At 43.0% G+C, this 69,236-nt stretch overlaps 1 protein-coding gene across 1 annotated transcript; it reads left to right on the top strand.

Annotated features, from left to right (window-relative positions):
* Positions 1-15,037: 15,037 nt before the first annotated feature.
* Positions 15,038-39,699, top strand: LOC147434287 (uncharacterized). The gene is made up of 4 exons (XM_086489607.1): positions 15,038-15,073; positions 16,271-16,566; positions 17,121-17,177; positions 39,381-39,699. Exons 1-4 carry the CDS (start codon positions 15,038-15,040, stop codon positions 39,697-39,699), a joined length of 708 nt encoding a protein of 235 aa, XP_086345733.1.
* Positions 39,700-69,236: the final 29,537 nt, after the last annotated feature.

Below are 69,236 nucleotides of genomic sequence, written 5' to 3'. Positions count from 1 at the left end.
AAGTAGAGAACAAAATTACATTGAACCGATTTACATCCTGATTCCCAACCAATTGCTTATTGGATGGTGGAGGCCCTCTCCTTCCTCTAATTTTTTGAGGTCCATTATAAAGAGTATAGATAATGAACTGTTGAGTAATAGTAGAAAACTATTATGTACCCAAGTGCTCGAGAGAAACCTAGGTTTAATGCAATCCCACCTACAAATTTCTCAACTATATCTTATGCACCTTGGAGGCCCTTGTCATGTGACATACGAAAAGGGCTTTGGGCGGGGGGGGGGGGGGGGGTGTGGAGGCCAAGGCAAAGAAAGAGAGAGAATGGATTGGGTGCCAAGAAAAGGGGCATCTCTCTCTCTCTCTCTCTCTCTCTCTCTCTCTCTCTCTCTCTCTCTCTCTCTCACGGGCCACACACTTGTAAAATGTAATTTGAAGATTAGGACACCCACAACATTGCAAAAAAACATAGGTTTAGTGTAATTCCACCTACACATTTCAAGATTTACCTCTAATGTTTTAAAAATTTTGTTTTCAGCAGCACTCACTCAACGATATTGAATTAGAAACATAAAAAATACAGCATCTCGATGCTCCAAGTGAGCCATGGATGCAAAAAGAATGACACTTAACATCACAACCTTAACTTTTAAATTGAAAGACCACCTCCAAAGTTCAAAGAAACTACAAAGTTCAGAAAACCTAAATCAAAGTTTAGAGAATCTACAAAGTGCAAAGAAGTAAGTTTAGTGCAAAAACCTTCAAATTTTATAGTAAATTTGACTCTAATTTTTTTTTGGGAAAAATCATAATATAGACAAATGCTCGAAAAAACCTAGATCTAGTGTAATCTCACCTACAGATTTAGAAAATTATCTCTATACGTACAAAGTATTAAAAAATTGAGTGTAAAAGCCTTCAAATATAATAAAGTTACCCTAAAATTTCTCATACCTAAGTTTTTCATGTTTTTGGGAAAAAACATTGCGCCTCAACTCGATTTAGTGTAACCCCTTTTACATTTATGATTTGCCTCAAAAATTCTAATTTGCCTTTAAGCGGTTGAAAAAATCTAGGCTATGTGTAATCCCACTACAAATTTTGAGATTTACTTTTAAATTCTAAGTCAACCCGAAGGAAACTACAAAGCTCACAAAAATGTAGCGTAAAAACCTTCAAAAATATCAAAGAGTTGTTGGAGCTGCCTCCCATTGTCCACCTTTGCTATCTGTTGAGGTCCGCTCTTGCCTTGGGTATACACGCTTTCTGCCTTGGATTCATTGGATTAAACTTTTTTTATTACGTCGGTTCTCGATTCTGTAGATGTCAATTGTCAATTCTCGATTCTCGATTGCAAATTTCATCGATTGTTGATGTAAGACCAATGTTTATTATCCCTTCCCTTTGACTCTAGTTCCGGTGTGAGAGCCCTCTCTCTCTCTCTCTCTCTCTCTCTCTCTCTCTCTCTCATACACACACACACACACACGCGCGCACGTGCACGCACGAACGCGTGCACACGCAACTGTACACACACAATGTGTCTAAGATATCCACAACAAATTATTAGACTCCCATGGATGAATTATCGAGCTCATTGCACTTCATTAATGCAATGCAAATGTGGAAGACCTCCGCAACGCTCCAATACCACAACAAATGGCACGCCAACTCTATCTCTCATACACACACCTGCAATGGGTCTCTCTCTCTCTCTCTCTCTCTCTCTCTCTCTCTCTCCCTCTCTCTCTCTCTCTCACACACACACACACACACACACTAACACGGATGTGCCGAGATCGAGATCATTTACCGCCTGGAAAATTCATTGTGAAAGCGTGTTGAGAGAGGTTCATTGTGCAAGCGTGTTGAGAGAGGTTAATTGGGCGACACATAAGAGGGGAGTTCTTCATGGCCTTCAAAATGCAAAGTAGAGCTACTCTTCAAATGGCTTTCAAAAAAGAAGTACTAAGTGGTCACCCTTGAAATTTGAGGACACAAGTGAAACTCCAATGGTTCTTGAGTCCTTTAAAACGGACCATGCCAAGCTCCTCTCTTTCAAGTTTCAACATTTGCATTAGACCTAGCACCCATCTTGCAACCATGGCTCTTTGCAATCGGTGAGTAACTCTTGCTGCTTTACACTTCCATTCTAAGTGTATCATCAGTGGAAGCTAACTAGTTTTGTGGGTTCTTTATTTTATTCTAGAGTTATTGTAGGGGGTAATCACAACAATGGTGGTAGCTATGATGATAATGACATCAAGTGGGGTTGATTGCCATTGATAGCCGACTTTTGGAAATCAAAGGGAAAAAAAAAGAAAAAAAACTCATTTCACCCCCCCCCCCCCCCCCCCCACCCTACGGGCATTGGATAAAACTCTCTCTCCTTCATTTTTCCCTACATACCCCTTCCCTAATATCTCTCTCTCCCAATTTACCCTCTCCGGCCAGGCAGAAGCTCCGAAAAAACTCCCGACCCCTCTCTCATGCTCCCTTTGTGTGAGCCGCATGGAAACCCTCCCCCCCCGCCTTCCGCTCTCCGTATTCTTACACTCACTCTTACACTCACCTTTATATTCCCCCTCACATTACCCCCCCTACCACTCTTCCCCACCCCCCCCTTTGGCCCACTAATATTCCCTCCCCGACCCCTCCTCTCTCTTCCCCACCCGCTCGCCTCACCCTCCATCGGTCTCATCCCCCCCCCCCTCTTGGCCCGCGGATATATTCCCTCACTCCACCATTGACTTATCCCCCCCCCCCCCCTCTCCCTCTCCCTCACTCTCTCTCTCTCTCTCTCTCTCTCTCTCTCTCTCATCCCAAATCCTCACCTCTCCCTCTCCCTCACACACTCTCTCTCTTAGCGCGGATTCTCTCTCTCTCTCTCACCCGGGCAGTCAGGCCACGCAAGCAAGGAATCCACTCTCTCTCTCTTCTCACTCACGGGCAGCGTCGCATAGGCTCGCCTCACCCACCATACACACACACACTATCACCCCCTCTCTCCCATCGCGTTGTGAGCGCAGTCCGCAAAGGACGCGCACACACCCACCCTTTATCCCATCGCGCTGTGCGCAGCAGTCCACATACACACCCACACACGCCCTCACGGGCAGCGCAGTCCGCAATACACACACACACACTCTACCTACATGCACACACACACACACACACACACACACACACACACCACACACACACACTCTCTGCCCCTATTCTACCCCCCCCCCCCCTCCGCCTTGCGCAGAAAACAGGCCACCAGCCATCCGCCAGAAGAAGAAAAAAAAAACAAAAAAACTATATATGTATTATATATATATAGCCCCCCCTTCTCACGCATGTTTTCGCACACACATGCCTATACAAAACACACACACCCGTCCTCATGCGCAAATACATACACACACGCATATACGCACCGCACCACAGATACAACGAAGAAAATGACTACGACATCAACAAACAAAAGAAGAAGGATCCAAAGCACGCGCCGCCAACAACAAAAAGAGAAAATGCACCGAACGCATGTCCCGGCCGACTCCGAAAAGAAGTACGCTCGACAGCGACGCACCAGCAGCACGCCATTCGTCGGCAACACGCAACCACGACGCCATCCCAATAATTTATAGGTTATTTTCATTATTATCTTCAGTTTTCACCCGAGCCATTGTAAATTTCCATTCTTTGTAAATATCCTCTCTCTAGGTGATGGCCACAAAGGCCCACCTAGAGATTCCCATCTTTTAATAACCTCCCAAAACAAAGCAAGGGTCAACCACACGAGGCCCACCACTTGCTTTGTCTCCCCGATTAAGCTTACCCTAACCACACTGGGATTACCATAATCCAAGCAGCCAGCACCTATAAATTGGCACTGAGAGGTCACTATCGGGGGGGGGGGCAATTCATGAGGAACCAAGCATTTGGTAGAGTGTAGAGGGAAGGATTGACACTATCACCATCACGGGGAGGGGACTTGTGTGTTGGGTTTTCCTTGGGAATTGCACCATGCGAAGGGAACCACATCCATCTCTCGACTCCAATGGTCGATGCACACACGTATGCACGCTCTTGGTGGTGAGTATTCACAATCATTGAGCCGCCTTAGAGAACGCACCAAGTAGGTTGCACCAACTCTTCCCCCTACCTCTCCACCACCACGACATGCCACCTTGTAAATATTTCAGAAATAATTCACCCTCACACCCCCGAGGGTTTTCATCACTTGCAAGTACTCTCTCTCTCTCTCTCTCTCTCTCTCTCTCTCTCTCTCTCTCTCTCTCTCTCTCTCTCTCTCTCTCTCTCTCTCTCTCTCTCTCTCTCTCTCTCTCGCTCGGTGTGTAGGCTTGCGGTGTTCATATCATCGTGGGTTTTGCATCCTAGCCGCTCAAAGCTAGGTGGTGCCCCCTGTTCACTTTACCGTGGCAGTCTCGAGGCGCGCCATTCGGCCCCCGGCGTTTTAGAAGCCGTCGGGGTTCGAGGTCCGCTTTGCGTCCATCATTTGGTGCCCCCACTGAGGATGGATTTTCTAAGACCCTTCAGTTTACAATGCTAAAAGTGACGCCCACTATCAATCATGGACGAGTGGCTGAAGGAATTTTCTAACTGGAGGACGAAAGAAGAGGAGACGAAGGAGGCACTAGCCGCCTTCATTGAGGTGCTACTGCCAGGCTGCAGTGTCATCAGCGTTCAAGAGGTAAATTCTCCATCCCGTGTCGCTCGTTCTAACTATAAATCGAAAGCATCAGGTGGGAGATTGGTGAAGTGCCATCACTGTTGTCAACCAAGGCACACGGTCGATGAGTGCCAGCAACAAAGGCAGCGAAAGGGCTGAAGTCATCTACATCGACATTCATCGCAAAGAAATCATTCACATCAAGGAAGGGAAGCAAACGGTGAGGCCTCTTTTCCCTAAAGAAACTGCAGTCAAAGATATACCTCCAAAGTGGCCTAAAGGGGCTGCTCAAGCCGAAGGCAAGGAGAAGATAGGCTAGCCTGGAAACACATGACCCCGAAGGGAGAGGCATCTGGCCAAGGAAGTGCTTCAAGCTCAGAGAGCCGGGTTGTACCCACTTTGTCAAAGAAGAAGTCATCCGAAGCTAAGTGGCGGAAGGTCACCTACCGACTTTCACGACGCATGCGAGTGCTACCAATCCACTTCGACAATCCAGAAGAAGAAGTGGTAAGAAGATTCCCATGTCCTAGAGAAGAGTGGTTCGTCTACTGCTCTCACTGTTTTGGAAAGCGAGTGGAGGACCTTCCTCCTCTCCCTGTACATCTTATTCTAAAGAAGCTTTCTACCACGGAAGAGACCCAGTGGGCTGGAGACGAGCTACAGTTGAATGGAGTAGAATTCATGCAACACGCCGATTACGGAAATTACCTACAATTGCTGTTAGCCAAAAGGCTAGGAGTGTTCAGACACGTCGCCATCACCCCGTACGTGTTGAGCAACGAAGGAAAGGTAGAGCCCATGAAAGGAGACAACCTCTTATGGATGTGCCGACTCATCAACATTGGCACGGTAAGAGTATAAGTAAGTATTCCACCCTCTGTGCATGATGGAAAACGGGCCGACGGTATTCCCGTTCAGATTCTTGCAGCATATGCATGTGAATATCTATGTAGATAGGAAAGTCTTCTACCAACAGAAGATAGTTTATCTATCGGTGCGGCGGTACTAGGAGAAATCCTCAATTTCCCGAACCCTATCATTCTCCCCATATTAGATTACCATCATTCCTTTAATGTCTCTATTTTTATCATGTTTTAGCCTATCCATCCACCCCTGTAAAAAGCCGCTATGAGCCGCTGCTGTTGATGTAGAAAAAAAAAGAAAAAAAAAGGTTTGTAATTTCCCGAGTCACCACCATGGCAAGTGTTTCTTTCCCCACGTTCAGTGGAAAGAAGGGTGAGGATCTCACCACCGACTTTTTGGATGATTTCGACATTGCTTGTGTCGTCTCCAACAAAGATGACGACGCTTCACGACTTAGAATTTTTCCTCTACTAATGAAAGTAGAGGCCAAGTCCTGGTATAATTCATTGCCCCAGGCTACCAAGAATGCATGGGATGTGTTAAGGGTTGCTTTTGTAAAGAGGTTTGGTGGAGGCACAACCTCGGAGAAGCTATGGCAGCCACTGACAGAATTAAAGCAGGGAGGCCTGCTGGAGTATGCCACCTACGAGACAAAGTTTGTGGACTTATGGGAGAGATGGGTTGCCACACTGGAGGAAGGCGAAGGAGCGCTTAATTTCTTAAAGAAGGACCGTTTGCTGTGGTCTATGGTCACCCCTTAGAGAGAAGGTGAAGGGAAGGTTTCCTGCAACATATGAGTTGGCAGTCGAAGTAGCCTGCCTTAAAGACAAGAAGCTGCACATGCAAGCAAGAGTAAATGAGTCAGAGGAAACAAGCTTGGCCCGACCAACCCCAGTGGCTGCAACAGCCAATCATAGAGTCCAACCACAGGAGGCATCAGAAGAACAGCAAGACCTGGTGAGCCGCATGACCACCCAACTAGAGAGTTTATTTGTGCATCTGGTGCAGTAAGGGCATGCATCTGGTAGAAACCCAGAACAAGGAAGGGGACAACGAAGGCAGAACCCAGAGTACCACTATTACAACTGTTGGGAATACAGCCATGGAATGTACGACTTCCCACACCCGAGGAGGCAAAATTTCAATAGAGGGGGGAGACAGAATCAGATCTCTCCGCCAAGAGCAAGACCACCACCACCTAGGCAGCCAGGACCAATTCCACCGGTCGAAATCTTGCGACCACGTGTACAACAGCAACCACCACCCCAACCTCTCATTCCGCCACTACCCCCACCACCTGCTGTGAACCAAGCGGTGAGTGTTATTAGATTAGAGGCTAAAGGGAAGGCGAAGGTAGAAGAGTCAGCTCGAGAGAAGCACAAAGGAAAATCGAAGGTAGAAGAAGTGGATGCTATGGGAGTGAAGCGTGTGAGGCACGAGGAGGCATCTCAAAAAGAAGAGAAGATGAAAGGGAAGGCCGAGTCTAGCAAGCAAGCAGCTAAACCGCGGCGAAAGATAGACATCGTGGACTTCTCACTAGGTGAGTATGCACAACCCTATGACTTAGTTCAGGATGTGTTAATGCAGGGCCCGAAGATAACTTGGCCCCAATTACTCCACCTTGCACTCAGAATGAGGAGGCAATGGACGAAAATGGTAAGTACCAGGAAATCAAGGCCACGGATAGCTGGGGCTATCTCTGGGAGGGATCTCGACGACATCCTGCCAACCATGGATGCTCACATAAAAGGGCAGCAGATTTCAAACATCTACATAGATGGTGGCGCGCAAATATGCGTCATGAGTGAAAAGATGATGCACCATCTAGGTCTAGAGGTAAGTAGGCCGGCACCCTTCCGAGCCAAGATGGCAAACAATGTAAGAGTAAAATGCGTAGGCATTGTAAATGCGGTCAAAGTAAAAGTATTCAATACAGAAGTGGAGGTAGACATCTTCGTCATGCCACACAAAGGGGAGGGCTACCCCATCATTCTTGGAAGGCCTTGGCTTATGGCTATGGAAGCTAAACAAGACTGGAGCACCGGGATGATCCAGATGAAGGATGCTAAAGGGAAGTCCATATTCTACGACATGAGGACTAGAAAACAGTGCAACATGATCTTGGAGGCTTCAGAAGACGAGTCCACCAGCGACTACTCGTCTACCTCAAGAGAAGACACAACCACCACCGACGGGAGTGACAGTAGCATTGAAGTAATGGGAGTCATTCTTAAAAGCCCAGACAGATTAGCACAATCTGAAGCAACCTTGGCAAACCAAGAGGGATCATCAGGTATGCAGTCATTAGAGGATGCAAGTAAGCTACAAAAAATGCTCTCAAATGAGTTAACCAATGAAGAAAGGAAGGAGTACATCTCCATGTTAGGTAACTTCACTACTCTATTCATTGATGGCTATGATAAGATCATAGGAATTACAGTAGTGCAACACCACATAAAGCTTAAGGAAGGCAGTAAACCCATAGTACAAAAGCTCAGAAGACTTGGAGTAATCCAACAAGAGGAATTGCTTAAAGAAGTGAGAAGTTTGCTACAAGCAGGTTTCATCTACCTTGTCGAAGACTCAGAATGGGTCTCCCCAGTAGTAGTCACACCAAAAAAAAATGGTAAGTAGAGAGTCTGTGTGGATTATAAACCTCTCAATGCAGCCACGAAGAGAGACCACTTTCCCCTCCCATTCCTGGATGAAATACTCAATGAAGTTGCAGGTCACGAACGCTACACAGTATGCAATGGCTACTTAGGATACTTCCAGATTACTATTGCGGAGGAGGATCAGAAGAAGACAACCTTCATCACACCTTGGGGATGTTTTGCCTACAGAGTGATTCCGTTTGGCCTCACTAACGCTCCAGCCACATTTCAACGCTATGTGACTTTTGTTTTCCAACCCTACTTTGGAACATCAATACGGGTTTTCATAGATGATTTCTGCATCTATAGCTACGAGCCCTTCATTTAAGCAAAGTCCATGATGGCTTAACCAGGTTGCAAAACCTGGTGGCAAACTCAACGTGGACAAGTGTCACATTGGTGAGAGCAAAGTCACTCTCCTTGGTCATGTAATTTCAGCAAAAGGAATCGAAGCTGACCCTAGCAAGATTCAGGCTTTGGTATCTTTATCATCACCCACCACCGCCAAGCAGCTGGTTTCTTTCCTTCAGAAGGTAAGATACTTAAGCAGGTTCATTCACCTGCTATCTCAAGTGTTCCTTCCCCTACAACAACTCACCCAGAGGGATGTTTTCTCATGGAGTGAAGAGAATGAGGAGCAGTTTACTGAGGTGAAGCAAATCCTAGCTAATCTTTCCACTATTTCACCTCCTAAGTGGGACGAGCCATTTTATGTGAACCCTAGTGTGGGAAATGATACACTAGGAGCAGTGCTAATGCAAAATGATCCCAAAACTTCTTTCATGCGTCCTATTTACTTCTCTAGTCGAGTCATGACCCCATCACAAAAAGGATTCACCAAAGTAGAACACATGGTTCTGGCACTAATGTTTGCTACCACAAAGTTCCGTTCCTATCTCCTGCCTAGACCATTTGTAATCCTGACAATGGAAGAGGTTTTCCCATATGTAATGCGACACATGGATGTCTCATCTAGGATCTCAAAGTGGTTAATTAGACTACAAGAGTTTGACTACACCATGCAAGTAGAAAACTCCACCAGGGCTAGTTTAGTGGGAATTCTCACTCATCACCATTATGAGAAGAAGCTGAAGGTCAACACGAAAGCAAAGGAAGGAACACCAGCAAAAGAAATTCCTAAGCTAGAGAGAGCTCACGCTCTTTTCTTTGACGGAGCATACAAGAGAACAATGGATCAGTCTGCAGTAGGAAGAAAGAGTATTCTCCATGGGGCAGTTATTACACTCCCACTCCAACAATGAAGCAGAATATGTAGCCCTAATCCTTGGGTTGGAACAATGTATTTCACAAAGAATTCAGCGCCTAAATGTGTTCGGCGACGCTTTGCTTTTGATAAGGCAAATAAATGGCACTTGGGAGTGCAAAAATCAGGTTTTACTTGATCAACTTCGCCAAGTTAAGGACCTTCTAAAGAAGTTTGAGGCAATGAAGCTCTTCCATGTCCCCAGAGCAAAAAATCAAGAGGCAGATGCACTAGCTAAAGAAAGAATACAAGATGTTCCCGTAGGAGCAATCAAATTAAAACTACCCCTCTTCCAAGGTAGTGATGCTATGCCTGATATCATCAGCTTTCTAGATACAGGAGAATGTCCAGCAGGACATACCAAAGGCCAAAAACAATGGTTGGTAAGGAAGGCTACTAGGTACCGCCTTATAGACGACCACTTGTATTGTAAGGGCAAAGATCAAATTCTCAGGCAGGTGCCAACCTCCAGTGAAATCACAGAGGTAATTTCAAGTTGCCATGATGGCGTCTGCGGCGGTCATTTTGCTCTAGATATCATCAGTAGGAAGATTCTACAGGCATAATTTTGACCTAGTTTGAACAGAGATGTACACCATTGGTGTAAAACATGTAAGGCTTGTCAAGTGGCCAGTGATCGCACGTTAACCTACGAGCCACAAACCCCTATCATTTCATATGGTCCTTTTGAGAAATGGGGAATAGATGCAATCGGTCCCTTACCAAGGGCCCAATCAGGTAAATTGTACATCATAGTGGGTATAGAATACATGACACGATGGGCAGAAGCAATGGCCACCACCCGCATTACAGCCCAAGAGGTGGAAAAGTTCATTTTTGAGCATATCATTTGCTGTTTTGGCACTTCTCTTGAGATAATATCAGATAGAGGACCAGGATTCAAAGGTGATTTGGTGGGAGAAGTGATGAAGAAGTTAGGCATCACACGTCGGCATTCCACACCATACTACCCACAATGCAATGGTCTGGTAGAGAAGGTAAATGGAATGATTTGCAAAATCATCACAAAACAGGTGAACAACCACATAGGAGACTGGGATAAACATCTCATGGCAGCTCTTTGGGCCTACAGAACAACGTTCCGAACATCACTAGGTTTCACTTCTTTCCATCTAGTTTATGGGAAGGAGGCAATTCTACCCATTGAGGTACAAATAGCCAGCTTACGAGTCTTGGCTAGCCAGACACACCGTCCAATTGTAAACCTCCGAAACCACATCTTGGATCTAGAGAGACTCCAACTAGATAGGGAAGAAGCAATCAATCACTATGCAGCACAGGTAGAACGACGCCGACTCACTTTCAATCAAGGGCTTAAAGAGAAAGGACTGGAAAAAGGCATGTTAGTACTGTGATACGACAACAGATTTGACACTAGGAAGGATAAGAAATTTCAACCCAGATGGGAAGGGCCATTCATCATCAAGAAGCGCTACGACAACGGGAGCTATAAGCTGATGGAAGCAGATAGGAGAATTCACAAGACTAGAGTCAATGGATGGAGACTGAAAAGGTATTTTCTTAGGTTTGACCCAGAATTCGTGCTAGACATTCCAGAAGAGGGAGAACCCTCTAACTCTATAGCTGAAGAAGCAAAAGAAGGGCTAGAAGCATGAATGCCTCTAGCCAAAAGGGAGAGGGCTAATGATAGCCGACTTTCGAAAATCAAAGAAAAAAAACTCATTTCACCCGCCTCACTCTCAATAACCCCCCCATCATAGCTAATTTCCCCCCCCCCCCCCGCCCTATGGGCATTGGATAAAACTCTCTCTCTCTCTCTCTCTCCCTCATTTTTTCCCTACATACCCCTTCCCTAATATCTCTCTCTCCCAATTTACCCTCCCCGGCCAGGCAGAAGCTTTGAAAAAACTCCCGACCCCTCTCTCATGCTCCCTTTGTGTGAGCCGCATGGAAACCCCCCTCCCCCCCCCTTCCACTCTCCGTATTCTTACACTCACTCTTACACTCACCTTTACATTCCCCCTCACATTACCCCCCCTACCACTCTTCCCCACCCCCCCCCCTTTGGCCCGCTAATATTCCCTCCCCGACCCCTCCTCCCTCTTCCCCACCCGCTCGCCTCACCCTCCATCGGCCTCATCCCCCCTCCTGCTCGGCTCATTCTCCCCCCCTCTTGGCCCGCGGATATATTCCCTCACTCCACCATTGACTTATCCCTCCCCCCCCCCCCCCCCCCCCCCCGTCCTCAAGCTTCCATGCAAGACAATGAACCCCCCCCCTCTCCCTCTCACCCACACATCTCCCATACCCCACAACAACCCCCCCCTCTCCATCTCCCTCACTCTCTCTCTCTCTCTCTCTCTCTCTCTCTCTCTCTCTCTCTCTCTCTCTCTCTCTCTCTCTCTCTCTCTCTCTCTCGGGCGCTCAGGCCACGCAAGCAAGGAATCCACTCTCTCTCTCCCGCTCACGGGCAGCGTCGCATAGGCTCGCCTCACACACCATACACACACACACACACACACACACACTATCACCCCCCCTCTCCCCTCTCTCCCATCGCGCTGTGAGCGCAGTTCGCAAAGCACGCGCACACACCCACCCTTTCTCCCATCAGGTTGTGCGTAGCAGTCCACACACACACCCACACACGCCCTCACGGGCAGCGCATTCCGCAATACACACACACACACACAATACACACACGCACTCTACCTACACACACACACACACACACACACACACACTGTCCCTATTCTACCCTCCCCCCCCCATCCACCTTGCGCAGAGAACAGGCCGCCGGCCATATGCCAGAAGAAGAAAAAAAAAACAAAAAAACTATATATGTATTATATATATATATATATATATATATATATATAGCCCCCCCTTCCCATGCACGTTTTCGCACACACATGCCTATACAAAACACACACACCCGCCCTCATGCGCGAATACATACACACACACGCATATACGCACCGCACCACAGATACAACGAAGAAAATGACTACGACATCAACAAACAAAAGAAGAAGGATCCAAAGCACGCGCCGCCAACAACAAAAAGAGAAAATGCACCGAACGCATGTCCCGGCCGACTCCGAAAAGAAGTACGCTCGACAGCGACGCACCAGCAGCACGCCATTCATCGGCAACACACAACCACGACGCCATCCCAATAATTTATAGGTTATTTTCATCATTATCTTCAGTTTTCACCCGAGCCATTGAAAATTTCCATTTTTTGTAAATATCCTCTCTCTAGGTGATGGCCACAAAGGCCCACCTAGAGATTCCCATCTTTTAATAACCTCCCAAAACAAAGCAAGGGTCAACCACACGAGGCCCACCACTTGCTTTGTCTCCCCGATTAAGCTTATCCTAACCACACTGGGATTACCATAATCCAAGCAGCCAACACCTATAAATTGGCACTGAGAGGTCACTATCGGGGGGGGGCAATTCATGAGGAACCAAGCATTTGGTAGAGTGTAGAGGAAAGGATTGACACTATCACCATCACGGGGAGGGGACTTGTGTGTTGGGTTTGCCTTGGGAATTGCACCATGCGAAGGGAACCACATCCATCTCTCGACTCCAATGGTCGATGCACACACGTATGCACGCTCTTGGTGGTGAGTATTCACAATCATTGAGCCGCCTTAGAGAATGTAAAGTGTGAGCTTTGTCCTAAGGTGTGAGTCAAGGAGAGGAGAGTGGATTTATCCCACATACTATGGAGCAAGGTTGTAGAGCTACTTAAAGCTCATTTCTTAAATCAATAAACAACAACTCATTTTGCATCACATGCTTGTCTATGGTGAGCTTGTGCTAAGCTAAGTCAATACTCAAAATTGTGTTTATGAGTCCAAGTTAATCCAATCTTGGAACCTAATTCACTTGAGTGATAAGCTTGCTTACACACACTCACACACTTGCACCATGTTTCTCTTCATCCACCATAGCTAGCACGATCCAAATCCTAACCTTTGGTATCAGAGCCATGGTGTGCTAGCTAGGATTTTCATTATGCATTAGTGTGTGTTAATCATTAGCATCTCCATTAGATAGATTAGCATTTCATTATCACGGCCCATTAACATTCTTCATGACTAGTTGCATCTCACTAATTAGGCCTTAATCTAGTTGTGTGTGGGCATGTCCTTGGCACACCCAAGAGGCCACTACCCTCCATGGCTAGATAGGTTTGATTAGGGAGAAGATTAGCATCCAATTTTTGCATTTCTAAGTCACTTTTGTGTCAATTTTCTAGTGATTTGCACCTCCAATTAATCTCTCCATTTTCGCAATTGCCTGACAACATTAACCTCATCTCGAAGTACTCGACGCAAGCTCTCCGTAGAGCCTTCAAGCTCTGCAAACTGAGCCCGAGAATTCCATTAAAGCTATCCCCAATCTTGCCTAAAAATAGGTGTGTGTGTGTGAGAGTTTGTGTGGGAAACTGCCTACCGACTTCTTAACAATTTCTTTTTCGGAGCTCTTCCACAACCAAGTGTGTGAGGCTTGTTGGTTAGCCCAAAATAGCTATACTATTCTTGGGTAGAGGTTCTGGGGTCAAATCCCTTGGCTAAGTTGGGCAACATGGGCAGACGCCAGTCGGATCTCAAATCGTCTTTTTGGGAGGAATCGGGTCCGTTGGGGCAGATTCCATCAAGCGGCGGCGCCTTGATCAAAAACTTTCCCTTCGGCGCTGTCAACTGCCACGCGTTCCTACGCACTTGCCTGCGATATCCGGAGCGTACCCGACCCCTTGTGGGGCCCCGCTTCCCGCGCTGCCTCAAGTTCCGAGGGTTTTAAGCCCCTGCTCCCACCCTGTGCACCGAGATAAGCCCCTGTTGGGTCCCCCTTCCCACGGCACTGCCTCAAGGGCTTTAAGCTTGCCTTGAGCACCGGTTCCCACGCTGACACCCGGCCTCAAGTAAATCTCCTAGGGTTTTTTAATCCCCCTTTCCCACAGCCTGCTGCTCCAAGGCAAACCTCCAAGAAGCCCAAAGCTTCCAAGCTCAAGGCCCTGCTCCCACCAAACTGCAGCAAGGCAACCGAAAACTTTCAAAGCCTCAAAGGCATCAAAGAACTCTGAGTGGAAGAGATAAAGCAACCAAAGGCAAATTTCAAAAGGCTTCATCTCAAAGAAAATCTTCAAAGCATCACCAAGCATCCAAAGGAGCATCACTTCATTGTGAAGAGGGGCTTCACCGACAGTGAAAAGGAGCTTCACATTGAAGCAAAAATCCAAAGTACAAATTGCAATCTTGCAGCCAAGCACAACACTTTCTTGCAATGTATGTAATTATATTTGTCTACATGGATGACATTATGTGCTTTTGTGATGGGAGTCTCCAAATCGCTAAAATCTCTCCATGTGTGAAGAATTTGTGACAAATTGTATGAGAAATTCCTCATGCTTGGGCTCTCGGAGTATAACCAAGATGGAAGAGAGCATTATTTTTGCATAAAACTTTTCATAGGACATTTTAACATATTGTTGCATGTCATTATGACGCATGGAATAAAGCCTGATTGTACCACAAAAAGGGGGACAGAAGTACTCGTTCGAGGGGAGGATACGAAGTCAAACTATGAAGCAGTTGAAAGCAACAGCAGAATCAACGAAGGCAAGAGACCTGACAAAGGATCAGCTCACATAGTAGTAGACAAAAAGGACGAAGACGAAGGCAGCATTTGGGAAGACCCGTTTTGAAGATGCAGACTCTCTACTTGTAGGGGAGGACTTTTTTTCCTGTGTGGATACCAGTTTATCATCCTGTGTGGACATCACCATCCTTTGTGGATCTTTCTTATGTGGATTTTACCATCCTGTGTGGATATCACCATCCTTTGTGGACTTTATTTTTCTGTGTGGATATCACCATCCTATGTGGATTTTGTTAGCCTGTGTGGATCATGCATCTTCAGTATCTTGTCTTAGTCCAAACCTCAAGGGGAAGACCCATTTTGAAGATGCAGACTCTCTACTTGTAGGGGAGGACTTTTTTTCCTGTGTGGATACCAGTTTATCATCCTGTGTGGACATCACCATCCTTTGTGAATCTTTCTTATGTGGATTTTACCATCCTGTGTGGATATCACCATCCTTTGTGGACTTTATTTTCCTATGTGGATATCACCATCCTATGTGGATTTTGTTAGCCTGTGTGGATCATGCATCTTCAGTATCTTGTCTTAATCCAAACCTCAAGGGGAGGATTGTAAAGTGTGAGCTTTGTCCTAAGGTGTGAGTCAAGGAGAGGAGAGTGGATTTATCCCACATACTGTGGAGCAAGGCTGTAGAGCTACTTAAAGCTCATTTCTTGAATCAATAAACAACAGCTCATTTTTCATCACATGCTTGTCTATGGTGAGCTTGTGCTAAGCTAAGTCAATACTCAAGATTGTGTTTATGAGTCCAAGCTAATCCTATCTTGGAACCTAATTCACTTGAGTAATAAGCTTGCTTACACACACTCACACACTTGCACCATGTTTCTCTTTCATCCACCATAGCTAGCATGATCCAAATCCTAACAGAGAACGCACCAAGTAGGTTGCACCACCTCCTCCCCCTACCTCTCCACCACCACGGCATGCCACCTTGTAAATATTGCAGAAATAATTCACCCTCACACCCCCGAGGGTTTTCATCACTTGCAAGTACTCTCTCTCTCTCTCTCTCTCTCTCTCTCTCTCTCTCTCTCTCTCTCTCTCTCTCTTTGTGTGTGTGTGTGTAGGCTTGCGGTGTTCATATCATCGTGGGTTTTGCGTCCTAGCCGCTCAAAGCTAAGTGGTGCCCCCTATTCACTTTATCGTGGCAGCCTCGAGGCGCGTCATTCGGCCCCTGGCGTTTTAGAGGCCGTCAGGGTTCTGGTCCGCTTTGCGTCCGTCACCATGAATGCCCTACTAATTTGGTGTATCCTTACTGGTCAACATGCTTTTCGTTGGCAAAGTATTGTGGTGAAGAGGTGTATGAACTTGGTGGTATTATGGTCAACAACATGATAACAACTGGAAACCTAGCATCCGAGTGGGATGCAAGCAATTCAACCTATTACGTGTGCTTGGCAGAAGCGGGAGCTAAATATCTATTCACACACATTAGTCAAGAGTACACGTAATTGAAATTGCCATGTTTTCATTTTGGGGTGTTTTTGACACAACATACGTATAAGATCTTGGAAGTTTATGCCAAAGAGGGAAAAAGGCCCATTAATGTTAAATTGCCATGTTTTCATTTTGGGGTGTTTTTGACACAACATACATATAAGATCTTGGAAGTTTATGCCAAAGAGGGAAAAAGGCCCATTAATGTTATGTTGTACTAAAGTTTCCTTGTCGTTACCTTCACAAGAAGTTTTGGACCAATTCTCACAATAATTCCCACATTGTGACTTACCTCAACATCATGAGCTTCTATGAGGGAGGCACTGCATATCTAGCTAGGTACGATTGGGGGCAGGGGACCATCGGCTCGGTGGGGGGGCTGGTGGTCCCCTACCCCCAATCGCACCTAGCTAGGTATGCGGTGCCTCTCGAGCAGAAGCTCATGATGTTATGCATCCTATGAAAAACACTGAAAAAGACTCCGTTTTCCTACATGAGAAAAATTCTAAATCTTCTTGTGCGTTGGATGGAGAAAACCATCATTGATCATGAGCACTGATGCAGGTTTGCGGTATCACAATTCGACAATGTGCTCATCCAAAATGTAGACACTCAAAGGGTGTTGGGTTGGAGACAAGAAGGAGAGGATGAATATTTCTTGGTGGAACGCTATTGGCTGATAAGCGAACTCACTTTCTTTAGATTTTCCAAAGCTAAAGGTGTTGTTTTGACTTGTCCTCGGCTTTTAAATGCAAGGTGTTAAGCATACTACAATGTAGATTTCAAGGACCCTTCTGGGGGCTTCATCGCATACATTGAGGATGACATCACATACTTCAAACGATCTAACATCTCCAATGCAACTCCTTTTGTGCTCTTGCGTAGCAGCATAGCTACCACCTTCTTTTCCCAACAAGCTATTGAAATGCTCCCCATCTAGTCATCCATCACTCCTATAAGGCTCCTAATAATCCATCCCATGCTTTGGTTCCTTGTAATCCCCATGTGGCTTTGCAATTGAGCTTTGTGATTGGAATCCAGAGTACTTTCTTTGATCCAAGAATGCCTCTTCATCAGCACTAGCTTGTTTTCTACTTGATTGATGTGCAATTGTGTGTGTGCGCGCGCATGCGCGAGCGCACGCGCTCACGAGCGCGTGTGTTTTAGGCCTCATGAATGGTAGCTTCCACCAATGGACATGTGACTGGGCCTAGGACTACTTCTTGAAGAACACCCAAGCGTAGTCTCAACACTCAATACAAAGAAAAGAAAATCTCATGGCTAATGCAAAAACTTTGATTTACTATTTCCTAGCAAGCTAGATAATTTATAATCAACACATATTGATGTTCTCTATGATATTTCTTTTGAAAATCATAGGTTTTCAGGCCTAGGACTATCTCTCTCTCTCTCTCTCTCTCTCTCTCTCTCTCTCTCTCTCTCTCTCCCCCATACACACACACACACTTATTTACAATAGTTAGATTGCTCTATGTGCAACTTCCAAGTGTCAAAACCCAAAGTTGAAACCATAAAAAGAGAACTCTACATAGACTCTACACGGGCCTACATCACTCACTACCTAGAGCATCTATACTATTATAGAAGGGGGACGGAGAGAGGGATCCCCTCCCCCTACCCGAGAAATTGAGTTTGGCTAGTGTGACGTGGCAACCGAGTGACACAAACAAACAATGTGCACAACACAAAGAGCAACAGAGATTGTTGGCACATGAGAGAGAGAGAGAGAGAGAGAGAGAGAGTCGAAGGCAATTGTCCATACTAGGGCATATAAAGTCTACAAGTAGGGAGTAATTTTCATGCCCAAAGAGGCCTTCTATGGGTCAACCAAACACATGCCACATGACTACAAATGGAGGCTTACTTATAGTGCCGGTAGTATTAGGATTTAAAGGCTATCTAGGCCCAGAAAGAGCATTGGAAGCAAATCAAAGAGGAGGTTGCTCCTCTAACTTCCAAAAAAACTATTGGGCTGGCCTCTGAAGAAGAACACAGAAGGTGGCTGGAAGCTAAAACCAGTGTGGCCGAGCAGCAGCTTGAGGAGGTCACGAGGGCAAGATTGATATTCAGGAAGACCTTCCTTCAGCCAGAGGCCGCTAATCAAGCACACTTCTTTAGGGCCGTGAAAATCAAGAAAAGTCGGTTCTCCGTCCACTTGCTCACAAATGAGAATGGGAATGCTACGCAAGACCAAGATAAAATGGCTATGATGATGCTTGATCATCTAAGCCAAATCATTGGCCAACCAGAGACATGCTCTCAAGAAGTGGATGAAGCCAGAGCAACCTTTCTCGAGAGTGTCAATAGGAAAATTCCCCAACCTGAAGCCAATCGTCTTGAGATGGCCTTTTCTGAAGATGAGTGCTCGCTTGCGTTGCAAGCTCTTGGCCAAGAGAAGTCCGCTAGTTGGGATGGTTTGACCACTGAATTCCTCAGCGAGTTCTGGGATGATCTCAAGGTCCCAGTCGCATTGATGGCTAACCAAGCTTTTGTCAAGGGGTCGTTGGATCCTATTGTGAAAAGAGGACTTATCAAGCTTGTCCCAAAACACGTTTTCTACTCGCATCTTAAGCACTAGCGTCCCATAACTATGATGTCTGTGGCATAAAAATCATTGCCAAGGCAGTCGCTCTTAGAATTTCCCCCCTCTTGGATAGAGTCATCTCCCCTCATTAGTACATGTTTATTAAAGGAAGGTCAATGTATGACAATATATTGGCAACAATGGTTAACATTGAGTACGCAACCTTCACAAAGCAAGAGTGCACGTGCATCTTGCTTCAACTTTTCCTGAGCAATATGTACGATAGGATTATGTGATCTTTCATTGAAGATGTCATGAAATCACAGGTATTTGCACCACACCTTTGTTGACTTATACACACTTTGGGTGCATACGATCAATCCGAGCTCTTGTTCAATGATAAAATTGCGGGGTTCTTTGAAGCCAGAAGATCTATCAAGCAAGGATTCCCCTAGACCCTCTTCTCTTGCCCATTGGGTCACATCCTCCAATAAAGATTCTCAAAGATGCTACTGTGCAGGGTAAAATTCAAGGTTTAACTTTGCCCAACAATGACCAACACCTGGCCAAGATATTCACAGATTGTTAGCAGCGGCTAACACGGGCTACACCAATTATACACCAAGCTATAGATGTGCTATAGTGCAGAATATTTCATTTTCATTGTATAGGGCTTGGGCTCATGCAGGAGTTCCAAAGTTGTATGAGTCTAAGCTAGAGAGCGCAGCTTTATCCCATAGTTGAAGGGTTTGAGGCCCAAAGCTATAAAAGATCCCTATGCTTAATGAGACGCAAGAGAGATTTTGGCACAACCAAGAGGATGCGCCACAAAACACACACAAGCAACCTCACACCAAGACTCACATAAAATGGGCCAGAGAGAGCTAGAGCAAAGGGAAGAGAGAGAGGAATGGATCTTGCGTAATACCTTATTTGTGACTTACAAATGGAGATGGTTCGTTATGTTGCTATCGTAGAGCTTGTACAAAACTCACTCAATGCTTAGTGAATGCTAAACATTGCCAACACACACACATTGTCTTAGGGTGTGGGAGACCTCTCACCACAATACCCTCTTACAATGGACACAAAATTGGCAATGAAAACACACTAAAACACTTTCTAAAACAAGATAAACAATAAAACTCAAAGTACACAAGTCACCTTGAATTCACTAAACCATATCGCACAAGTGGAAGGACGAAGATTTGAACGTCGAATCACGCCTTTGATGCACCAAACCTCAATTTATTGATGATGGAGGAACATATACAATAGTGGCTTTGAGATTTTGAACTCATGCTCTCTCACTTGCAATGTGTAGCTTGAAAGCTTCTCTCACACCAAGAGTGAAGCTCACAAAGCGGTTGCCACACCTAAGTCTCTCCTCACGCATAGAGTGTTGGGGTGCTATGTGAGATATTGGAGGTTGTTTTACAAGAAGGAGAGGGGCCTATTTATAGGTTGGAGACTCCTCATTAAGATTATTGGAAATCCTAATTTACAAGCTAACAAATTAGGATTATGATTTTTTTGAATATCAAAATATTACGGGCCTTCTTTGTCTGCTTGAGTAATGGATGTGGGCCAAAAAAGAGCATTATTGATGGTAAATAAGGTGAAAGTAGAGTTTTAAGAAATGAGAGAGAGAGAGAGAGAGAGAGAGAGAGAGAGAGAGTTACTATCCACATATCTTGAGGTGAGGTGTCTATTATGGTTAGGTCAATGGCTATTTTGTGTTAGTATGTTAGTGGTTAGTGTTAGTAATCACTAGAAAATTAATGATGTATTTACAATGGGTAGAATGAGGTGGATGGTTGAAGTAAGATGGTTGAATGAAGTGAGGAAATCCTTGTGATGGTGAAGCTTGAAGGACTTACTTGTGTAGGTTCCTAAAATGACTATTGATCCTCTTCTTCGTCTTCGCTTCTTTACGCCAATGCCGCCAAGGTTGATTATCGCAATGAAAATGGTAATTGGTTTATGAGATCTCTTGATTTGCAGAGGTTAATCATGGTTTACATGCTGAATTTTATGTCTATAGAGAAGGGGTAAGATGGAATTGTACTTTGGAAGTAATAGAGAGAGGCATAGAGATGGTGTATGTACATGGAGAGCTCATATGAGAGCTATGGGAGTAAGAGGGGAGGTTAATGGTGAAGAAGGTGAGAGAAACCGTTGAAGGTGCAGGTTTGAGTGAGGGATTGAGAGGAATGAGTGTGTGTGTGTGTGTGTGTGTGTGTGTGTGTGTGTGTGTGTGTGTGTGTGTGTGTGTGTGTGTGTGGAAGTGTGGAAAGAGGTGAGAGAAGTGGTTGCTCCAAAAATCACCAAAATTTTTGAGGTGATTATGCAGCTCTTTTTTCACATTTTCTCTTTTGACCACCGCTCCAAATTTGGAGTGGAGATGGGTGCCAAAAATCTCACCAAAAAGCCTGTTTTTTATGCTTGCAAAAGTCTTTTAGTGGCCCCTTCCTTTGTTGAATTTGTACAATGCATCCAAGAGTGAGCCCCTCCTTTGTCATATCATAATACAAAGCATCCAAGTTGCCCTTTACACATGCATGGAGGAGGATTATTGGTGAATAAAGCAATATGTACATGGTGGGACTAGTGTATGGACTATTCATGGATTTTAGCTCAATGAGCACATGGTGTTAGAATAATGAGTAAAAATAATAATAAAAATATGGAGAAATTATGGATATAGAAAGATATTTGAATCATATGATATGGTCCCTCTTTGTATTATTTTGGGTGAAAGAGGAAAAGGTATGCAAGTAAATGAAAATAATATAATAAACATGACTAAGGGAGTAGAAATCATTTTTTGTTTTCACGAGGATGAGGGTGAAAATGTGGGGGTGATTTGTATAAAAGAAAAATATGAGGTTAGAGTATGTACACATTGGCAAAAAATATACTTATGGTGTAAGAGAATGAAAGAAGGCATACACAGGTTTAATAAAACACACACCTAAGTATAAATATTTAAATAAAATACCAAAATAATTATAAAAATCCCTATATTTATGCCATATATACAATGCAATATTTACACACAAATAGGCCATAATATTTTTTATTTTTTTGGCTCAACTAGCCTAGTGACTAGCTAGCTGAGGGTTTTTAAGAAAATATGGGGAACGTCCCCTAACTCACACACGCCTATGTACAGTGAAATGGTAGGGATAGCCACAGTGTTTGGGTGATTTTGGTAGGGTGAGGTAGCTTACTATGGCAATTATGGAAAGCCGAAAAATGGCTATCAACATCCAAGGCTCGTGCTTCCATGCCCTAGCCGGGTTTTTGATCCACGATTTGACAATTTTGTGGGTTGCAATTAGGTCGTGCTACAACACATCCCTACATTTGGCATTGTTGTCGGGGATCAATAACCTAAGCTAGTGGGTTTAGGATGTGTAGAATAGAGTAATTTCACTACTAAGTTTGTTGGTTTTTGAGTGTGTGTAACTCATTTTTTGGTTTAATTTGATTATGTTGTGCAAGAAATTGATGTTATGTTGAGTTATGAATACCCCAAACCCCCAATTCCACCTCCAATTTCACTAATTTCATGCTAACCCTTGCTAATTTGCTTCTTTCCATGCTAATTTTACTAATTTCATGCTAATTTCTACTAATTGTGACTAACCATGCTAACCTAACCACTAACATTTGAACTATAAAGTATGTGAAATCCCCTTGCAAGAGGCGGAATCATCACTCTAATCAAGTTAATTGTACCAATTTATGCCTAATTTGATGATTTGAGTGTGTGATTTTTTGACCTACAAATGGTCAATTTTGGAGCCGATTTGATGGTGCACACACTTGTGTGTGCAATGATGCGACTTCGCGTGGAGCAAAGGAATAGCTTGTAGTGTAATTACGATGTAAGTGCACTCACTTGTTATGTCAATTTTTGATTGATCAATGTGATTCAATTTCCTAATTATTTGCTAAAATTAGGTGTGTAACGCGACCTAAACTTTGCACCTAATTTGGTACACTTGGAATGAAATTGATAGTCAAATTGTGACTAATGAACTTTGTGTGTATCTAAATAATGCTTAATTCTCGTCAAGAATTCTTGTGTGTGCATAAAAATCATTGTGTGGGTGCACACACCAAAGAGAGAAAAAACTGTCAAAAAATTCAAGTGTGTGTGCACCTAATTTTTATAATGTGCATGCATAAAAAGTGGTGGAATTGATGATACATGAGTATGCAATCATGTAAATGATGTGTATGTTAGGCTAATTCAATCATTGGATAAGCCAAGTTGCCAAAAAAATTGGGCAAAAATTGAGTGTGTGTGTGTGCCCATCCATGACCACTTGATTTTCAATGTTTGATGGTCAATTGGGACACCTAAATGGTTTTCGATTGTGAAATGTTCATGAAAAGTATGTGAAATCATTAGGTATAAGCCTAAATTCATTTCCAATTGCGAAAAATTCAATCATTTGTGCTTAATTTTTGAGTGTGTGCATTGCTTGATTGGGTAAAAATAGTGATAAATTTTAGAAATTAAGCATGCATGCATTCATTTATGCTTGATTAAGTTTGCAATTTTTGCATTTCAATGTGGAATTGATGTAATTTTTGCATAAAAAATTTTGGCCTAAATTTGGGTGTGTGTGCCAATCAATGGCATGTGCAATCCGGTGCTTGAATGAATAATTGGTATTTTTACCAATTATGATGATCAATTTGGCCAAATAATTAACGTATGGGCCGGTCCAGTCAATGGCATTCAATATTTGGATGAAGAATTGGTAGCAACCAATCATGATGATTATTAGACCTAAAAATTGGTGTGTGCATCATAAATCGATTTTGATTTGTATTAAATGACTCAATTCGCATATAATTGGGAATGATTGAGGTGAACTACCATTACCATTTAGGCTAAATTGATCGGATATGGTGTACCTTTGATAGGCCATAATCACATAAGAATGACAAATCCAAATGGGGTTTGAGTGATTTGAAAGTGGATATGAGCAATTCAAAATTGCAAAAGATTGAAAAGTGGATACAAATTGGTACTTGAGGGACAATATTACACTACATTGTGTGAGCAATTCTTGATGTGTAATCACTTTTGACTTTTTGGAGCTTGCCTTATGAGATAATCGGGAATGTGTGTCCTAAATAATATGCTATTGCATGGCACATTGGATTGAAATAGGGTAATGAAATTCTTCATTGGAAAATCTGTTAATGAATTTGCATCATCAATTGAGTAATTGATCATTAATTTTGGATGTGTTGAGATCAATTTAAGGAAAGATAACACATTGAGAGAATGACATGGAATGGATGATTTTACACTCAAATTATTGTTTGAATGATTGGCGTAGCTTCACCAGTTAAAATTTGGGTAAGCAATCATGATTGGATCGCATGAAACACCATTTTTTAGTAAACACACGTATGCTACTTGATGTAAAATTTGTTGGCTTTACAAGTCAAGCTTTGCATATTGATGAATTTCAAGGTTGTGAGAACAACCTCTTATCGAGACAAAAATAGCACTAAAAAGTGATACCTACCTCTTTGGCTGCATACAGATCGCCCACACACACACCCGACTTTGGCTTGGTCAAAACACACACACACACACACACACACACACACACACACAGTTGTGCCATTCTCTGCCTGAGTCTCTCTCTTGCGCCGACCCCACACCTGTCCCACACACACCCAAAGCGGGTACTGCACCCTTTGCTTTTCCTAAATCATGCCGAGTGGCGCTTAAAAACAAAACAAAACTACAGTTGCAACTTTCCCACTTGCTGCACATAAAAATACAAGACCCGCACTACCCACCAAGCTTGGCTTGAGGACCTCACGCACACACACACTTGGATGAGCCTCAAAAGGCGGTGAAATGGCCCGCCATGCTCGGCTTCTCTCGCTGCTCATGTTTAGTGGCTCGCAATACGACACACAACACGCTGGCCCTGGTGACTCGTCACCTGCTCTACAACTTGCAATGATGCAGAAAAATGCTCTTGACTTGTGGCTCATGTAGCCCTGCGACCCTCCTGCCCATTGGCATGCACAACCAACCACACACACACACACACACACACACACTTAATTCGCTCTCTGGAGTCTGCACGTCATGCCCACCTCATGCTCACACTTACATACAGCTGGGTTGTTGCCCTGTTGGGCTCCTCTCTCTCTCTCTCTCTCTCTCTCTCTCTTTTTGTGGCGGCCCCGCACACACACCCCCGATCCCCTTGATTCCGCTACAGTCTACAGTCCGCCCGCCATAAACTCTCTCACACACACAACAACTCTCGCCCGTGACTCTCGCCCGTGATCTCCTACCTAACCTGGGCTCTCTACAACACACACAATGACGACACTGCAATTTGCGTCTTCAACAACTGCCAAATCCCGATTGTGTACCCTCATATCTTCGTTCACTTTCGCCTGTACAGACTGCCTTCGATTCCATGGCAAGGAAAAATAAATAAATAATGAAAATGAGTCGGTAAAGTGGGGGCTTGTTACCACCTTCGGCACTCACCCACCACACACATAACTCAATCCTTTCCATTCCATGTCTTCGTGTGCTACTCACTCACACAAAGAGAACCAAATCCAAAAAAATAAAATAATAATTCTCATCCACCTTTGACTTTCAATGAAGGAAAGAAAAAATTTGGCTTAACACTAAGCCGGCACTACAAGAGGTTGTGTGCTCTTGTGACGCTGTTAGCGACGGAAATACATTGGGTTTTTATAACCTCCGGCGTCGCTAAAACCATCGCTAAGAGCGTCGCTACGAGAGCGTCGCTATATAGCGACGCCTATAGCGACGTTTACACAGATGACTATAGCGACGCTTATAGCGACGCTACAGAGCCATAAATAGCGACGCTTATAGCGACGCCCGAGAGATTTTTTTTTGGTGGCAGGGCATTGAATGCCCTGCCACCCATCAACCATATTGTACTTGATTCACTTTTTTTAAAAAGTGCAAAGATAGATAATAGACCCAAAATAATCACCCACAAGACGCATTGTTTGCAAAATTGACAATTGTACACATCAGAGGCAAAATGAATTGATTGGCAAATGTAATAATGACAATTGTACAACATCATAGGCATAAAGAATTGATTGGCAAAAGGAACTGCGGTGACAAATGTAATAATATACATGGTTCAAAAAGACGTATAAAATCCGTCGCTTGATACATCAGCTATGAGAAACCCTAAACTAATGCTATCTAGCTACGGCTAAACTGACGTCGTCTAATCAGACGTCTCATCGCGTCCAAGCGGCGTATCTGTCGGATTCTGCAAAAAAAGACAATAAGACAGCTTTCAGTAAGTATAAACATATAACGACATTTATAAAACAAAACAAAAAATAAAAAAGAGTAAACCCTAATACTAACCATGCCGCCGCGAGAACTAAGAATGTCCATCAGGGCGTTTAAGCCCTTCCTGCCTGCGTACTCGCGCTCGTACGGTGTGGGATCACGTCCTGTCATCGACCACTGTCAAAACATACAAAGATTTCATTATGTTAGAACTAAAAAACTCATAAACCCTAAACTATCGAACATGCATAAAGAGCAATGTGAAAAGACTTACAAAATCGGCCTCAAATGATGCCCATCCACCGCTCCCCAAGTGGTGCGAGCTCCCTGCCTCTACTCGCGCTCTGGCTGCATCCTTTTGTTGCTTCCACTTGTCGGGATTCTCGCGCGCTGCTTTCTTCGCATTCTTCCAATCTTCTTTGGCCAACCAATCTAGCCTGTTCCACCCATTCTTGATTGCTTTTTGCACTTCGGAACGCTTGTGTTTGCAGTATTCGCGCATTCGAATCTTCATCAGGTCTTCATTGAAGCGTTGATCCCGTGTTGGAACGGGAAACTCATCATGAAGTATGCTGATGACTCTGTTTTTTAAATCACTTGGTACTTCACTCCATTTGTTTAGTATGTAGTGTCTAAACAGCTGGGAGCAAAGACCACGCATGCGCGAGATCACCTTCTTGCCGTCATCATCCATGATGATGCCGCCGCTGATGTCGACGGAGTAAGGCAAGCCCTCTGGCCGGTGACGCGTGAACCTGGGTGTCCCGGCAGGGGTCTCTAGCGGCGTGTCGATGGGGGTACGGACGTCAGGTGTCTCCACCGGCGTCTGGGCCCCGAAGCGAGGAGTGTCGAGTGGGGTGGCTCCTGGCGGAGTAGGTAGAGGTGTGTAGCTTCTAGGAACAGTCAGCCGTGCAAAACCTGGCGTAGATGGCGATGCTATGGCTGGTGTGGGGGCGGGCAAAGAAGGGGAGGGTAAAGAGCCTCGTCGAACACGAGGCGGTGTGGAGGCATCGGTGGCGGAATCCCCACAACAACCGCCACCACTAGAGCGCCGGTGTCTAGACGAGTGTGAAGCTCGTCTCGTCGACGCCGAAGCTTCGGAGCGCGCCGAATGCTCCGAAAGAGAGGGAGATGCGGATGGTGTAGGAACGCGCGATGATGCGCCAGAGCGATGACGCTCCACGTACCACTGTCTCTGCTGCGGTGACAAAGAAGAAAGAAACTCCTCATCATCCATACCTGCATTAAACACACGAATATTTAAACTTAATATTGAATGAATAGAGTAGACAATGACGCAAAGACCATTAAATACAATGACATAATGACACATGTAAATACAATGACGCAATGAATCGAGTGATAGAAGAGGCAAGTCGAAAACTCAGAATTTTCAATCAAAAGATGTGAGCGCGAGTAGAAAAGAGCGTTATACACCATGAAAGGTACTTAGAGAGCCAGAGCTTTTACAACACGGAGCAAAATTGTTCAAATACAATATTTGTGGCTTCAAGAGATCTCTCTCTCATCCTCGCATAACTCAGCATAACTTCCTATATCTATATAGAGCTCTCCGTTTAAACACATATCCTCTGTTTCATTTTGTAGCTCCTCTGCATGCACCCCATATAGAGTAGTAGCATCTTGATGCTCGTCTGGCACCACCGCAGCGGCTTCTGATTGAGCAGCTTCTCTGATCTCCTCCATTGATGTCGTTGTGATTGGCACATGGTAGCCTTCATACGTCCTTGCACTACGAGGGGCTACCTCTATGACGTACCACCAGTTTGATGTAGACTTTGTAGGATGAAATATTACCTGCCAGAGCCACATAACTTACATGAGAGCTTTCAAGCACATAACTTGTAAAAGGGGGATGTTAACTATTTATATACTTACTTGTTCACAATGCTCGGGTAGTACGAAAGTGTCTCTTAGGTCAGTCCATTTCTTAGTAGAATCCACCTCAAGAAAACCAGACTCTCCTCTACGCACAGTAGCGTTGCGACCCTCCATGATTATCTTGAACCATTGCACGTCGAACAAGTCGACAAAAAATCCTCTGTAATCGATCCTCAAAATCTCTTGCAGCGTGCCGAAGTAAGTGAGTTCCGCTACCACAGGATCTGCATCAGAGGAAAGTCGTCGACTAGACTGTTCAAATTTTGCCATGATTCCACAATCTTGAGTAAAACGCTTTTTGTCGATTCGTTCCACCCTAAAATGTCGACCTTTACACCATGCTGCTGTGTATGACTTATACTACAACGAACAAAGATTATGAGTGGCCGTTCAAACGTTTAGAAATAAATTCACTAGCTAGTCGTACATTGCAAACTTACCTTGGTCGCGCAACCCCGTGAGTACTCCCACTCTTCTTCAGTCACTTCGTCACCGCATTGTTGTGCGCTTTTCAATTGGTTGTGCAACCATCTTAAGCTCATGAAGGTTGGTAGGCTCTCCAGAACCGCTGGATAGTGCATCGGTGGTCGTCTTCCCCGTCTCCACTCGATTCGTGCCCTTTGTCGCTCTTGCTTTGCATCCTCATATTGTGAAATCCACTTTTGCATCACTGGATTGTGAAGCATGCAAAATCGGTTGATTTTAGCCTCTAGATCTTCCGTCATCTTCTTCTCAACACCAAGATTGCACATGACAATCCCAGATATGCGCTCATCATCTATGGTTCGCCATAGTGTGTCCCGGGATTTATCAAATCCGTCTAGCCACTCTTCAATGTACACTAGGGACTCTGATACCAACCAACCTTCTGCCATGCTACCCTCCGGATGTGCCTTTTGACGCACATATCCCTTAAGCGTTTTCATGAAACGCTCTAAGAAGAACATCCATCTGGAATGAACTGTGCCAACTATTTCCACCTCATCAACTATGTGAACAAGAAGATGCACCTGAATGGTTAGCATGGTAGTAGGAAAATGTTTCTCAAACATGCACACAAGCTCCGCAGCATTTAGTTTGGCGAATGGTATGGAGTCTACGTTGATCTCCTTTTGTGAGATCCATTGCACCAGCTTTGCAAGTTTGTAGATTGTGTTACGGATGTCGAGAGACAAACATCCCTCAATGGCAACCGGTAAAATAAACTGTATAGTATGTGCAGCAATGATATTAAAGTCCACATTTTATGCAATGATATTAAAGACCACTATGAACGTACCTGACACATTTTATGCCAATCGTGTGACTTCAAACCGGTAAGCTTTCCTTCTTTAGTAAAACACGTTCGGAGCGAGTGCATTACGCCAGTGGGGGTCCGCAAAGATCGAATGGCCTCTTTTACTTTGCATTCTTGGGCTCCTGTGAACATCCACGGTGCTTTAGGGAGTTTTATCGATCCATCAGACGCTGTTTGCGGCCAATATTGCTCCATACGATCCACATTTCTAAGGTCAACTCTGGCTCCCAAAGTATCTTTCTTGCCGGTCAAATGGTCCCATAGTAGATTACCCACATTCTTGAATATGTGCATTGGATCGAGCAAGTGATTGATCATGAGTCGGGGCCAGTATGGTAACTCGTACCATAGAGATAGTCTCTTCATCCCTGGAGGCAATCCGTCATTGCACATCTCCTTCTGCTCTAACCATGCTTGTGCAGACATCCTTGGTGGCTCTCTTCCCAAAAAGCCGTCGCGTAACACATGATTCTCTGGAAGATACGCTTGATGACCTTCGTAGATTTGCTTCTTCAGTGAGGGCGCCCTACGTGCATTCAGTCTAGGTCCACATGTGACACATGCTCTATATCCGCTTGTTTGAAGCCCTGCATGTATACACATGATAATAGATCAACTATGGGAAAAAACAATATTTACAGTGTCTGAGTAGTGAGTGTCAATAGATCACCTGAGCATTCTGTTAGCCCGGGATAGTCATGCATGGTCCACATTAGAATGCCTCTGATCAAAGCATTCCGTCGTCCTATGTGTCGGCTCATATCCACCACCTCTATGCCAATCCACAATTGTTGTAGCTCTTCCAATAGTGGACGAAGATACACATCCATATTCCCCACTTTATATCGCCCTGGCACAATCAAGCTTAGCCATAAGTGCCCCTTCTTCGTAGTCAACCACGGGGGAATGTTGTAGTTGACGATGACAACGGGCCATACACTGTAAGATGTTGATCTTTGACCAAATGGATTTACGCCATCCATAGCCAGGCCTAAGCGCAAATTTCGAGCTTCCCTGGCAAAATCCGACCATGTTCCATCTATATGTTTCCAGGCTGCGCAATCTGCAGGAATTCGTAGCACACCATCCGAAGATTTATTCTCCTCATGCCATGATGCTAGGGCGGCCATGGACTTACATTCGAAGAAATGCTTGATGCGAGGAAGCAGAGGAAAATGTTGCAAAACCTTTTGTGGAATTTTTGCCCCGTGGAGATCTACTCGATATCTTTCGGAATCACATTTCGGACACTTCTCCATGTCTGTGTATTCCCCTCTGAAAAGAATGCAGTCATTAGGACAAGCGTGGATAGAATTGTAATCCATCCCCAAGTTTCGCAAAATCTTTCTTGCTTCATCTCGGGAATCTGGCATCACATTGTCAGCTGGTAGTATGTGCTCTTTCAGCAATCTACACAACATAAAAATATGATACAGTCGTGTAAAAATCTATCAGATCATTGTACATTTAGAGTTCTATTAAAGTAAACTAATTGTAATAGATCACTTGAAAAGCGCTGTGACGCTAGTGTCACTCCATCCAAACTTTGCCTGCATGTTGAGAAGAACCAGGAGTGCTTTCAATCTAGACATACGTGCTCCAGTATACAATGGCGTATCGGCTTCACTTTTCATATCATCATAGATAAGCCTTTCTGAATCCATGATCGTCTCGATCATTTCATCAATCTCGGGCTCAAACATTGCCTCGTTGGGAATGTGCTCTGCATGATCATCCCCCGAGCTGTCAGAGGCTACATCTTGTGGCCTCACATATGCTGCTTGACCAAAGCGCCTGCAAACACGTCTATTGGGTTGCAAGATTGCTGCTTGTTGGCCAGCGTCAGAGTCCGACGAGTTATAATTGGCAACAACTCGATCTATAATAGATGGATCAAACTCGCCAAATTCACGAACGTGCTGCAAAGAAACACGTCTTGTCCGTCGCACAGCATGCTTGCATTGATTACAAGGACATAAGACCCTCGTTGAGAGATAGGTGTTTCGGTTGGACGGTCCCACATCCTCGTCGCTACTCATAATGAGGATAAAAAACTTATAACCTGAACAACAAAATTTAATATTCTATTGGCATTCTTCGTCTTATCTCTCTCTCTCTCTCTCTCTCTCTCTCTCTCTCTCTCTCTCTCTCTCTCTCTCTCTCTCTCTCTCTCTCTCTCTCTCTCTCTCTCTCTCTTTACCTCACATTCTCTAGTCATGTCCAATCCCCGCACACCTCGGTCTAGAGGTGCACGGAGATCAGAACCACCGGGTTATAATCTCGTCTTTATTGGTCAATACCTATATTTGTGGGTACAAGAAATCTACACACCCACGTCTACATGATACTGCATGTAGTGGACAAAACCCCTTTGCCTCTTCTCTAGCTGTAGCACTTCACTTCATCTTAACATCTTTTCACTGTTCGTCTAACTCTAAACCCTAAACCGTAAGTAATTCTTGCGTGGACTCGATCTAACGTAAATAAGCGTAAATCTAAATAAACGTAAATCTAACTAAAAATAAAGCTAAATCTAATTTAACGTAAGTCTAATGACTAGAGGTTGTCTAGATGGTCATTGTGTCGGGGATGTAGTGACTCTTGCCGCCCTGAAGATCCACCTTCTTCCCTATCTTCTGAAGACATTTCACCAGTACTTTTGGATCGACGGAGCCCACCATGAGTGAAGGCAGCAATACCCTATATTCCATTGAGGGCTTTCTTCACCCGCTTCATGCAGGCATCGCAGTCTATGGAGACCTAAATCTAATCTAATGTAACGTAAATCTAAATCTAGCTTAAATAAACGTAAATCTAGTTAAAAATAAATCTAAATCTAATTTAATGTAAGTCTACATATAACCTAATCTTTAACGTCTTTTAAGATAGTTTCCTACGACGTTATAACTCTCTTCTTGTGTGTGTGCGCGTGTGTGGATGTGTGTGCCAATAAAAAGAGATAAATGGTATAACCTTTCTATCACCCATGCCAAGTATGATAGATTGATTATGCCATTTCCCTCTTGAATAATAGGTCTTGAGTTCAACTCTTCGTCGGCTAGATCTTTAGGTCTTTTAATTTTAATTAGTTTCCTACGACGTTAAATTAGTTTCTCTCTCTTTCTCTCTCAATGTGTGTGCGTTTTTCTGGATCGTATGCATGTTTTCTCTCTCTTTTTCTCTCTCAATGTGTGTTTTTTATTTATGCATGTTCTCTCTCTCTTTTCCTCTCTCAATGCGTGCGTTTTTTGTTTATGCATGCTCTCTCTCTCTTTTTCTCTCTCAATGTGTGTGTGCATTCTTTGTTTATGTATGTGTGTGTGCGTTTTTGTTTTTGTTTGTACTCTCTCTCTCTCTCTCTCTCTCTCTCTCTCTCTCTCTCTCTCTCTCAAAAACACTATGTGTGTGTGTGTATGTGTGTGTGTGAGAGAGAGAGAGAGGGAGAGAGAAAGAGGGGAAGGGAACATGAGAATGAGGAGAGGGAAGGAGCATACCTGGCTCTCCTTCCTCTCCTCGTGTGTGTGTGTGTGTGTGTGTGGAGAAGAAAAAGAGAGAGAGAGAGAGGGAGAGCGTTACCTGCTCTTTGCTTGAGGGCGCCGAAAAACTCAGATCTGAGATCTGAGTTTTTGGGCGCGCTCGGTTATTTTTTTACCCCAGCCGGCGTCGCTATAAGCGTCGCTATGAGCGTCGCAAATTTCTTTGTAAATTTGCGACGCTCATAGCGACGCTTATAGCGACGCTCATAGCGAGGCCGGGATTTTTTTTTTTGAGCGTCGCTGTGTGAGCGTCGCTAATATGAAGAGCCTCTTGTAGTGCAGGTAGAATCTTAAGATTGAGAGAGGAGAGTAAAGATGAAATTTCGCACTTAGGATTGGTTTGAATTCTAAAAATTTGGCATTTTCAGGCTTTGACTTGGATAATTGCAAGTGATGAAAATGGAGAAATTTTGTTTAAACCTGACATCTCCTCTCTCTATTTTTGTTTTTAATGGCAACAAGAGGGCATATGCATTCAAATTTTGTGCATTCCATCATGGTGGTTGAACGTTTCGTCATGAATGCAAAATTTTGTGATAGCTCAAGATGTTTTAGGTGCTTGGTTTGAATGTAATTTCTTCTCTTACACTGATGATTGAGAATTTGGCCAAAGATACAACATCGGGCTTTGATTGTTAAAACAGAGTTCAAAATCCACTTCTCTCTCTTATGCAATGTAAACTATATTTGCTATCAAGGAGCAACGGAGTGGGATTCGATTTGAGTGTGTGATATGCTTGTGTAATCATTTTCATGCATAAATGAACTCTCATTCCACCTATTTTTTTGGCTTGTGCATAGTTTGATGCTTGAGTTCATTGGAATTTTCATTGCACTACATGAACAAATCTTTTTGGCAAGCATACGAGCTTCATTTTTGCTACATTGATGATGCATTCATGCTTGATGGAGAGGGTGCATTAAAATTTGGATTTGACATTGTTTGTATATTTTAGTGCTTAGATTGAATGAAAAATCATTGCAAAGCACTAAAATTAAGCTTGTTTGATGGCCAAAAGAGAGCATTTTGGGGTTATGATTGAACATGGTTTTTAGTGCTTTTGTTGTGTTGACCATATGAATATATAGCACTAATCAATGATTTTTTGAATGGATGGTGGCCAATGATACAAAACCAGGTTTTGATGCCTCGAGGGAGCTTCAATTCACTTCATCTTATGCTCCCTTTTTCCCTTGCTATGCATGCCGTATGAGTGCTAGTTGGATGTGATCATCGAGGGTGTGTATTGAAAGTTGGGCTTGGCATTGCTTGTATATTTTAGTGCTTGAATTAAATGCATAGCACTAAAAATCAAGCTTTTTTAAATGAACATGGGAGCGCAGTATCTTTTGAGTTTGTGAATGAACAATGCATTATAATTTGAACTTGGCATTGCTCTATACTTTTTTGGTGCTTGGTTTAAATGTAAAAACCCTACATAGCACTAAAATTTGAGCTTCTTGAATGACCATGAGAGGGCATTAAAAATTTCGTGTTGTGGTTGATTGTGCATTCTTTTAATGCTTGTGTTTAAATGTTCAAATGCTTAAAAGCACTAACAATTGAGCTTCATTTTGAAGGTGTGGCAGAAGTGTGATCTCATTGATCCAAGAAGGGGTCATCATTGCAATATTGCAAAATTTGGCTAATTAGAGCCATTCCATTGATTGGATTAAAAGTTGTATATATGCTAGCTCATAGTCTTGTCACAAAGGTTAATTTTTCATTTTTGAGCTAGTGTTTAGCCAACTTTTTGAGCTTTCACGTACATACTTTGGTCAGTAAGAGCCATTCATTCTCATTTCAATAAGTTGCAGTCATCTCTAGCTCATAGATTGCTCTAAAAAGAGTAAAATTTCATGTGAGCTAGTTGCTAGCCAACTTTTTGGAAAGCTTTTACTTGTAAAATTTGACTTTCAAGAGTCACTTCATTTCATTCACTTCATTTTATTTTCAACTCTTGGCTTGTTATTCCATATTTCATTAGAGCTAGAAACTAATCAACTTTGAACCATGCATGAGAGACTGTAAACATTGCAAAATTTGTTTATGTAGAAGCATTTTATCTCTCTCATTGTTGTTATGTATGCATAAATTTGCTTTCAAAGAGCATCATGTACATAACCAAAGCCACTTTTTTCCCTTGGGTTTTTTCCCTATGGCAAATTCGGGTATGCAAGACCCTAGCTTTAGGTTTTCATTAATGTATTTTGTGTGCATTTGGCTTTCAATAATTGGCTCTTGGAGCTAATTGTGTTTACACTTTGCTTCAAAAGGCTTCTTTTGCAAATAAAAAGATCAAGAGGCTTCTCTACACAAAGGGGATGCTTGCTCAAGGATGCACAAAGAGCATGAATAGGTGTAATTCTTCCATGAATTTTCTCTTTTGTTCATCTCTTCATTCTTTTGCTTGGCTTAAGTGAAATTTTGCTTCTAAGCTATGGTTTTTTCATGTTCGAAAGCTAGGCATCCTAAAGTTTCAACACTTTGCTTTGTGAAAATTAACTCATCAAAAAATTAGGCTTTATGTGTGATAATCGTAGGTAATTGGCCTTGACCTTAGGTTAATGTAGGATCATTCCTTGCCTCTCCTAGACTCTTAGTGATAGTCTTAATACTCCATTCATTTTTGTCATGACCTAGGGCTATGATTAGGCTGCTTTAGTCCTTTAGTCCAATTGCCATTAGCATCTCAAGTTGGAAGCAATAAAAAAGTGCTAAAAAATGAATCAATGAAGCAAAAAGTGTCAAGAAAAAGTAGCAAAAATGCTACTAGACACTTGAAAAGAAAATTCTATTTTATGTTGTGTCTTTGTGAGGCCTAGCGCCTTATTGGCACTTGATAGGCGAGTTGGAATCACCTTGGCTTGCTTGGTCAAGGCCCTAAACCGATGCCCTGGGTTGATAGGGGTTAGTCGTCGCCTTGATAGGCTAGTAGGCTTTTGAAACACCTTCTTGAGTGTTCAAGGAGCTGAGAGTCGCACTTAGACTTACCTTGGGGTGGTAACCTTGTGATTGTGCTTTAATTTTTCAATGGATGACAAAATCAAAACTTCCATGAGCTTCAAAAATCTTTGACAATGTACTAATAGATTCGGAGCTTTTTTATAGCCATAGACATGCTAGACTCGAATGATTTATTAATATTGGTCACATAGTTTTTAGGCTAGTAAGTTTATGAACTTGCATTAGCTTAGGGTCATAATTGATTGCTTGTGTTTCATGTATAAAACTGAAATTTCAAAGTGGTTTAATCTTCACAATAGTATAGGTGTCTTTTTTGCTTTATGTTGTCTAGTTTTTGACTATGATTGACCCATCTTTTAGAAGCAAAAAATCACTTTGCATGATTTTTCATTTGTGCTCCATGTTTTACTCATTCTTGGTGGCCCTTGATGCTCATTACTTGCTCTTATGTTTTGCAACTCAACATTTCTTCTATGACCTTGCTTTCTACCATGTCACCGTGTCTTGCTTCACTGACACACGAGGACGTACGCCAAATTAGGAAGGGGGGAATGTTAGCAGCGGCTAGCACAGGCTACACCAATTATACACCAAGCTGTAGATGTGCTATAGTGCACAATATTTCCTTTTCATTGTATAGGGCTTGGGCTCATGTAGGAGTTCCAAAGTTGTATGAGTTTAGGCTAGAGAGCTCAACTTTACCCCATAGTTGAAGGGTTTGAGGCCCAAAGCTATAAAAGAGCCCTATGCTTAATGAAAAGTCATTCTTGGGTGAGGACTCCTCTTTGTAGAGTGGATGGTCATGAGGCTCATGGGCTTTCCATGCCCATGTAGCTTTTGATTTCTAATAATCAATTACACCTCTTTCTTATTAGTCTCTTTGTTTGATTATGTGGAGTGAGATTGTATTAGTGTGATGGTAGATCTCTAATCCCTTTTTTGAGTTAATCTATTCTATCCACACCATTGGCCATGGTGTGTGAGGGCTATGCCTTCCTTCTCTTCATCTCTCTCTACAAGGTGCGGTTAGTGTGTGTGCATATGTAGTCGTATTGAGGGGTTGTGCCGGAATGGACACACTAATGCGGAGTAGGTATGTTATTTGCATGCTTGTGTAGTTGTGATTAAGAGTTGTGAATAAGAGTGATTGATGTGAGAGGTTAATTTCAACCACGTGATTGTGTGCAAGTGATTAGTAAGTAGGAATGTGTTGTTGATTAAAGGAAGCCCTTTCCATGGATTCTCTCTATGATGAGTAGAAGGATCCATTGAATCCTCTGTGTCTATACATCCAAGGCTCGTGCTTCCATGCCCTAGCCGGGTTGCCGATCCACCATTTGATAATTTTGTGGGTTGCGATTAGGTCCTGCTACAACGCATCCCTACATAGATGACTTCCTCTTCTTTTTGAAAGCCTATCCTGAGGTACTCAGAAAGGCGCTAGAGATTGTGCAGATATTTGTTGTGTCTTTGGGGCCAAAGTATAGTATTGAGAAGTCTAGACTAATCTCCCTAAAGGAAAATTACTGATTTGACCCATCAGTCTAGTGAAGGGAGATTGTGTTCAAAGGAAGGATATTTTGACATCTGGGCGTCCCCTTGTGGGTGGACATTAAACACAAGCAAAGGTTTGAGTGGGTCTTGGATAAGATCTAGAGAAAAATGAGAAGGTGGGAGTATGTGTTGCTTCACTTCCCAAGTCGAGTCAAAGGGATCAATTCATTTATGCTTCCTTATATTGCCTTCAGCAACCCGCTCTCAAAATATCCAAATGTAACTAGAAGGGTTTTTGAAACCCATTAAAAGATTCTTATGGAAAAACAACACCAAAGCCTCGTCGCCATGGAAATGGACAAAGTGGGAAGTTATCGCTCGATCGGTAGTCCAAGGTGGCTTGGAAATTGTCAACCGTGCTGCTCATGTTGAGGCCATGTGTGCCAAGTATGTGGTCTCAATCGCAAAACAAGACCAGTCTTGGGCTATCATGACCAAGGATATAATAGACAAGGAAAAACATTATTTTAAAGGTGGTTAGTGGAAAGGGATCGAGGTGCATGACAAACTATTAGCCTCGAGGTGGTCTAGCTTGACACCGCATGGCATCACATGAGAGCTGGTACAAAAGTGCAATAGAGAAATTTGGGTACTGAAATGGGGTGAATTAACTAGATACTTCCAAAACTCCATCTCACACTGGTCCCCTTGGCTACCTAAAGTTGTTGGTGTAATTCTGAACACTTATCGGAGAGAAATTGCAAGAAGGATGAACAATAAAGGACTCCAGCAATTGATGCACTTCTGAGATGGAAAGAGCAAGTGCTGGAAAACCTCTGACCAATTGGTTGGCCAGTTTCATCTCAATGGCACTGAGGTATAGAAGGCTTGGAAAATATTCTTATGCGAGAATCTACTTTTGAATGGAAAGCATTAATGCACAAGGTTGATTGGTTTTCTCTTTTGAACAAACATTGGAAGAAACAATGGTCGGAAGCTCGATGGGTTGAGGTAATGAAGTAAATTTGGAATCCACAATGGCCTCATTTTATGAAGGTATTTATGTGGCAGATGATGTGGGGGTCTTTGCTGATAGGTATCAAGATTCATGCATGTGATATCGGGTTCGATAGATGTTCAAGGTGCAGAGTGGCTAGTGAAGTGCTCGCCCACCTTTTCATAGAATGCCTCACAATAGTGATGGCCAAGTGCTTTGAAAACTTTCTATGGTAGAGTGTCATAATGTGCATGTCTAGACCTCTAACCTATCCATTTTTTCTCTCTATTGAAATAAGTATTGTTGTCTATGGCCGTTCTTGAATTTTTGATGAAGTCTTAAGTGCTATTTTAACCTATGTATATAAAAAGTGCTCAACGTGGTGATTGCCCAAAACCTATCAAGTGGAACTAAAGTACTAGAAATTAGTAGAAAGTCCCTAACAAAGCTAGCCCAATGCCTGTAAAGTGGATCGTAAGTGCTAAATAGTGGTTGAATGTACCCAACAAGTGCTAGCCCAATGCCTGTAAACTGATCTAAAGTGTTGAAAACTGGTAGAAAGCCCCTATCAAAAGATTTCCTAGTGCCTATTAAGTGGATTTTAAGTGTTTTAAAGTGGTGGAAAGTCCCTAATAGGTGCTAGCCTTGTTTCTATCAAGTGGATCTAAAGAAATAAATAGTTGTGCAAAGTCCCTAACAAGTGCTAACCTAGTGCCTGTCAAGTTGATCTAAAGTGTTGGTTGGAGACAAGAAGGAGAGGATGAATATTTCTTGGTGGAAGGCTATTGGCCGATAAGCGAACTCACTTTCTTTAGATTTTCCAAAGCTGAAGGTGTTTTTTTGCCTTGTCCTCGGCTTTTAAATGCAAGGTGTGAAGCATACTACATTGTGAATTTTGAGGACCCTTCTGTGGGCTTCAACGCATACATTGAGGATGACATTACAAACTTCAAACGATCTAACATCTCCAATGCAACTCCTTTTGTGCTCTTGCGTAGAAGCACATCTACCACCTTCTCCTCCCAACAAGCTATTGAAATGCCCACCATCTAGTCATCCATCACTCCTGTAACGCTCCTAATAATCCATCCCATGCTTTGGTTTCTTGTAATCCCCATGTGGCTTTGCAATTGAGCTTTGTGATTGGAATCCACATTAATCTCTTTGATCCAAGAATGTCTCTTCATCTGCACTAGCTTGTTTTCTACTCGATTGAAATGGAATTGTGTGTGTGTGTGCACGCGTGCGTGCACATGCGGGCACGGGCGCATGTGTTTTAGGCCTCATGCATGGTAGCTTTCACCAATGGACATTTGACTGGGCCTAGCCCTACTTCCTGAAGAACACCCAAGCGTAGTCTCAACACTTCCATGAATGCCCAACAAATGAACGTTCTCAATAGAAAGAAAAGAAAATCTCATGGCTAATGCAAAAACTTTGATTTACTATCTCTTAGCAAGCTAGATAATTTATGAGAAACGAAAGCATGTAATGGTTCAGCAGATATAACGATGTTTTCTAGGATATTTCCTGTGAAAATCATAGGTTTTCAAGCCTAGGACTCTCTCTCTCTCTCTCTCTCTCTCTCTCTCTCTCTCTCTCTCTCTCTCTCTCTCTCTCTCTCTCTCTCTCTCTCTCTCTCTCTCTCTCCCCTCCCCTCCCCTCCCCTCCCCTCCCCTCCCCCTCCACCACTCCAAACACACATACACACTTATTTGCAATAGTTATATTTCTCTATGTGCAACTTCCAAGTGTCAAAACCCAAAGTTGAAACCATAAAAAGAGAAGAGAACTCTACGAAGACTCTACAGGGGCCTACATCACTCACTACCTAGAGGATCTATACTATTATAGAAGGGGGACGGAGAGAGGGATCCCCTCCCGCTCCCCAAGCAATTGAGTTTGGCTAGTGTGACGTGGAAACCCAGTGACACAGACAAACAATGTGCACAACACAAAGAGCAAGAGAGATTGTTGGCACACAAGAGAGAGAGAGAGACAGAGAGAGAGAGTCGAAGGGATTTGGCCATACTTGGGCATATAAAGTCTCTAAGTAGGAAGTAACTTTCATGCCCAAAGAGGCCTTCCATGGGTCCACCAAACACATGCCACATGACTACAAATGGAGGCTTACTTATAGTGCCAGTAGTATTAGGATTTAAAGACTATCTAGGCCCAGGAAGAGCATTGGAAGCAACTCAAAGAGGAGGTTGCTCGTCTAACTTCCAAAAAAACTATTGGGATGGCCTCCGAAGAAGAACACAAAAGGTGGCTCGAAGCTAAAACCAATGTGCCCAAGCAGCAGCTTGAGGAGGTCACGAGGGCAAGATTGATATTCAGGAAGACCTTCCTTCAGCCAGAGGCCACTAATCAAGCACACTTCTTTAGGGCCGTGAAAATCAAGAAAAGTCGGTTCTCCGTCCACTTGCTCACAAATGAGAATGGGAATGCTACGCAAGACCAAGATAAAATGGCTATGATGATGCTTGATCATCTAAGCCAAATCATTGGCCAACCAGAGACATGCTCTCAAGAAGTGGATGAAGCCAGAGCAACCTTTCTCGAGAGTGTCAATAGGAAAATTCCCCAACCTGAAGCCAATCGTCTTGAGATGGCCTTTTCTGAAGATGAGTGCTCGCTTGCATTGCAAGCTCTTGGCAAGGAGAAGTTCACTAGTTGGGATGGTTTGACCACTAAATTCTTTAGGGAGTTCTAGGATGATCTCAAGGTCCCAGTCACGTTTATGGCTAACCAAGCTTTTGTCAAGGGGTTGTTGGATCCGATTGTGAAAAGAGGGCCTGTTTATCCATATTGAGCCTTTCGCTCTCATATGGATCCCGTTAATCCATATTGAGCTCGAGAATCTTTTTTTGTTTTATAGTAATCATATTTAGTGCTCTATAGTCGACACACATGTGATATGTGCCATCTTTCTTTTGCACTAGAAATACTGGTGAACAGACTAGAGAGGAGCTAGGCCTCACCATCCCTTTTTCCACCAATTCATGCACTTGCCTCATGATCTCCTCTTGTTGAGCTTGTGAAACTCAATAAGGAGGTTTATTAGGCGGTGATATTCCTAGTAGAACCTCTATTGCATGGTCATCAACCCTTCGTTTTGGAGGTAGCTCAGTAGGGATGTCATCAATGAAAACACCTTGGAATCCATTTAGGAAATTACACATGTCTAATTCCTCTTGATTCTCTTTATTGCTACTTGTGAAAACATTAAAATCATTTATAGATTATTTTAATAAAGTCATGTACGCAAAAATAGAGCTTTTCATTGACTTATAAAAGGCAAGCGTATTTACCAGGGATATGGTGTTCCCCGACTCGTTAGCATCTATGTACATGCTCTTTTCCCTATAGGTGAAATAGATTCTCCTTTCAAATAACTTCATTCTGACAGCCATGCGGTTGAGCCATGGTGCCCCTAAGATAACATCCTCATGTTGGAGAGGAGAGATTGAAAAGTCTTCTTTTTTTATATAGCTTTTCTTCTACGGTTTGTGAGTGTCGACATTGTGTTAGTGGAGAAGCATTGTGCGAAATGTAGATCCACAAGAGTGTATAGGACTAGGGGAGGACCTTGTTGTCAATTGTGTAACAGCAACACCACTATAATCACAACTAAAAAGTTGGAAGCACATAACACAAATAAAGCAACAAAGTTTTTGATGTCCGGCTTGTTGGTACAATAATAGATTTGGTACTTACATTGGATAGAAGCTTCAACAAGATTTATCTTGACTCCTTTCCTGAGGCACGAGATACTCCGGCGGCAAGATCACATGTTGGTTAATGCAACTGGGCACGTAGTTGCATATGAGCCTGAACCTTAGTGTTTTGGATTACCGCCTATCATCTATAGCTATCTACATTTGAAGGTTTACATCTTTGAATCGGACCTACATTCCTGTCATGCTCACTAGTTTAAAACATGCATGTGCACACTCTTGGTTGTGTGTTTAAATATTGTAATCTTTGTACTTGCAATTGAGGTTTCAAAGGATTACACTCGGTCTTTCTCCCTTCATCTCTAAGTACATGACTACCCTATTATCTAAAGCCACACACACATAAAAAACACTATTCTAGATTCATGAATAATGCTATAATGACTTGAAAAAAACAAACAATTTCCTCTCCCTCTCCCTCTCCCTCTCCCTCTCCCTCTCTCTCTCTCTCTCTCTCTCTCTCTCTCTCTCTCTCTCTCTCTCTCTCTCTCTCTCTCTCTCTGTCTCTGATAAAAATTGTCACGACAACTTGCGTTAAGCATTTAGCATTTGTTTCTTGCCTTACACACATAACAACACACACACACACACACACACACACACACACACACACATATATATATATATATATATATATATATATATATATATATATATATCAGGAAGACCCCCCCCTCTCCCTCTCTCTCTCTCTCTCTCTCATATGCAAGCACATAAAAACAATCATGCATACACATACACAAACACAATATTTTCACAATCATGGAAAATGTTCTTAATTTAAGTATTCCAATAGACACACACATTGACATAGTATTCATGCAAACAAATCCTTTCAATCAACAACTATTTTTAGTACTCCATAATATATTGCAAATGAGTGTCAGTATCGACACATTTACAATTGCTATTTTGCTATCCCTATTTGAGAAGTACTCGACAAATTTCATAACAGAATCTATTGGCTCAGTATTGTTTGCATCACAACTAGACTCATCAACTGAAAGCATTGCAAGGTTCAATTCTTTGTAAAAAACTTGTAGTACATCAATGAGTCTTAATGATAAAGGTTATAAAGAGTTTTACTCACAATTTTGAAAAAGCCCTTGTTGTCATCCTTCATAATGCTACAACTAGAGAAAGAAAACAAAAAATAGTGGGCAAATTACGTGCACATTTTCAAAAAGGCCTTGTAATTATAGATACGTCAACTATGGGTTTAATATATTATGCTTTCAAAAGTTTGCATTCACATTGTAAACTCATTTGTTGGACAACTAAAGACTTTGATATGTTAATGCACTTATGGAGAGAAAACATAAATAAATCAACATGTCAAATTGCAAATTTTTTTCTCGAAAAGAAACCACTTTGTCAAAATACACACAAAAATAAATGAAGGCACTAAACGACATGCCTATCTATCCGTGCAAAAAATGTGGACGCTTACTTTTTTGCTCACAAGTGACACAAATGTTCCATCCAATATGCTCAAATAATGAAAAAAAAATATCAAGAGAGACTATTGTAAATACAATTGTCATGCATGTAATTGCAAAACAAACTATTCTAAGGTGTCTTTGAGAGCTTGCTCATGTTAGGCTTTATTCTTTACCGCCAATCACACAACTTAACTGTTATGGAATTGATATTCTACTATTTATTGCAGCTGACATGTGGAAAAGGCTTGACCAATCTAGGCCTATGCGAACCGACATGTATATTATGTACATTTTACTATTCAGGCACTCTTTTATGAGCTTTGGCCATTAATGACCGGTCGCCAATTTGTACTCACTTTGACCATTCAAGAAATCTATAAATCAAATACGTGCAAGAGGGAAATGGTCACTCTTGCACGTAAGGAGATTTCACCCAGTGTCTACATTATTCTTTTCTCCTCTCCTCTCTACTTTCTCGTCGTGCCGACATAGCACTTCCCTCTAGGAGGTGCATCTGCACGTGTGAACGTTGCCTTCCAAGCACTCATGAAACACACAGAACCGGGTTCAAAGGAAGCAAAGTCTATGCTTTGGGGTGCCCCATAGCCATAAAAGTTGCAAGAATGCTCCCTCTCAAACCCTCAAGAAGCAAATACACACAACCACACACCTTCTCTCTCTTCTCTCAAGAACAGCTATAGCCATGCACACACAAAGAAAATTTCCTAATCTAGAGCACACAAGAGATATGACAACCATCATCATCCTCACTCTCTCCCTCTTCCTCCATAGATCTTGCAAAAAAGCACACAAACAAGAGAGAGCAAGAGAGTGCCCAAACCAGGAGAGTTTGAATTGAACCCTGAGAGGGAAGACAAAGAAAAAGTTGGTTACAACTTCCCTCAACCTCCCAAATCGCACGACCACTCAAACTTCCCCTTTTCTTTATTTGATTCCAAAAATTAAAAGAGTTACAACCTTAGGCTTATGATTTTAATTGTGTATACAAGGCTTATGGATTGACTTTTTTAAACTAGAGAGAGCTTTTTTGTGCTTTGGCCTTCACAAATGTGGACCCGCTGTCAGGAGTTTTTTCAAGCAAGGGATTGTGCATATGTACATACACATGCATGGTGCATCAAATAAAGAATCGCCCATATTCCAGAGCTAGGTGGTTACATGGGGCCCACATGTGTACAGGTAGGACAGGGTGTACATAGTGCATCGATTTTCACTATTACTAGTACCAGTGTGTTTTTTCTATAATAATGAGGAGTTGTAGCATGTAAAACTTCTCGAGGAAGCTATCCACGGGCCGACAACATGAGGTAAGCAGGTACGTCAGATGGCATCTAGTGGCGTCAAGAGGCCGAACGGGGTCAATACTTGCACATGGAGAAGTATGGCCACAACGTGGATGTTTTCTTGTGATAATTATGCAGAAAGGTCATCATGAGGACCATATTTTGGGGCCACTTCATGTGGTGGCAGGATGCATTATTGAAAAAAGTCGAGTGCCAGGTGTGCGTATGGATGCAGCACGGTGACAACTATGCATTGCGAGGTCAGTTTTTGGCCTGTTCAGGGTCCGTTTGAGGTCATCTAAAAGGCCAAGGGTGCCCAAGTAATAAAGCTAAGTGTGTGAACTGAAAAAACAGAGATAATACCAGAAAAAGAGTGGAGAGAAGAGGAGGCACAGCCGCAACTGTGTTTTTGCTCATTTTGGAGCCTGTTTTGGCCATAAACTGCTGATCCGAGGTCGGATTTGAGCACTTTGACATTGTAGACTGGGGTTTTGGGCCATTCTAGACGCGATGGCGATGTCCATTTTGCCAAATTCCTCACTATTTTTTTGATGTTTTGGCTGTGTAAGTTTCTCCTATGATCGAAGCTTCTGCTCCAATTTGTGATTGTATCTGGCATATTTTACCCATACTGTGTGAGCTATTTGCCCCATTGGTGTTGGCCCAAGCTCAATTGTATCTAAACATCAAAAATTCTCCTCTTTTGAGCTGAGTTTTTTTGGGTGGGGGTGTGTGTGTGTGTGTGTGTGTGTCTCTATGTGGAGTGGGTAAATGGGTAATCTCTCTCCTCTCACTCCATAGGTGTGTTCCCTGTCTCGGCCAGGTGGGTTGTGTAAGCCGAGTGGTGCCCCATAGTGTGTGTGTATATCCTCCCAAGAGTGCGTGTCGGGTCATTATAGAGGCGTTCTGTGTATTTCCATCCGTCTCATATTCTTTTGGTGCCCCCAGTGAGGATCTTCTTCGAGGACCTTCTGCTTTGAGTTTCAAGCTTCGAGATTCGGGATTATAGGTTGCAGACTACAGGTTACATGTTACAGGGATAGGTACAGGTATAGGTGATTCACACAGGTAGTACAGGTAGCTGGAGTACAGTGATATACTAGCAGTGGAGTCACTTGCAGTTGCCGTGGGTATGCATCATTTGGCACTTGTTTGAGCGCATTGTCTGTTGGTATTGCACGTTACTTGTGGAAACTGCCATTGTACGCTTTTGTGGAGCCATACTTGGTTTTATTTGGCAGTCCCAGCCATTTATGAGACTTGGTCTGGAAGATAGTCATTTTCTAAGACTTGACTATACGCGATTTGCATTAGCCTTCGTGTGAGGGTCGATAGCGTGAGGTTTTATTGAGCTGGGGGATTCTCAAATGTGGAGATCCTTTCGGTGATACAGGTAGTTGGAGCACCCTTTTCATGACCTCGCCATAGGCTATGTACTAGTGATTCCTAATTGATGCTCGGGTTCTATTGTTGGCAGTTTATGCATACATAAACAGTCTATATTTTGGGTTCCTACTGCTCTACTTCTGGGGAAACGCTGTCAAAATTTTTTCAAGTTCTGATGGCTCGTTTTTTTGTCTTTTGAGCCATTTAAGTTGTTATGCTGCTGAAATTTTGGCAAAATTAGAGGATAAAACAGGTGTGCTTTCTTGGGAGCTGCATAGTTGACTTTAATGAATGATCAAAATGGACCTCAATTCACTCCTTTTCATTTAACTCAAAGAATCCAGATAAATGTTCATGTGTCCAGGAAGATTTTTTTCCAGCAGCACGTAGTCTTTATGTTCGGGCCAAGAAGATTAAGAGAGATCCTGGAATGTCCTTTGCCTGTTGTAATTCCGATGATCAACTATGAAAACTCATGTGATGTGCATGTGTTTGTCCTCATCTAAAGACAAGCTCTATTGAAGTTTCTGGGAATTGAGTCACTCAAAATTTTTGGGTTCTTGACTGTGTGTTCGAAGGGGTTCTCAAAGCATCGTAACTTGGGTAGCCATGGCTTTCTCTTATCCGGAGTTTCATGGAAGAAGTGATGAAGATGTGGAAGAATTTTTGGAAAAGATGGAGGTTGCCTGTATTAGCAACCAGATTCATGATCCGGCATAGATGTTACGTCTTCTCCAAATCTGTTTGAAGAGTGATGCACGAGTTTGGTCCAAAGCATTTGAAGAGGATTTGTGTGGGGCTGATCCACTCGTAAGGTTGAGTTGGGACAATCTACGGCATGGGTTGGAAGTGGAGTTTGTGAAGATAGAAGATCCTAACAAAGTGTGGCAAGAAGTACAAGGTTTGGTGCAGAAGGAAGGTGAGCCAGTAGATGCATACATACGTAATTTTTCATTGGCATGGGAGAGGATGTGCAAGGCCTTAGCACCACAAGTACCCCCGCCTAACATGATGAAGAAGGACAGGTTCTTGGCTGGTCTTTCGGAGAATATACGTTGGAGAGTGGAGCTAAATAAGCCTAGGACATATGCAGATGCACTAGAAGTAGCAAGGAACAAAGAGTGGAAGCTGAGGAAAATGAGCCAGCTAGGAGTGGAGTCTTTGCCCATGAGGTCTGACTTTCAGCCTATGGATTCTTTGCCAGGTTGCATGCCAGGGGTTCATCATGAACTAGTGGTATCTGTTACTCCTCAGGTTATGCCAGCAGTGGTCACTACAGCATTGCAAGATGATGGGCTAAGGCAAGACATGAGGCAAGTGGTAGATTTAATGAAGAATCTCAACCTAAACATGCTAGGTCAAGTGGGAAATAATTGAGGTCGAGGGAGGTTTGCAAATCATCCAGGAGGTGAAGAGAGACCTAGGAATGGTGGTGGACAAAGTAATGGTATGTTTTGGAGGCAGACGCCCACATGTTATAATTGTGGAGAGTTGGGACACATCAGCCCACAATGTGATAAGCCACCAAGGATGGGTGGAGACATGTATCCATTGCCAAGACAGGTGTTAACTAGGTCAAATGATTATGGCATCGAAATTAAGGGAGAATAAGGAACCAGTGGATTAACCCAGGAGGAAAAGGGAAAGACAAAAGTGCTAAGTGTAGTCACCTTGGAGAAGGCATCAAAGCTAGAGGATACATTAGTGATGCCTATTGGGAAGAGGACCACAGAGGACAAGGAGGGAAGAAGTGCCCCAGGTCCTAGTAAGAAGAAGGGAAAGAGCCATGAAGGGAAAGATGTCAAGGCCAAGAGGAAAAGGAGGGCTCGTGTCGCAAGTTTCATGTTTTAGATTTTCCACTAGGGGATGGGCAATTAAGCTATGACTTGAAGGAGGATCTGACAAGCAGGAAGGCAGATGTTACTTTTGGGTAGCTTATAGAGATGGTGCCTAAGCTAAATCGACAATGGAAGAGGATGGTTAACCCAATGGAGAAAGAGCCAGAGAGAGGTTCAGTGAAGGTGTTGGCGATGGATGAGCTACCAGACATTTGTCCAATAGTAGATATGTGGCATAGAAGGAAAAATTTGGGACAAGGTTATGTGGATGGTGGAGCTCAAATATGTGTCATAACACACTCATGCGTTGAGAAGATGGGTCTCACAGTGACTGGGGTGTCAGGCTTCCGGATTAGATTGGCAAACCATCAAAAAGTAAAATGTTTGGGTGTTGTAAACTTTCTTAGAAGTGGACGCATATGATGTAAAGGCAGTGGTTGATTTTCATGTGATGCCAGAGGGGTTGGGAGCATATCCTATTATACTGGGCATACCATGGTTACGTGCAGTAGGAGCTGTTCAAGATTGGCGACGTGGTATGATTAGCCTCTATGGAAAGACACGTGCCAAGAAGCTATATAATATGGACACAAGGAAACGATTGGAGGATCTCTATAAAGATGAGGATGAGTCTACTGATGAAGACTATTCCACAGTGTCTGACGAGGATAGTGATAGTACTACCAGCAGTGATGAGGATGCTGATGTTGCATTTCTTTTGATGGACAAAGGAATCCAGGAGGATGGTTTAGTTTCATCTGCGAATGAGGTTGAAGATTAAAGTGAAGGGACCTTTGAAGTGATTGAAGAACTGATGCAAGCCAAGGTTGAATTGTCAAAGAAGCAAGAATTGATGACACAAATGATCAGTGGAGACCTCTCAGCCATGGAGAAGGAGATATATTTGCACATGCAGGTCTATGTTAAACTAATTGATGGTTTTCTTGATGCAAGTTTGATATATGGCATCTCTAGAGGTTTTCCTTGGGAACCAGGTGGAAGCTTGATTAAGTTTTTGAGGCAGGGAAGGCAAAGTGTTTTTGTGCGGGATCCTGGTGGAATGAGCATCTACTAGTGTTGCTGCTGCTGATCATGAATGATCAGCAGCAGCCTAACCTGATCATGAATGATCTAGCAGGCTAGGGGATGGGCAAATTATGTCAGGAGTTTTTTGGATCAAGGGATTGTGCATATGTACATACACATGCATGGTGCATCAAATAAAGAATTGCCCATATTCCAGAGCCAGGTGGTTACGTAGGGCCCACATGTGTACAGGTAGGACAGGGTGTACATAGTGCATCAATTTTCACTATTACTAGTACCAGTGTGTTTTTTCTATAATAATGAGGAGTTGGTAGCGCGTAAAACTTCTCGAGGAAGCTATCCGCGGGCAAACGACATGAGGTAAGCAGGTGCGTCAGATGGCATCTAGTGGCGTAAGGAGGCCAAACGGGGTCAATACTTGCACGTGGAGAAGTACGAGCACAACTTGGATGTTTTCTTGTGATAATTATGCAAAAATTTCATCATGAGGACCATACTTTGGGGCCACTTCACGTGGTGGCGGGATGCATTATTGAAAAAAGTCGAGTGCCAGGTGTGCGTATGGATGCAATACGGTGACAACTATGCATTGCGAGGTCAGTTTTTGGCCTGTTCAGGGTCCGTTTGAGGTCATCTAAAAGGCCAAGGGTGCCCAAGTAATAAAGCTAAGTGTGTGAACTGAAAAAACAGAGATAATACCAGAAAAAGAGTGGAGAGAAGAGGAGACACAGCCGCAACTGTGTTTTTGCTCATTTTGGAGCCTGTTTTGGCCATAAACTGCTCATCCGAGGTCGGATTTGAGCACTTTGACATTGTAGACTGGGGTTTTGGGCCGTTCCAGACGCGATGGCACTGTCCATTTTGCCAAATTCCTCACTATTTTTTTGATGTTTTGGCTGTGTAAGTTTCTCCTATGATCGAAGCTTCTGCTCCAATTTGTGATTGTATCTGGCATATTTTACCCATACTGTGTGAGCTATTTGCCCCATTGGTGTTGGCCCAAGATCAATTGTATCTAAACATAAAAAATTCTCCTCTTTTGAGCTGAGTTTTTTGGGTGTGTGTGTGTGTGTGTGTGTGTGTGTGTGTGTCTCTGTGTGGAGTGGGTAAATGGGTAATCTCTCTCCTCTCACTCCATAGGCGTGTTCCCTGTCTCGGCCAGGTGGGTTGTGTAAGCCGAGTGGTGCCCCATAGTGTGTGTGTATATCCTCCCAAGAGTGTGTGTCGGGTCATTATAGAGGCGTTCTGTGTGTTTCCATCCCGCTCACACCGCTATATAAGCCAAGCATTTACAAATTATATAAGTAGCAACAAGGGTACACAAGGAATAAATTTCCCACAAACATGGATGGATATAATGACTTTTAATGATAATTTCCACTTCTTTTAGCCGTTTTGGTGTAGAAATCAGAGGCTATCATTTCTCCCACACAGCTTGTGAGATCCCGCGAAAAAAACATGATGAAGAATCTCAATGTTCAGCATACTTATTGATTTGCTTGCTTCACTTCTCGCAAACCTCTTCTCCAAGCTCTTAAAAAACAAACAAAAAAACCCCAAAACTCCATCACACTTCTCCAAAACATTCCCCAAATACTACCAACAACCACACTTCAAACTACTTCTTTTGCTCCTACTTCTATACAAACTTCATCTCTCTTAACATAAGATAAGGAGAAAAGCATCATCAAGCTTCATTGACCAAAAACCCACAAATGTCATGCAAGAAATAACCACGCATCCCAACTTCGAACACCAAAAATAATCCGCGATAAAAAATAAACATTGAGGAATTCCCTCACACAACATCTGCAATAACATCCAACCACCCAGATATATGGCCGTTCCTACACTAAAATTATGCACCTCTTTTGCCTTGGCAAACATGTGTGTATTGTGCTTATGGTGGGAATGCCTGCTTAGAACTCACACATAATGAAAATAGGAAGATGCCAAAACATGAAACGTGTGCATTGCAAAAACCATCCATTTTGAGTTTTTTTTTTGCTCGCAACCTCGGACTTCTCTTTACCCTACTGAACCTTAAATTCACAGGGCAATCCCCTGTTAGCGCTTTTGGCTTTCTTTTTTCGTGCGATGTCCTGTGTTTGTTATAGAAAGATAGAAAAAGGTCTTCATAAGTTTAATCTGCAACATCTATCAAATTTGGAATGGGGTTTCCCTGTTCTGTTCTCTGCACCCTTGCTTGAACTCGTGAATGGTAGCTACATGCGGCAGCCCTACATCCTTTCCTACATCACAATGTTTCTTGTTTATGTATGTGCAAATCCTCTACGTACATTCAGTTATGGCACCTCAGGCCGCTTCTCTCGCTCAAGATCAACTTCTTATGAAGATCTTTGCAATTTGCTCATTGCCAAAGCTTCAACTGCTCTGAATCCTTGTATTTCCTTTCCACACGCTGTAGGGTCTCCTTTGATATGCTCTTCATTAACCTGGAATAAACTCTTTGCATAAGTGCGTACAGAATTGACCCAGTTGCTGCACTTGTTTTGGCATTCAAGCATTCCTAATCACTTTCTCTTCTCTCGAGTCCTTTCCTGCTTCATCTGCACCTATCACCTTCTTGCTTACCACAGACAAAAGAGAGCAAGAGAGTGTCCAAACCAAGAGAGTTTGAAATGAACCGTGAGAGGGAAGACAAAGAAAAAGTTGGTTACAAGTTCCCTCAACCTCCCAAATTACACGATCACTCAAACTTCCCTTTCCTTTATTTGATTCCAAAAATTAAAAGAGTTACAACCTTAGGCTTATGATTTCAATTCTGTATACAAGGCTTATGGATTGAATTTTTTAAATTAGAGAGTGTTTTTGAATGTTGGCATTCACAAGTGCGGACCTGCTATATAAGCCAAGCATTTACAAATTATATGAGCGCAAATCATGTAGCAACAAGGGTACACAAGGCATAAATTTCCCACAAACATGGATGGAAACAATGACTTTTAATTAGAATTTCCACTTCTTTTAGCCTTTTTGGTGTGAAAATTAGAGGCTATCAACGTGCTCACTACTCTCTCTTGATCTTTGTCTCCCTCTCTGCTCACGTATTGTTCGATTATGTGCTGGTTGTAGGGTCCAGATATGCAATGTATCGTTTTATGCGGTGGAGTATACTCTTTTGCTATTTTGATGAGAATTTCTTATTGAATAATGAGTGTAACCAATGATATCCTGATTCATCAGGGTATGACATATACTGCTTATTTTAGTGGTATGGGACACTAGAATAGGTAGTATGTGGATGACGGTAGGCATAAGCTATGTTGTTTAGTTTAATAAATTTCCCTTTTACTATGTGATATTTTGACACAAAATACTTATCATTTTTTTTTACAAATATCATTTGCAGATTCTTATCTTTGCAAAAACTGAGGACAATTGCTTTCCAACAGAGAGGTATATTATAAACTAATATTTATTATTTATTGCAGCTGACATGTGGAAAAGGCTAGACCAATCTAGGCCTATGCGAACGGATATGTATATTATGTACATTTTATTATTCAAGTGCTCTTTTATGAGCTTTAGCCATTTATGACCGGCTGGGTAAATTGTACTCACTTTGACCGTTTAGGAAATCCTTTAATCAAATATGTGCAAGAGGGACATGGTCACTCTTGCACCGGGGGATATTGCACCCACTGTGTGTATTATTCTTTTCTCCTCTTCTCTCTTATTTCTCGTTGTGTCGATGTAGCAGTACTCCCCTCTAGGAGGTGCGTCTGCACGTGCTCGCTACTCTCTCTCTCTCTCTCTCTCTCTCTCTCTCTCTCTCTCTCTCTCTCTCTCTCTCTCTCTCTCTCTCTCTCTCTCTCTCTCTCTCTCTCTCTCTCTCTCTCTCTCTCTCTCTGCTCGCGTATCATACGATTATGTGCTATTTGCAATTGTCCAGGCATGCAAATCTATCTTTTTATGCCGTGAAGTATGTTATTTTGCTATTTTAGAGGGCCCTCGCGCTTTGGATTGTAGCATTATTTATGGAATTGAGCTTGAGATTGATGAAAATTAATTATTCACTAATGAGTGTGACCAATGATATCATGATTCACACTAGAAACTATGTCAGTGAAAGGTGGTATAATTCCCATTCATAGTACAGAATAGTCTTCATACATAAGTATAAGAGAGTTAAGAGCCTGAAGATATATAATCCACCATCTTAACTCTAAGGAACTTTGAAAACCATAGTTGAGAACGTAACCCTCACCTGCACCCATGGAAAAAACACAACTTTCAGTTAGCATTGGCACCGTATGCAACTGATGCATGGGTATCCCACATGTTATAGATGTCACCCAACTAAAAAGTTTTCAAAGATAAATAATAGGAAAAGTGAAGCTACTCATATATTCATCAATGATTTCTTATACAAATGACAAAAAAATTGGGAGCCCCTTTAGCTTTGCAAGCTCTCATGAGATAAGCCGGAGACGAGTTTTATGAGGCATATTAGCCTCGAAGTGGGCCACATATACTTGTTTCTTGACTTTACACAGTTTGGCATTAATTGCCGGTATTTTTCAGGGTCAGTGGCAATGCTCATACATGCAGTCAATCTATACTTTGGAGACACTTGTAACATAAAAAGATGTTAGTAATTAAGTCCTACATCTCCTTAGACGGAGTCAAAACCATATGTAAGGTAGTAGTATGAGTGCTACTCCCCAAAAACCTACAACATATAGCTGGGCTATTCCATAGCTTCACATTTGTTCAAAAAGCTAGGAAATTGAGATGCCATGGTCCATAACTTTGATCCAAAAAACAGCCATTTACAGCTGCATGAGGAGCCCATTTACAATCGTATTTACCATAATCCACAACCTTTCACAACCATTATCTTAACCATAATCGGGCACAATCAGTCACATCTTTGTTCACAACAATAGTAACTATATTTGGCCAAGTTGAGCACTTTTACAAAGGAACAATATACACAACACTAAGTCGGCCTAGATCGTATCTGAGCAAGCAAGGTAAGCTCGGTACCAATCTCATAAGCACATATCGGTAGAATAACCATTGTGCCCACAATCTATCATAACCTTGTACACAACCACCCATTCATGGCTAAGTGAGCAGATGTTAAAGCTCTAAATCCATAACCCTAGAACAATATAGATTGAAACCAAGCATTAATGGTAAGCTCGATAACAAACTTAGAGGCACATCATCAGTATTGTACCAGCCACGTCAGTCATAACAGAGTATACCAGGCCGTATGTTAACCCCTCAGTCAAGCCTATCATATAGGACCATTCCCAAGAGCTTTTGTCATTATATTTTAGCAAAAACAGCAACTCAAGGCAACATTTATCCCATGTTTGCAAGAGGATACCACCTTTTAGAGTTATTCTAAAAACATGCCTATGAAAAGTTCCGTAGATATTTATTGCCAGTTATCCCTAACCTCAAACGGAATTTCTCAATCAAGACAAAAGGATTCATACATATATGCCATTGATACGTTAATGAAAGCCTTTCCTAAACCGACAAGGTGAAAACAACCAATGTTGTAAATGATACAGTGGAAGTTGCCATTCATCTATATTCTCGCATATGCATGAAAAATACAACCATAACAAGAAGCGAATCATATTACAACCAAATAGTTTGGATATTAGGTCATATCAATGCCATAGGTCACTTGAGATTGAGTAGGAGAAGCCAGCTCCACAATAGCCTGCTTATCCTTGCCTTTTGCCATAGAGCCAACAATCTTTAACACAACATCACTTGCAGGTAACACCCTCAGTGTCCCCAATGTACAAATAACAACTCTTAAGTACACACATACACCCCATAGAAGCATAGAGAACCAATGCTAAGTGAGCATGGGAGCTCACCTTCTATAGTGTTTGGAGCAAGTGGCCACATTCCTCCAGCGCAGCATGGCGGGTCCATCATCAAGAGGTACAAGGAATACATTAGTTCCGCCTAGTACAAAGACTGGGAAAGGAAAGAGGGGGGAGAGAGAGGGGGAGAGAGCCAAGGAGAGAGAATGGGATAGCACCTAGAGGGTGCTGTAGCGCAGACCTGTCAAGAGGGAGCCACCGTGAAATTAAGCAAAAAAAGATAGACTTTACAGAGTTATGAAACCCACCGAATGAACGTATGTGTGTGTGCGGTTGTGGCATTTAAGGCGTCAATTAAGTGTCATTTAAGGCACCTCCAAAAACTCAACTACTGAATTACCTACTATATTTCACCCATGACTCCCTAGGTCAATTAGCCCCAGGAAATAATGTCCAAGGAATTTAACATATTATCCATACATTATCCTAGTCGAGCAAAAAGGTCCACCCATATTTACACCAGTTCTAGAATCACCAGTCTCGGTTTCCCAGCACCCCAATCCACTAGAGTTCACCTTCAAAACTCGCATAATCGACACAACAATCCACACCGATCCTGGCTCGTTTATGATCATACCACAGCACAGACTGCTCTCTCTTTCTCTGTAGAGGCTCGGGGAGGTACACACATCTCCAACACAGACATCGGTAGTCAGAACAGATCAAAGAGAAAAAGGGGGGAAAAGGGAAGAAACAACACCAGAAATAGATATTATCTGATTCAATTATGGCAAAAAACCTCATCTATACAACCATCAAACTTTCTACAACCTGCTTGGCATGGTGACCTCGAGCAACAAAGAAAATCCTGCAATCTCTAGCTTCACCGCTTGTGCGACTCTTCTTGTTGAGAGCACGACAACAAAAAACACAATTATGATGGAACCTTCACTCCAAACTACTCGCCTTTGTCCTGCCTCGAGAGCAGCTCGAGAACGCACCCCTGAGTCCTTCTCTTCTAGGTTGGGAGCTCCTCTTTTAAGAAAAAAACGGCTTGTTCTTATTCCTCCTCACCTTCTCTACTCTCCAAGAGATCCCCTTCTCAAAAACCTGCTCCCAAACTGCCAAAAAAGGCCCCCCTTGGGCGTGAGAGCTTCCCCCAATTTAGCACCACAACTTCTATTCTCGAACTCCTCTCTTTCTTTTTTTAGCCGCCTTTTTTTGCATGTGACAGCGCCCCGTGGGCTTGCCTTGAGGCCCACACCATTGCATGAGAACCCTCACTTATCCAAGCAGGGCACCGACGGCGCCGTCAGTGCTCCCATGCCCTCTCTCAAAAATGTTGGGCCCTTACGAGCGCGGGAACCAACCCCAGTGGCTGCAACATCCTCACCTACTACGCTACACAGCCCAATGCTATTGCCTGCCATAGAACGGCCACTGCCGCCTAGTGGCGCCACCCACAACCAAAAACCATCGGGCTCAGCCCGCCGCACCACTGTTCGCACCACACGCAGCGCCCTGAGAGGGCCGGCATCTCCACGAGCTACCATCCGCTTCACAACACCCCAATGGGCCCACCCCTTAGACTTTATACCCCACCACACTGCTCTCAAATGACGCATATGGGCCTATTAGTCCTGCCACCTGGGAGCTCTACAGAGCATGGCCTCCAAACTCACAATCTCAAGTGAAAAATGTTAGAAAATCCCCACAAAGTCCACATGTTTTGATCAACACTCCATTGACTGCCATTTGTGGCTTGACATTCCAATTAACAAGCTGCAACAACCATCTCCTAGATCTGGCCCCTGGCTACTTCTCATACCATCCAAGATGCATCTTGGTTCCCCAAGGCCCGCCAATCGATGCGACCAAAACTCGGAAAACAACACCTGCAACCATCCTTTGGGCGACTACATCCCGACTTCAAATTGCTATAACTTTTAGCTCCTGGCTCTGTTTGATGAGCAGTCAACTCCTGCTAGCTCCATACACAGCATAGCACCTTCTTAAACTCTATCGAGGCCTTGAAAACACCAGATGGCATGACTCCCCATGCGGTCATGTGGGCACCAACCCGACCCCTGCCAAAACTTCAAATGGCCATAACCTGCAATCCATAGCTCGAATCTGCAATTTGAAAATATGGGTATGCTCCATAATTTTCACACTACGTGTTCATACACTGACATCCACTTGGGCCACATGTCCCCAGTTGCCCTGCATAGCAAGAATCTGCAATGCACTGTACCTTCAAACTCAAATATCTTGGGCTTCGTAGCTTTGTTTGATGAGCTGTCTAGACCTGCTCCTTCAACACTTCAAGCTCAACATACTAGGGCCAAAAAATATCACTTTGATCATCCTTCATCTGCCACATTGTTAGGCCCTATCTAGAGCCCTTTTGGCCTAAAAAAACACATAAAGCATACATTCCCGCTGTCACTTGCCTGCACAAGCTCTTCCCACTTGCTCTAGCTCAATGTTATGCATCTGTAAGCATACACATCACTGCCTATGCCCTCTACTAGGATCAACACACTTTGGTTGCACCATCATTGCCCCACCCCCTTGTTGAACATTCATGTTCAACCAAAAAAATTCTTTATTCTTCTACCAATTGCAAGACTAGACAAAATTGTAAGCCAAATCAAAAAAACCAAAACCGTATGTACAAGGCCCTACATATTGCCTACTGCTAGCAAACCTCAAGTGGGTTGCCCCACTCCCTGTATCACATGGCTTTCGCCTGGATCAAAAACCTAGCATTGACTCCTTCCGTCCATCTGTAGCACCCTCCAATAATGCTTCACCCATGTCCACAACCAGCCATGCACACAGTATGCCCAAAGCACCTTAGCACTTCTCACTTTTACCTGCCTCATCAACGTACCTAGCTCGGTAAGCATACCACCTATACCAACCAATGTACCTGGCACTTCAATCACACCATCTGCATCGACCAACAATTTTGTCCCTGCCTCCCAACCATGTAAAGCGAAGTTCATCTCCATGGAACCTCGTATCTGGCACATAACCTACCTCACTGTTGCACTTACAAGCATACACTTCAACCATGTATTGCATACCTCTTTTGATAGCTTAGACCCAATTGGGAAATCTTCTTCATTTGTCATATGGCATGCCTACTTCACTGGACTCTCCACTTGTAGAGGGATTAACCCTTGCATCACATGCACCCTGGTCAAAGCCTTATCCACAATCACTTGCATCTCCTCATCCATGGCATCCTCAGCAGCATCAAATCCCCAATCATCTTCACTTTCAAAGAATATCTGATCCAAAAGACCTGCATTCGTAGTATCATCATGGCAATCCATAGGCACCTCCAGCTACTCCTCTCTCTGGTCAGCATCCATCACCTCATGAGCTTCAAAAATATACCCAACCCCCATGGTTTCCACTTCATCATCACCCTTCTGTAGACTTGGTAGGCAGCTTGGCTATCCATAGATTCAGATCTATCCTCCTTTGTAGATCTTTGAACCAATTGTACCGCCATAGCCATTTCCACTGCTACCTTCATCAGCATGGCTGCCAATAGAGCACTGCATGTCACCTTTGGCAACATATCCTCTCTCACTTGCTTGGGCACTTCAACCTGTTCTTCTTGCACATTTGCTACGACCACATTATTAGACACATAATCAGGAAACTTTACCTTTACTAGCATCGACCTATCATCATGGGATGTAGGCTCATCCGGTTCATCTTTTTTGCTTGTCTCCCAGAAATTAGAACTGGCATCTCCATCTTCATCAGCATCATACACTGACTCTGTATCAACATCTTCAACTACATGCTGCTCCATAAAAGCTTGACCATCATCTGGCTTTGCACACTTTCTTCAACTCCATTTGAGTCCTCGGTTTCTTCAACTTGACCGCTATATGCTACCTTCTCATGCAATCTTTCCACAAGAACCGACTCTACCTCCTTGATCTGCTCAAAAATTTCAACACCTGCTTCCTCTTTGGTATGCTCGCTCAATTCAACATGGGGCTTATCCTCTTTGACAAGCTCGTCCATCACTAGCACATGCACATCATAAACTGGAAACCTCCAAGGAGCATAATCAATTATTGGCCTTACCTCAATGGGCTTTGCATCTCACACAACTGGCACTGCCCCTGATTGAACCATAGAACACTCTGCTAGCTTGCAACGGGTACATAATCTGTAGGCTTTAGCAGACCCAGCTCCAGCTTCCACTTCACCTTTCTACTCTTTATCTTGGCTAGATATACCATGTCTTCATAGGTATAAGCATCATCTTCCACCTTAACTCTGATCCTCGGATGCAAGCACTCAAGAAATTTATACAGGTTCAAAAATTGATTTCCTTTCACCCCAGTGGCAATCTCTAACTATTTCCAACATGCTTCAAACTGCTCATGAAAAATGAAAAAATCCTTACTTACGTCTTGGCGTACCGCTTTCAGCTTAGCACCAGGTTCCGTCGGCGTGATCACTTCTCAAAACCGCTCTAGAAACTGCCTTTGCAATCCTTGCCATGAACTTTGACCATCATTCTTCAAATCATTGTACCAAATATTTGCTCATCTACGCATCAGTAGTGGTAGCATCTGCAACTTTTTCATATCCATTAACATATGCATCAATAGCATCCACAATTCAAAATCTGCTAACCAATCTTTAGGGTCTTCCACACCTATAAATATGGGGTCAAATCTCAGCTCCATCGTCTCTGCTATCTTCAAACACAATCGCCAAAAAATTGACCATCTGCCAACTGCATGTTGACTTTCAAACACCTGCTTCAACCTTCAAATTGAAGCATCAACACTCCTCAGTGGGGGCCCAAGAAGATGGATGGGGCGAAAGGGGAACACCCAGAACCCAAATAGTTTGCCTCTCTATAGCCCAAGATAATCATTGCACCCCAATCCACCAGAGTTCACCTTTAAAACTTGCACAATCTATAGTAATCCACACCAATCTTGGCTCGTTTATGACCGTACCATAGCACACACCACTCTCTCTTTCTCTCTCACACACGCAGAGGCCCTGGGAGGTACACACATCTCCAACACCCGTATCGGGTAATCAGAAGAGAGAAAAGAGAAGAAGGGGTGAAAAGGGAAGAAAGGACACAAGAAATAGATTGGATCTGCTTCAATTACGACAAAAAACCTCATCTATACAACCATCAAAACCCACTACAACCTGCTCGACACGATGATCTTGAGCAACAAAGAAAAACCTTCAATCTCTGGCTTCACCGCTTGTGCAACTCTCCTCGTTGAGAGCATGACAACAAAACACAATTATGATGGCACCTTTGCTCCAAATTGCTCACCTTCGTCCTATCTCGAGAGCTCAGGAATGCACCTCTGAGTCCTTCTCTTCTAGGCCAAGAGCTCCTCCCTCAAGCAAAAATGGCATGTTCTTCTTCCTCCTCTCCATCTTGGCTCTCTAAGAGCTCCCCTTCCCAAAAACCTACTCCCAAACTGCCAAAAAAGGCCCCCCTTGCGCGTGAGAGCTTCCCCCAATTTAGCACCACACCTTCTATTCTCGGACTCCTCTCTTCCTTTTTTTAGCCGCCTTTTTTGCATGTGACAGTGCCCCGTGGGCTTGTCTGGAGGCCCACACCATTGCATGAGAACCCTCACTTATCCAAGCGAGGCATCGATGGTGCCATCGATGCTCCCATGCCCTCTCTCAAAAATGTTGGGCCCTTATGGGCACGGGAACCAACCCCAACGGGTGCCACATCATCACCTACTACGCTACATACCCCAAGGCTATTGCCTGCCACACAGAACGGCCTCCAGCACCTACTGGCACCGCCCACAGCCAAGAAACCATCAATCAGGCTCAGCCCGCTGCGCCATTGTGCGCCACATGCAGCGCCCTAAGAGGGCCGCCATCTCCACGAGCTACCATCCGCTTCACACTACCCCAATGGGCTCACCCCTTAGGCTTTATACCTCACCACATTGCTCTCAAATGGTGCATATGGGCCTATTAGCCCTGCCACGTGGCAGCTCTACAGATCATGGCCTCCAAACTCACAACCTCAAGTGGAAAATGTTAGAAAATCCCCACAAACTCCACATGTTTTGATCAACACTCCATTGTCTGCCATTTGTGGCCTGACATTCCAATTAACAAGCTGCAACAACCATCTCCTAGATCCGGCCCCCGTCTACTTCTTGTACCATCCACGATGCATCTTGATTCCCCAAGCAATCAATTGATGCGACCAAAACTTGAAAAACAACACCTGCAACCATCCTTGGGTGACTGCATCCCGACTTCCAGCTGCTATAACTTTTCGCTCCGGGCTTTGTTTGACGAGCAATCAACTCCTGCTAGCTCCATACACAGCATAGAACCTTCTCAAACTCTATTGAGCCTTGAAAACACCAGATGGCATGACTCTGCATGTGGTCAGGTGGACACCAACCCGGCCCCCCGCAAAACTTCAACTAGCGATAACCTGCAATCCATAGCTCTGATCTACAATCTGCTCCATAATTCAAGCACTACGCGTCCATACATTGACATCCACTTGGGCACCACCACCACCACTTGTCCCCAGCTGCCCTGCCCGGCAAGAATCTGCAATGCACTACACCTTCAAACTCAAATATCTTGGGCTCTGCAGCTCTATTTGATGAGCCATGTGGACCTACTCCCTCGGCACTTCAAGCTCAACATACTAGGGCCAAAAAATAGCACTTTGATCACCCTTCATCTGCCACCCTATCATGCCCTGAGTCTAGAGCTCTTTTGGCCTAAAAAACCACATAAAGAATACATTCCCGTTGTCACTTGCCTGCACAAGCTCTTCCCACCTGCTCTAGCTTACTGCTATGCATGTGTAAGCATACACATCACTGTGTGTGCCCTTTGCTAGGATTTACACACTTTGGATGCACCAATGTGTAGTCAATCTACACTTTGGAGACACTTGTAGCATAAAAGGGTGAAAGCGTGGTTTGGTGGTACAAAAAAAGGACCTATTTTACTTCTACCGATGAAAAAGTGGGGACTGGTAAAATTTTTGTAGTTTAGGTCAAAACTTTTCGGACCTTGTGTTTTTAGATTCTCCTTTTGAAGATCTATCCACCAATATATAGTATGATAGGTAGTTTTTCATGTGACATGTAGAAATTGTAGCTCAAAGATTTGTCAAAGGTGCTGTCAAGGACAGTCCTTTTTGTACCACCAAAGCGTTTTTTTAGCCAAAAAGATGTTGGTAATTAAGTCCATCTCCTTAGATGGATTCAAAACCATATGTAAAGTATTAGTATGAGTGCTACTCCTCAAAAAACTACAGCATTACATAGCTTCACATTTGTTCAAAAAGCTAGGAAAGTGAAACGCCATGGTCCATAACTTTGATCCAAAAAACAACCATTTACAGCTTCATGAGGAGCACATTTACAATCATATTTACCATAATCCACAACCTTTCATAACCATTATCTTAACCATAATTGGTCACAATCACTCACATCCCTATTCACAACAATAGTAACCATATTTGGCCAAGTTGAGCACTTTTACAAAGGAACAACATACACAACAATAAGTCGGCCTAGATCATACCTTAGCAAGCAAGGTTAGATTAGTACCAATCCCATACGCACATATCAATAAAATAACCATTGTGCCCACAATCTATCATAACCCTGTACACAACCACCCATTCATGGCTAAGTGAGCAGAGGTTAAAGCTCTATATCCATAACCCTAGAACAGTATAGATTAAAACCAAGCGTTAATGGTAAGCTTGATAACAAACTTACGAGGCACAACATCAGTATCATACCAGCCACGTCAGCCATAACAGAGTATACAAGGGCGTATATTAAACCTTCAGTCAAGCCTATCATATAGGACCATTCCCAAGAGCTTTTGTCATTATATTTTAGCAAAAACAGCAACTCAAGGCAACATTTATCCCGTGTTTGCAAGAGGATACCACCTTTTAGAGTTATTCTTAGAACATGCCTATCAAAAAGTCTGTAGATATGTATTTCCAGTTATCCCTAACCTCAAACGGAATATCTCAGCAAAGACAAAAGGATGCACATATACATGCCAATGATACGTTATTGAAATCCTTTCCTAAACACGTAAGGTGAAAACAACCAGTGTCGTAAATGATACAGTGGAAGTTGCCATTCATGTATATTTTGTTGTATGCATGAAGAATACAACCATGACAACAAGTGAATCATATCACAACCAAATAGTTCGGGCAATAGTACATATCAATGCCATAGGTCACCTGAGATTGAGTCAGAGCATCCAGCTCCACAATAGCCTTCTTATCCTTGCCTTTTGCCATAGAGTTGACAATCTTTAACACAACACCACTTGCGGGTAACACCCTCACTATCCCAATTGTACAGATAACAAATCTTAAGTACACACATACACCCCACAGAAGCATAGAGTACCAATGCTATGTGAGCACGGGAGCTCACCTTTTATAGTGTCTGGAGCAAGTGGCCACATTCCTCCAGCACAGCATGGCAGGTCCATCATCAAGAGGTACGAGGAATACAGCAGCGCCTCCTAGTACAGAGATAGGGAAAAGAAAGAGGGGGAGAGAGACAAGGAGAGAGAATGGGATAGCACCTAGAGGGTGTTGTAGCACAAACCTGTCATCAGGAGAGGGAGCCATCTTGAAATTAAGCAAAAAATGACACGGTTTATAGAGTTAGGAAACTTGTCGAATGAACATGTGTGTGTGTGTGTGTGTGTGTGTGTGTGTGTGTGTGTGTGTGTGTGTGTGTGTGTGTGTGTGTGTGTGTGTGTGTGTGTGTGTGTGTGTGTGTGTGTGTGTGTGTGTGTGTGTGTGTGTGTAGCTGTTCAAATCTTAACTAATAAGACATAATTGAATTTTTACATTCAAAAGCCAGATGGCCAAGGAATAATGAACAGATATGTACAAAAATAACTCAGTATCAGAATTATTTAGGTACAATGATTGTAGGAAAGTGATCCTCTTTCAGTAAGACAAGTAGTAAAAGAACTTCCCCGTTCCTCAGTGAGTACTTCATTAAAGTAAGGTTGCTTGCCAAAGAAAAGAAAACCCTCCAAGATCGGATAGAGTCCTTACCTGCATCCATCCAAACAAGACAACAATTCAGTTAGCCTTGGATGTGTTTTACAGGTATTAATGGACCATATCAGTGGTTATCCATGTCCATCTTATAGGTTTTAGTTACTTTAGACAAGCTAAGTTATTCATTTAGACCTGGTATGTTTAGCAATATTTTCTACTTACTTCACAAATGAGTGTTATGGTCTATTTTCTAAATGGTGAAGTCCATTACGAGTCAAACTATTTCGAGAGCCATAGCTTAGTAGCTATGTAACCATATACTTACCTGCAGACTTTTAGCAATCCCATGGTATCAAAGGTACCCCTTTTAGACAAAGGGATGTGAAATTCGACTACTTTTTGTCAACCAAAGGTATCAGATGAGGGTGATGACTACCTCTTTTTAAAAAACCTAATAAGATACCAGTACAATCGGTCAATAGAGTAGCAAGATTCCTTCTTTACTAGCTTGCAATGCTATACCAAAGCCGGAAAAAACCAGCTATATACTTACCTTCATCTTCCCAAGATATCCATAAGTCATTAACCACTTTTTCGGAACAGTAGTATCCCAAGAGATTTAAGAACAGTAGCTCGGTTATTATGCCAAGAGCTCAAAAGTAGCTATACTTACCTTCAAAATATTAATAGCCCCATGATTTCATTATACCAGCTATTTGGCAAAAGACAAGTAATATCCGGCCAAGTTCGTGCAAGGCTTTAGTTTACTTTTCATACTGTGTAACCATCCAACAAATGACTCTATGAGAAAGAACCAGTTAAAACTGCGAAAAAAACCAGTCATTATGCCGATTTTTGCAAAGCCCTGCAGCTGTTAGGATCAGAGCCTTACGACCAATCGGTCATCACAAAATTTTGCTTCCATTTACACAGTCAGGACAAAACAACAGTTCCCCGTCAAGCAATGTTCATGTCTAGATGTAGCACATGTTGAGAACGGCCATCAGGCCAAGCCAAACCATCATACTCACGCATACCTATACACACATATCCACACCTATATACACTTACACACAACCATATATCAATTTATGCATGGGTGAAGTTCTGCAGCGGCTTTTTACAGAACCGACCCCCAGATTACATGCAGGCATTCCCTTCAACATAAGAACCATAAATCATCTCAAATCCTAAGCCATTTATGCCATGGCTCAACAGTTGTCCTTTTTATGTTTATGACTAATACACAGTGTACAAATCAGACGGCATCACTCTTTACCAACCATGCATAGTACTGCAACAACAAACAAACCAAAACCGAAGCTTGTAGTAAGGTAGAATATGACACCTGTGTTACTTGAGCTGCAAGTTCCATTTCTTTAGGAAGTTCAGACAGTGGTGAAAATAAGCAGAAAAAAGACCTACTCCAAGGCTAAGTGAGGGCCAGAGTATGCCCTCACCTCAGTTTATGTAGGATGGTGTGCACGCTCCAAGAGCCAGTAGGTTGAATGCATTCGGCCGCCCTCAATTGTGCGAGCCTGCAAGTGCCATAGCCTGGGGAAGGCGATAGAGAGTGGACAAGGTCCGCCTACCCCGTGTGATGATAGCACTCGTTTCTTCACGCTTTGATTAAGCGGGGGTAATGTCCCATTATAAGGCAGTTTTTATTGGCAAGGCAAAAGGGTATCATTATTATGCAAAAGATGGGGGGGGCGGGGGGGGGGGGGGGGGGGGGGGGGGGGGGGGGGGGGGGGGGGGGGGTATACTAGGTGTGTGTGTGTGTGTGTGTGTGTGTGTGTGGTGTGTGTGTGTGTGTGTGTGTGTGTGTGTGTGTGTGTGTGTGTGTGTGTGTGTGTGTGTGTGTGTGTGTGTGTGTGTGTGTGTGTGTGTGGTGGCATTTAAGGAGTCAATTAAGTGTCATTTAAGGCACCTCCAAAAACTCAACTACTGAATTACCTACTATATCTCACCCACGAGTCCCTAGGTCAATTAGCCCGAATAAATAATGTCCAAGGAATTTAGCATACTATCCTTACATTATCCTAGCCGGGCAAAAGGTTCACCCATATTTACACCAGTTCCAAAATCACCAGTCACAGTATCCTAGTACGAGTACATGTACAGTATTAGTACATAAGTAGCACCAGTACCAATATATTAAAGTATACAAACCGTACTAGTATCAATACCAATATAGTACCAGTACCAGTATCACAAGTAGCACCAATCAATCCGGTATAGTACGATACACAAATAGTACTAGTTCCAGTACCAGTATATCACATAAGCAGCAGCATTCCTAGTTCAATACAATATAATACCAGTACCAGTACAGTATAGTACCAGTTCATAATTTCCATACTATCCTTACCCTATCCTAGCCGGGTAAAAACCTATTTTTTCACCAGTTCTAGTATCACTAGTACTAGATCAGTATAGTAACATTCCTCAAGTAGCACTAGTACCATTACACAAGTAGCACCAGTCCACTATATTACATTACACAAACAGTACTAGCACCAGTTCAGAGTCATTACACAAGAATTACCTGTACTAGTTTCACAAGTAGCACCAGTACCAGTCTAGTATAATATTGTACACGAACAGTACCAGTATATCACACAAGTAGCAGTAGTACTAGTTCAATACAATACAATACCAGTATCATTATAGTATAGTACCAATACACAAGTAGCAGTAGAACTAGATCAGTATAGTAACATTCATCAAGTAGCACCAGTACCATTACACAAGTAGCACCAGTCCACTATATTACATTACACAAACAGTACTAGCACTAGTTCAGAGTCATTACATAAGAATTACCTGTACTAGTTTCACATTAGGAGAAATATGAACCTTGCATGGGCCTTGTAAGGAATCCTAATTTTTAGGGATTAAGGCTAATGTTGTGTAGGGTTAAGGGGACAAGGGCATTCAAGAAGCTAGTTTTGAGTAGACTTTTCTAGCCTTTTTTTAGACACATGTAGGATGTGGACCTAAGAGGTCACTTTCTCTCTCTAGCTTTTGAAAAGTGAAGGGAGTAAAGGGGTGTGGCCATATCAGCAAAAACGTGGGTCACTAAGAGCCAAAATTTGACTTTTTTTTCAAAAAAGTTATTTTTACTTATTTTTAACTTAAAATTCCCTCCCAACATATATACACATCAAAAAATCATTTTTTGACATTTTTTTAAACCTACAAACACTAAAAGTCCACTTTTTCAAAAAAAAATCCCCCCCAAAAAAAAAACCTTTGTTCTCTCCTCCTCCTTCCTCCTCTCTCCCTCTCCTCTCCCTGCCTACCCCCTTCTCTCCTCCTCCTCCCCTCTCTCTCCCTCTCCCCCTCTGCCCCCTTCTCTCCTCCCATGTTCCTCTCCTCTCCCTCCCTACCCCCTTCTCTCCTCCTCCTCCCCTCTCTCTCCCTCTCCCCCTCTGCCCCCTTCTCTCCTCCCATGTTCCTCCCTCTCCCTCCCCCCTCTTTCTTTTCATTCTTTGCTTCCTCACGCAACAACTGCCATGGTGCTCACGGACATCACAAATCGTATCCCTCCACCACCATGTACTCCGCACAACAAAAGTGTACATATTGCTTGTCCGCGGTGTTTGCACCGAAGGCCGCACGTGAGGGTGAGCAGAGGTCATCCCAAGATCGTCATACTGTCGGTGAAACGAATGTGTATGGTTCTTCAATATCTTGGGAGGGGAGAATTAGGCTTGTTAGGCTATTGCAATTGGTTGTGTATGGGTGCAGGTGCTTCTTTGCATTCGTGGATGCACGAATGTCAAGCTCTTCAGCTCAAAACAGTGGCATTACAAGAAACAGTGGGTGCAGGTTAGAGAGGTCAAGTGTCACCACTTTTCCTCTAAAACAGCCTTCTTTGTTATATCTTGCAGGTAGGTGCTTCAAATCCATCCTTATTAGAGGTGGGTAATCTCATCCTAATGCAAGAATGGCTCAAGGAACTAGCATAACATGAAGCTTTTACGGTGGCACAAAGCTCTCCTCAAGCAATGGCTCCCACTACACCAAAAATCACTATGCTAACATGAAGAGATCCCTAGTAGGACAATACAACAACTTTTCATCAGCAGCACACCCTTTCCTAACATGAGGGCACCCCCACCAGAGATATTTTTATATGATAGGTCACCCCATGAGCATACCATGTCATGGAATGGATGTAAGAACTATGACTGCACTACCCCTTGGAAGTTGTTCACGAATGTATGTTTATCAAAGTTAATGCGAAGAAGTTTGGACTTTTTTGTTTGTTGATGTGTAAGAGCACTCTTGGTCTACCATATTTTAGATTGTTTGATAAGTTAAATAAGATTTGTAGTCATTTAAAGTATCATTTTTTTTTGTAAGATTGTACATGAGAAGACATGATAAAGTACAAGAGATCTTGACGGAATAAACCTCGATGAGATTCCCACCATGCACTTGTGACACCATACCTCTCCTTGAACCCTTTGACTTCCATCGTTGTGCGGAGTCCAATGGGGGGCTATTTTCAAATTTTTAGCATAACTTTTTTTTGAAGGAAATTTTGGTTATTCTAAAGTTTATACACAATCTAGGAGTTCATTCTGATTGTTTTTCTTCAGTTTCAAATTTTGACCGAGTACACTCCTTGGAAGCCACTTTTGAAGGTGTTAGGGCGAGATTTTGGGAAAGTTTTGTATGTAGGAAATACAGTCCTTAACACAATAAAAAACAATGGTTCTTTGAGTATTTTCAGATTCCATGGTTTTAATGCTCGTTGGAGCCCGTAGATTAAGAAAAAAGTAAAAAAATGTATGTTTTACATCATTTTTAAATAAATTGTCAACTTGCACATTGATTTTTGGAGAATGCGAGCAAGATATGATTTTTTCTCATCACATGATGGTCGAAGAACGCGATGAGATGAACAAATTCATGTGAGACAAGCCCAGACAG

The sequence above is a fragment of the Adiantum capillus-veneris genome, chromosome 19 (assembly GCF_014529385.1).
Source record: "Adiantum capillus-veneris isolate H3 chromosome 19, ASM1452938v2, whole genome shotgun sequence".
NCBI lineage: Eukaryota > Viridiplantae > Streptophyta > Polypodiopsida > Polypodiales > Pteridaceae > Adiantum > Adiantum capillus-veneris.
This window is presented reverse-complemented; position numbering and strand designations above follow the sequence as displayed.

Excerpts from the sequence above, each read along its gene's own strand:
- LOC147434287 (XM_086489607.1), top strand. The coding sequence starts at position 15,038 with ATGAAGCAGTTGAAAGCAACAGCAGAATCAACGAAG. Across the intron at positions 16,567-17,120 it reads CACATTAGTCAAGAGTACAC|GTTTGCGGTATCACAATTCG; the intron begins GTAATTGAAATT and ends GCACTGATGCAG. Across the intron at positions 17,178-39,380 it reads AATGTAGACACTCAAAGGGT|TGTTGGTTGGAGACAAGAAG; the intron begins GTTGGGTTGGAG and ends GTTGATCTAAAG.